At 47.5% G+C, this 70,709-nt stretch overlaps 3 protein-coding genes across 3 annotated transcripts in view; all 3 read left to right on the top strand.

Annotated features, from left to right (window-relative positions):
* Window positions 1-13,574: 13,574 nt before the first annotated feature.
* On the top strand, window positions 13,575-18,180 carry LOC116502569 (class I histocompatibility antigen, Gogo-A*0201 alpha chain-like). Its single transcript, XM_032208444.1, has 2 exons — window positions 13,575-13,982; window positions 17,810-18,180. Exons 1-2 carry the CDS (start codon window positions 13,910-13,912, stop codon window positions 18,178-18,180), a joined length of 444 nt encoding a protein of 147 aa, XP_032064335.1. The 5' UTR covers window positions 13,575-13,909.
* A 216-nt stretch (window positions 18,181-18,396) lies between these two features.
* LOC116502570 lies at window positions 18,397-25,312 on the top strand. Its single transcript, XM_032208445.1, has 6 exons — window positions 18,397-18,420; window positions 18,519-18,849; window positions 21,976-22,270; window positions 23,236-23,298; window positions 23,843-24,026; window positions 25,046-25,312. Exons 1-6 carry the CDS (start codon window positions 18,397-18,399, stop codon window positions 25,310-25,312), a joined length of 1,164 nt encoding a protein of 387 aa, XP_032064336.1.
* A 44,547-nt stretch (window positions 25,313-69,859) lies between these two features.
* Window positions 69,860-70,709, top strand: part of LOC116502571 (zinc-alpha-2-glycoprotein-like) — a 1,936-nt gene continuing 1,086 nt past the window's right edge. Inside the window, exon 1 of the mRNA XM_032208446.1 lies at window positions 69,860-70,242. Coding sequence (XP_032064337.1) covers window positions 70,170-70,242 — 73 coding nt within the window. The 5' untranslated portion in view covers window positions 69,860-70,169. The remainder of the gene's footprint in view (window positions 70,243-70,709) is intronic.

A 70,709-nucleotide genomic window follows, 5' to 3' on the forward strand; every position in this document is an offset into this window, starting at 1 on the left:
CGGGCCAAGCGAGTGGTGACTGGGGAACCGGTTCAGGGGTGTGACCAGGTTGCCATTACTACCAGTTGGGAAAGGTATGCCAGATTTTTACTACCTATTCAGCAGAACCGGACTGAACCGGTAGGAACCCACCTCTACTTAGGGGCCCCAAGAGCTGCCTGTGTTCTGTACCAGCTGAAGCTTATGGACAGTCTTCAAATGTAGAGTGCATTGCAGTGGCCCAAGTGTGAGAGGACCAGGGCTTGTATGACTGAATGCAGAGTTGTCTTTTTTGCAGATCACCCAGTGGCTCTAGTAACTCCCAAGATCCAGTGCGACCACAAGGCCTGCCAAGGCCATGGCTACTGTTTAGAAGATTGGAAAGTCTTGGTGAAAGAACTCGGAACTCGCTCTGAGCTTATGATGCGTGGCTGCAGAGAAGGAGGTTTGTCCATATTCGTGTAGCTATGGATTTATTCATGAGAATTTCTAAGCTGCCCAATAGCCAAACCTCTCTGGGTGCTTCACAATAAAACACAGTAAAAAAAAATAAGGTGAAAGATATGCAGATGGTGGCAAAAGTTGGTCCCCATTGATCAACAGTTTCATTCATTGATTTTTTCCCAGCCCGGATCAAGAGGAAAAGCTCTTGACAGAGATAGAAAAGCTGCAATAAATGAAACTAAGTGCCAGCTGTGCTTAACAATCAACCTTCTCTAAGGCAGTGTTTTTCAACCACTGTGCCGCGGCACACTAGTGTGCCGTGACATAGTGTAAGGTGTGCCGTGGGAGAATTACTTTATATATAGTCAATATAGGCACAGAGTTAATTTTTTTTAACATTTTCTAATGGTGGTGTGCCTCGTGATTTTTTTCATGAAAAAAGTGTGCCTTTGCACAAAAAAGGTTGAAAAACACTGCTCTAAGGCCTTGTTTTGGGAAGCAGGAAGGAAGGAGTGCCGGGGCAGAATGACTGTACAGAAGATGGGACCAAAGTGAACAAAACAGCATTTTGTAAAAAAAAGTTATATCCGTTCAGTTCTTGAGGAACATATTTTGAAAAACTTTTTTTTAGATGATGGTTGTTATGAGGTGGCAAAAGGAAACTCTTTGATGTTTTTCTAAAAGGGGGAATACATGTGGGAGATGCCTAGAACTTTGCATTTCTTCTGTGGTGAAATTCATTTTTTTCACCCTACCGGTTCTGTAGACATGGCTTGTTGGGCGTGGCATAGCTTTTGGCCGTGGTGTGGCTTGGTGGGCATGGCAAGGGAAGGATACTGCAAAATCCCCATTCCCTCCCCACTCTGGGGCCAGTCAGAGGTGACATTTGCTGATTCTCTGAACTACTCAAAATTTCCACTACCGGTTCTCCAGAACCTGTCAGAACCTGCTAGATGTCACCCCTGGTGTGATCCCTTAGATCACTAGTGTCACACTCAAGGCCTGTGGGCCGAATCCGGCCCTTAGGGTGCTTAGATCTCACCGGCTGACAAACAGCCAAGGAACAGCCTGCGGTGCCTCTGCCAGGAAACATGGAGCCCAGGAGGACTGTGAGCTCCGTTTTTGTTGGCAGAGGGCTGCAGGACGATACCCCCAGCTGGCCCACCCACCCTGGCCACGTCCTCTCTCCCTCCCCAAGGTCCCCTGATGCAGCCCTCAATGAAATCCAGTTTGACAGCCCTGCCTTATATTGTTTGGCAAAAGAGGACACTCCACATCATCCTGAATCTTGCTTCTTCTCACCTCTCTATTACAGCCAGCAACCAGGATTCTGAAATGCCTCCAGTGGTAAGTAGGCCATGCAGGACTATGAGTTGACATATCATTCATGAAAAGGGAGAAAAGTAAAATCCTCAGTGCTGCAACAAAATGTCCTAGTATTCCCCCCACCCCCATCCGTGAGCTCACCTGACAGATAGCCTGATTCTGAATACATAGTCTTGTATTGCTCTTCAGGACTTGCACTGGGGAAAACAAGGCATGGTTTCTCTTCAGTACTGATGATGTTACCCAGTTTGGTAATGAAAGGTCTGCAAGAAAACCACCAAGCTCAGAGAACAGCCCCCACGTGGGTTCCGTGGCTGAAGCAAGATTAGAATCCGGGTTTTCTCTCTCCTCATCAAGCACCACTAGCACTACCTGTAACAGCATGTGAGGAATGGGCACCCCTTGAAAGAAGGGGTGAAGAGATGGGAACGAGGAGTAAAGAGAGGGCATAGCCTCAGCTGTGTGAGTTTTTTTATGGTCTGCCAGGAAAATGCTCAGAGTGAAGATGTTTCCACACCCTGTGCCCTGATTTGGTTTCTCTTCTGTGGGGGTGTTTTGATGGGAATGAAGACTACAGGGCTGACAGAACCTCTTTCTACATTCCATGCATTTATAGGATCCCTCTGCTGAATGAATCCATTGATGGGAAGAAAGCTGAGTCCATCACCTGAAGTTCCTTCCACATTTCATGCGTGGATATTGCTTCATGCCAGTATGGAGTAGTTGACTACGTATTTTTGGGGAAAGCTCTTTCCATACACTGCATTGATGGGGTTTATATTTGTATGTCTATGGAGATTCTCAGTCATCCAGGTCCTGGTTGACTCAAAAATGGTTTTTCTTGAGGCAACTGGACTTTCTTGTTTGTTTGTTTTTTGAAGACATTTCAATTCTCTTCCAAGAAGCTTCTTCAGCTCTGACTGGAGGGTGGGGAATGGAAGCATTGGTAGGACCCCGTGTGTGGATCCATTAAGGTCAGCCTTCTGATTAAAGTGCTTTCCAGATTCCATGCATACACGGCTTCCCCCATGATGGAATAGTTGAATGTTTAAAATGTTAAAAAATGCAAAAAAAAAATTCTAAAAAGAAAAAAACACTTTTATTTTAAAAGTGCATTTTAAATAATTTAAACTTTTTTTATAATAAACTTTTCAAAAATTGCAAACATTTCAAATCCTTTTTTTTGGAGCACCCGAGTGAGTCATTAGCTGGGAGGTGGGGCTAGCAGGCTGTTTCATAGTAGAAAAAGAGCTCTTTTGGGAAATCTTTCTCTTCAAAGGGCAATAAGTCATGCCTTCTATTTCTTAATCATTTTATTTTGTTCACTTACCTTTATTGATGTGAGAGTTGAATGAAATTAAAGTAAGACATCTCTCAAAACACTGGGGATGTTTTACAAGCCAATGACAAAGTTGAAAGTAAAGGTAAAGATTCCTCTCGCACATATGTGCCAGTCGTTCCTGACTCTAGGGGGCGGTGCTCATCTCTGTTTCAAAGCCGAAAAGCCAGCACTGTCTGAAGACGTCTCTGTGGTCATGTGGCCGGCATGAATAAATGCTGAAGGTGCATGGAACGCTGTTACCTTCCCACCAAAGGTAGTCCTGATTTTTCTACTTCCATTTTTATGTGCTTTGGAAATGCTAGGTTGGCAGAAGCTGGGACAAGTAACCGGAGTTCATTCCTTAACACATTGCTGGAGATTCGAACTGCCAAACTGTTACCTTTCTGATCGAAAAGCTTAGCATCTTAGCCACTGAGCCACTGCGTCCCTCTAAGTTGACAGTAAGAGCATTCATATTATGATGGCAATTTAACAAAAGAGCCTTGACGGTATTAAAAGAATAACTACACTTATAAGTTGCAAGAGAACAAAACTTGGATTTCCACTATAAAACTTAAATTTGATTTAAAGTTTGTCATATGGGGAACTTTTAACATCCAGCATCAGAGTCTACATCCGGGCAATCAGGACGTCAAAAAGAACATACATTGCCTCTCTGATTGCTTCTGCTGAGTCGCGCCCAGCCGCCTTGTTCAGGATAACCCATTCCCTCCTAAATAGGAAGGATACGAGCGATCCTTTGCAGGGCAGAGCTGAGGACTACGTCCAATTCCTCGCGGATAAAGTTGCTCGGTTTCGGGCGGACCTGGACTCCAATCCCGCAGAACCAGCAGAGGCACCAAGGGATAATCTGGTAGGACATCACTGGATTGATTTTCAAGCTGTTACCCCTGAGGATGTGGACAAGGCCATGAAAGCTGTAAGCACCTCCACATGTGTACTGGACCCGTGCCCCTCCTGGCTGGTTGTTAACAGCAGGGAGGTGACACGGGGCTGGATCCAAGCGGTTGTTACCACCTCCCTTCGGGAGGGGGTCTTTCCCCCCGCATTAAAGGCGGTGGTGGTGAGACCCCTCCTGAAGAAACCATCTTTGGATCCAGCCATCCTAAACAACTATCGTCCAGTCTCCAACCTCCCCTTTGTGGGGAAGGTTGTTGAGAAGGTGGTGGCCTTTCAGCTCCAGCGGTCCTTGGAAGAAACCAGTATTCTAGATCCCTTCCAGTCGGGTTTCAGGCCTGGCTACATCACGGAAACCGCTTTGGTCGCATTGATCGATGATCTCTGGAGAGCCAGGGATGGAGGACATGCCTCCATCCTAGTACTCCTTGACCTCTCTGCGGCTTTCGATACCATCGACCATGGTATCCTTCTGTAACGACTGCGGGAGGTGGGGGTGGGAGGCACTGTCTTACGGTGGTTCTCCTCTTACCTCTCGGACAGGTCGCAGTCGGTGTTGGTCGGAGGGCAGAGATCGACCCCTAGGCCCCTAACGTATGGGGTGCCACAGGGTTCGGTCCTGTTCCCCCTCCTCTTTAATATCTACATGAAACCGCTGGGTGAGATCATTCAACGGCACGGGATAAAATACCCCCAATATGCGGACGATACGCAGCTGTATCTGTCCGCCCCGTGCCAACTCAATGAAGCGATGGACGTGATGTGCCAGGGCCTCGAGGCTGTTAGGGACTGGATGGGGGTTAACAAGCTTGTACCATAAAGCCCTCCATGGTAGTGGATCTGGGTACTTGAGAGACCGCCTACTGCCGATTACCTCCACACGACCTATTAGATCTCATCGATTAGGCCTCCTCCGAGTTCCATCCGCTGGCCAATGCCGACTGGCAACCACGCGGAGGAGAGTCTTCTCGGTGGTAGCTCCAACTCAATGGAACGATCTCCCCGTGGAGATTCGTACCCTCACCACCCTCCAGACCTTCCGCACAGCCCTTAGAATCTGGCTATCCCGTTAGGCCTGGGGCTAAAGATTGTAACCCGCCCGAATGGTATGAGTGTTGTGTTTTAATTATGTATGTCTTATATGTAAAAGTCTGTTTTTCCCCCCTTCCTTTGGATTGTGAGCCGCCCTGAGTCCCCCCAGGGAAAAGGGTGGCATATAAATAAACCTTCAATTCAATTCAATTCAATACTCAATCCAGATAAGACCGAGTGGATGCTGTGCTTCCCTCCTACTAATTGGCCAAGTGTTCCACCTCTCAGGCTGGGGGGTCAAACAGTACGCCCCTCAGATAGGGTCCGCAACTTGGGAGTCCTCCTGGACCCACAGCTGACTTTTGAACACCATTTGTCAGCTGTGACCAGGGGGGCATTTGCCCAGGTTCGCCTGGTGCACCAGTTGCGTCCCTACCTGAACTGGGAGGCTCTCACAACAGTCACTCGTGCCCTTGTGACCTCTAGACTGGAATACTGCAACGTGCTCTACATGCGGCTGCCCTTGAAGAGTATTCGGCGACTTCAGCTTGTCCAGAATGCAGCCGCGCGAGCGATCGTGGGTGCGCCTCGGTTCACCCACGTAACACCTATCCTCCGCCAGCTGCACTGGCTGCCTGTTGATCTCCGGGTACGCTTCAAGGTGCTAGTTGTCACCTACAAAGCCCTTCATGGTATTGGATCTGGGTACTTGAGAGACCGCCTACTGCCAATTACCTCCACTAGACCAATTAGATCCCACAGACTAGGCCTCCTCTGAATTCCATCAGCCGGCCAGTGTCGACTGGCGACTACCCGGAGGAAGGCCTTCTCTGTGGCTGCTCCGACCCTCTGGAACAAACTCCCCGTGGAGATTCGAACCCTCACCAGCCTCCAGGCCTTCTGCACAGCCCTTAAAACTTGGCTGTTCCGACAGGCCTGGGGCTAAAGACTCGCTGCCCCACTTCAAATGGTATGATTGTTGTGCTTTTTTAACTATGTATGGTTTTATGTGTTTGTTTTTTGTAACTTTGTTTGTTTTTCCCTCCCTTTGAGTTGTGAGCCGCCCTGAGTCCCTTTAGGGAAAAGGGCAGCATACAAATAAATGAAAATGAAAATGAAATGAAATCTGCACAATCTCCAACCTGGATGCTCAGATCCAGCAGAAAAGGGAAGTTAGCAACAGCCTGTGGCTTATCTCTCCAAGCTGGATGGTCGGATCCAGCAGAAAAGGGAAGAGCAGCTGACAGAGAAGCAAAGCTGTCAGCAACCTGAGATGATCAGAGCCACCCTGACATGGCAGCTTATGCAGCATTGGAAATGCGAAGGGGACTGAGCCGCAGATATTCTAAAGCAGAGAAACTCCAGGCAACTGTAGATTTAAAGTGACTAGAATCTTACTCAAGGACAAAGTGTGTCTTGAAACTCACATTGAATGGGGGAATGCATTGCCGCTGGCACTTTGGTCTGTGCATGCACTCCGTGAAAGGGAATTAGGTTATCTCTTTTTGAAATGATGTTTGGGAGACCCCCCCCCAGTTATAAGTGCTAACTTGAAAAATCACATAAGGGACTTAGGTCAAATAAGGACCTCATGGCAGCAAAGGAAAACAATAAGCTGGTTCTCAGGGAAAGGCAGACATAGATGTTAGCCAGCCCCTCCCTGGCTGGGAAATAAATAGTGGGAGTTTCAGAATGGCCAGTTGTCACAGCCAACCCTTTGTTTCTAATATATAGCAAACAATTTGGATTCCTTTGCCAGACCCAGATTTGTTGGGACTAATTACATTTGATTTTTTTTTATCCATGTGCATAAAAGATTGTTACTGCCCTGTTATAAAAAGGGGGGTTATTTTACTTGTGAGTAAATGGCTTATCATTACATGCAAAGGCAGCCTCCACTACAATGGTCTTGCTTCTGGGGCATATTTATTTTTTGTCATATTTAAGAAAGGAAATATTGATCATATTTAAGAACTTATTTAATTTGACGACAGAGAGACTGCCATGTTTGTTAACATTTTGTGTCCCTCCACACATGGCAGCCTTTTACAGACTTGATGGAGCTTGGGAGCTGAGCAGGATCAGGATGGGTATGAGCCTCGATAGTGCTCCTACGGGCAATTCTACGGTCAATAAGGCTTTCCATCAAAACTAATTCCTTTTCAACCTGTATTTCCTTCACTGACCTCATGACTAGTTGTCTGAGTAGGGGTATTACGCAAGGGATAAAGGCCAGGCCGGCCACACCACATAATAGCAGAAATAACATCTGTTTTGGCTATTTCCCTGACCACACCTGACTTGTTCATGTAGGAACAGCAGTCTTCTCACAGGAAATGACACAAACCACCTTTCTCAGCTGTCAGGAGGTTTATGGCATGCCAGTTTTGCAAAACCACTGATGCCAAGGAATCTATTCAGTCCTGGACCCCAACCAAGGTTCCAGCAATATGATTCAGGCTTTGTTGAAATTCCTCAGATAATTGCTTAAACTGTATAGGGTTTCCTGCCTAGGCAGGGGGTTGGACTAGAAGATCCCCATGCCCAGCAGTCCCTGTGCTTGGAGGTTGAAACATCCCCAAAGACTAGAAAGATCCTACTGTACTATCAGGAACAATCTATTTGTTCAACTTTGGTTGAATTACTTTCCCAAAAATGGGGAGGGATGAGGGCGGCATCTTCATGTCCTTTGCTTCATGCACTTTCTGGGATGTTGTCCTCCTTTTCCCCTGACTTACATACCTGCACAATTTCACATCTGTTGGTGCTGCACCAACCTCAGAGCCTGTAACCACCAAGAGAGGCTTCTAAAAAGGGATGAAAGGGCAACGGATGGAGAGACAGTGCAGATGTTGATCAAAAGAGATTCTGATAAGAGTTTCTGAGTTTCTGATCAGTGGGGAGGGGTACCAAATGGGGCACTTCTCTCAGGGGTTGGGAAAGTCCTCCTCTTCCTTCCCTGTAGCCTCCTTACACACGCAGGACATCCAGAGTCCATTGAGGGTTCCTGTGGACCTTGTTGAGCCAGGATGTCTATGGAGATTCTCAACCATCCAGGTCTGGGTGGTCTCAAAGGTTTTTGTTTCCGAAGGAGCGAGTGTGACTTTAGGGCAAGAAAAGAAAGGATAAACTGAACTGAAAAGTGAAGCAGTAAAGTAAAGGGGAGGGGAGAAGAGGGAAGAACAGAAGCAACTGGGAAGGGGAGGGAAAGGAAGGGAGGGCGAAGGATAGGGGAGGGGAATGGGAGCTGGAAAGGGATAGGGAAAGGGGAAAGGGAGGGGAAGGGGAAGGAAGAGAGGGACCTTTGGAAGAGCAGAAGTCAAATAAGGCAGGAGAGAGAGAGAGAGAAACATCTCAGTTTCAAGGACACATGAGGGAAGTGAGCAAAGACCCGAAAGAGAGTTCTTCAGTTCAGTCTTTGTCAAAAGCAAGAGCTCATGCCCCACTTTTCCTAGTCGTACCACAACCAACTGCCACAATCTGCTCCATATTGATTGTTAGAGAAGATGATGTTGAAAAGGCTCTATGCAACCTAAAGCCATCTCTATCGATTGAAGGATTATGTGCCTACTTCTTGAAAAAGCTTTCCATTGCCTTATCAGGACTCCTAAGCACAAGCTATGAGGTGTCTTTCAGAGCCAACTCCTTGCCAAACCTACGATCATTAACCACGATCATACCTATCTCTAAAAAGGGAGACACCAGCCTGGTAAAAAATTACAGCCCAATCTCACGGTGTTCGGTCACCTGCAAAGTCATGGAATCAATTATAAACCAATCCATTACCTTCCACTTTGAGACAAACAACCTAATCTCTAATAAGCAGTTTGGTTTCAGAAAAAAATTGTCCTATAATCTGCAACTCCTACACTGCAAATACATTTGGACTACTCAACTCAACCAAGGTAAAGCAATAGATGCAATTTACATAGACTTCTGCAAACGCTTTGATTCAGTGGTACACGATAAACTATTTGTCATCCTCTGTTTTGCTTGCTATGTTTGCTTGCTATCGGCTGCCATAGGAATGGGTGTGTGTGTGCATAGTATTGGGGAAGGGAATTATATTGTACTGGAGGAGTCTTGTTCTCACCATCTTCTGCACATGCTGGTGGCTGATGTTTAGACTTGGTCAAGGCCAACCGTTTCGCATACCAACTTGATGAGGCTGTTTGAAGATGCACTCCACATGACACCTTAGGGAGTTGCAGATTGGACAATGGGTTGAGGAATTGGGGGGAGGGTACTGGGTAAACATTTGATGTGTATATGTTCCCGCTTTTCTGGCTCAGATCTTGCTTTCCTTTGTCTGTTTTCACTTCATGTCTAGTAAAAGTACTTTATCTCTATTAAAATGGAGTTGATGTTTTCCTTTCTTGGATATTGAAGGAGGCATGCCTGACACTACTGTCTTATGGCATTTCCAAATCCCTGCATAAGGGTATAGCTGTGTTCCTGTCCAACTGGTAACAAGTTGTCAGCATTCCAAATACCATGAAGAATTAAATCAGAGTCGAAGGCAAAACTATGCTTAAAGTTCCAATTTAATAAGACAGGCATGTTGGCATCATGCTGTGGGATTCCAACTCTGGCAGTTACATCAGAATCCCACCCAGTTAAAAGTTCATGATCTTGTCCCCACACCCAGAGTCCATCACATGGTCCAATCTTCTTCTTCCATGCTGGCGTCTCCACCCAGCTGCTTCCAGTCAGGTGTGAAAGTGCGGAGACAAAGGATGACCTTGGCTTCTAGTAAAGAATGAAAACAATACATTCTACAATCCTACTCCTTCTATTCCCCCCTCCCATCGACTATACTAAAGAAACAGCATAATAAAATAAGAGAAAGTGTGGCAGGCCAAAATTCTAAAAGAAATATAAATGCAGGCCTGACACAAGTAGTCAAAAGAGGGCGTGCCCTATCAAATCCTGTAGCAGTTAACAGCGATGTCCCCCAAGGCAGTGTTTTAGGACCCACACTCTTGCTGATCTACATAAATGACCTTTGCGATCATATTTCGTCTTTGCTGATGATGTAAAACTATTTAACACTACCGTCAATTCTGCTGCCCTATAAAGCGACCTCAACTATGTGTCAGAAAGGTCAAACAAATGGCAAATCCAAATCTCAACCAACAAATGCTCCGTCTTACACATTGGCAATAAAAGTAAGAACATCAAATGCAAGCTGGGCTGACACAATCTTGTAGACGACCCTCACTCTGTCAAAGACCTAGGAGTATTCATCTCAAAAGATCTAAGCCCCAGAGCTCACTGTAACAGCATTACCAAAATAAGTTAGCAACCCGGTTGTTAACTGAATCGAGCTTCTCCCTGGACTTTGCTGGTCAGGAGGTTTCAAAAAGGGATCACTTCATCCTGGGATGATGCACCGGTCATAAGTATGAACCAGTGGCCAAGCATGTGAATTTTGGTCACACGACCATGGGGATGCTACAGAGGTAGGTTGTAACTGTGAAAAACAGTCATTAGTCACTTTTGCTGTTGTAAACTTTGAACTCCCTTGTTTGCACCTTTTATTACGTGCAAAACAAACTTTTATTCCGGTGCAGCGCAATTTCTTCCTCAATCCCAAAGTCCTTTCCCAGAATAATAAATCTTCCCTCTCTCACACTTCATGCCAGCTGGGTCTTAAAACTTTGGTATCTAATTTGTAATCAGCTCCCATTTTCATTTCTTCAAGAACAGGAGTAAAAGTGAAAGACAAATTTCAGACTTTAGCCCAGCTTCCTTCTCCTGCCTGGACAATGGGCCAGCCAGGTCCTTCCATCCAGCTCTACACTGATCAGCAAACTTTGCCCTTGTTTGAAAAAGTTGCATTCTCCAGGCAGGTTTTCAACTCCTTTGTTAACAGCCATGCAGATAGCGCCTACCTGAGTCTTCCCTTGTCTTCCCAGACTTCCGCCCTGGAGGTCAGGCCCACAAACAGCAATCTGGGAACCCCAAGGACCCAGAGGAGCAGCAGGAGGAGGATCTTACCCAGATATGACTACCCTCTTGTTGGGGGCCTGCAGTGTGACAATGAGATGTTGAAGGGGCTGCAGGGCTCACCTCCCAATTCTGCTCTTCTTCCTCCTTCCTCTACAGGCCCACCCTCACACTCCCTGAGTTACTTCTACCTGTATCTGCCCATCCAGGGGTTGCCTAAGTTCATCATTAGGAGCTATTTGGATGACCAGCCCATTGCTCACTTTCACAGCCTCACCTGAAAGATGGAGCCTCTGGTGCCCTGGATGGAGGAGAAGGTGGCCTTTCTGGCCCCTGAATGGGTGTTCAGGACTGATCTGGAGAAATTATCAAACTGGGACCAGCAGACTGAAGGTGAGCAGAGGCAGTGACAACTTGCTCAACAGTAGTAACTGTGAGAGGGATCTTGGACTCCCAGTGGACAACCATTTAACTATGAGCCAGCCGTATGCAGCAGTTGCCAAAGAAGCCAACACATTTCTAGGCTGCATAAACAGAGGGATAGAATCAAGATCACATGAAGTGTTAATACCACTTTATAATGCCTTGGTAAGGCCACACTTGGGATACTAGTATCCAGTTTTGGTCTCCACAATGTAGAAAAGATGTGGAGACTCTAGAAAGAGTGCAGGGAAGAGCAACCAAGATGAATTGGGGACTGGAGGCTAAGGCATATGAAGAACAGCTGCAGGAACTGGGTATGTCTAGTTTAATGAAAAGAAGGACTAGGGGAAACATGATAATAGTGTTCCAATATCTCAGGGGCTGCCAGAAAGAAGAGGGAGTCAAACTATTCTCCAAAGCACCTGAGGGTTGAACAAGAAGCAATGTGTGGAAACTAATCAAGAAGAGAAGCAACTTAGAATTGAGGAGAAATTTCCTGACAGAACAACTAATCAGTGGAACAACTTGCCTCCAGAAGTTGTGAATGCTCCAACCCTGGAAGTTTTTAAGAAGATGTTGGATATCCATTTGTCGGAAGTGGTGCAGGGTTTCCTGCCTAGCCAGGGGGCTGGACTAGAAGACCTCCAAGGCCTCTTTCAACTCTGCTATTCTGTTCATTCTGTGGCCTCTGAGATTTTCTTACCTAAAAAGGAAACACATCTCCCCCCTCCTCCAATACACACCCTCACCTAGAAATTCTACAGGGCCTGAAAACAGCCAAACAGGGTTAATTGAAGTAAAAGATGTTTTTCCTTCTGGGATAAATTGAGAAAGGAGAAATTGGGTTTCTCTTCTCAGGTGGGAAGTAGGTTAGACTTTGATGCTGTCTAGGGAGGGGAATCCTGGACCTTTTTCATTCACACCAACCCCCTATTGGTCTCTTTCAGGGCTTCACACCTGGCAGGTAGTTTTGGGCTGTGAGCTCAGAGAAGATGGGAGTAAAGGATGGTTTTTCTTCTATGGTTATGATGGGATGGATTTACTATATGCATGATATTGCTCTTCATGATCGGTGTTTCATGAGGTGTGTGTTTCATGGCAATGTGTACTTTTCAAAATGGTATAAAAGGAGGTCCACTATGGAGCAGAGGTCTCCCATTTGGGAACCTGTTTCTTTTTAAATAAAAGTCTTGCTCTTTTTCACCCATTCGGTGTGGTTATTGGGCTTGCAAGAGATGTGTGGAATTGACTCAATTGATTGACCCATAGAGTGATAACTTTGTTCTATTAGAGCAATCCCGTAGATGAACAATGGAAACTGTTTTTCTTTCTTGACATTCCTTAATTGTTCCCCTCTGTTGATTTATGAGAGATGTTTTCCTGCCTGTTTCATTGCTTTACTTCTTCCTTTTGGTTTCTATGGAAACAGATACAGGACCTCCAAGAAGGATGTTCTCCATGGTGCTGCCCCATGCAAGGAGCCTTCAGAGAAATTCTACAATGGAGACCCCCCCCCCCTTGAACTTTCCCTTTTATTTTTCACTCTTTGTTCAAAAGTGCAAAAGTGCAGTTCCTGCTGGGAAAAGAAAGAGAGAGACTGGGGGTGAATGTGTGTGTTGGGGTGGGGTGGGGGGAGATCCAGGCAGGCCGTGCTTTCAGCTGTCTCCATTTAACCCACAACTGAATGGATATCATCATCATACAGAGGTAGGTTGTAACTGTAACTGTGAAAAACAGTCGTTAGTCACTTTTGCTGTTGGTAACTTTGAACTCCCTTGATTGCACCTTTTATTACGTGCAAAACAAACTTGTACTCCTTTGCTGCGCAGTTTCTTCCCCTGCAGAGTTTAGATGCGGAGAACTTCAAAGGAGCTCGGAGGGGGCGAGATGGAGAGCGGCCGCGGCGCTGTCATTGGCGGAGCGAGTCCGCAGTTACAGGTGCAAATACCCACCCTCCCTCCAGGATCCCTGGAGGATTGCAATGGAGCAGCCTTTTTTTCTCTCTTCTTCGCGGACCCGGACGGAGCGGAGAATTTTGGCAGAGTTGGACTTTCTTGCGGATCCGGACGGGACCCGAAAGGGGGCAGCGCCTAAGCGACTTAACAACTGATTCAGCATCAGAAAATTTGTGCTCAAATTTGATTGTAAACTGAGGCTTTCGGGTTCTTCGTGCTGCGGGGTGAGAAGCACGAAAGGAAGAGCGCGGCTCCTTGGCCAGTCTCCCGGGGCCATGGGCGGAAGGGAGCGGGGTCCGAGCTGATCCGCAGCGATCCCCTTCAGATCATCGACAGCCAACTTCTACCAAAAGGTCCCCCAAAGCCCTTTGGAGCGAAATCGATCGGAGAGCCTCCCAAGAAGAAAGAGCGAGGAAGATATCGCGGTGGCTACGTTCAGATAACCGGGATAACCAGGATGATCGGACGGGATCCGATCGAGGGCAGCGCCTAAGTTTCCTCAGAGGACGGCAAGGGTCTTCGGTTGGACTGGAGCTGCACGGGGGCGCCTGGTTGAAGGGCGATGTTGTTGCACCGGGTTCCCCTCTTGCTCTGGGGAGCTGTGCTGGGGTCCTTCGTGCTTGGGACTTTTTGCGGTGAGTTTGCGACGGGTGGGGGGGATTGGGGGGATGGGAGGAAACATGGGGTATCTCATGTTCTGGGGTGGATCTTTCTCTCCCCCATCCTCTCCCCTCAGTCCCAACTTCCTTTCCCAGAAGGCAAAATCTTCCTTCTATCGCGATTCAAAGACCCTGGTTTTAAAAAAAATACACTTTAGTAACTGATTTGTAATCAGCTCCCATCCTTTACATTTCAATTGCATTTTAATTCAACTCCTCACCTTAAACAGTTACAAAGTCTCTGAGGCTGTAATTGTATGGGGTAGGTGTGCACGCCTATGTTTTCCATGGCGTGGAGCCACACTGAGGCTCTGGGCGGCCGGTGATGACTCCGGAGCCCATCTGCGGGGGGCGGGGTCCCCTCGCATTCTTCATCTTAATATATTAAGATGAATATTATTAATATTAATATTAAATATTAAGATTTATTAACCAAATTTTGCAAAGCTTCTTCTCAGGTAACATTCTACTGCTAACTAGGGCATACAAAACCTTTGCCAGACCAATTCTTGAATACAGCTCATCTGCCTGGATTCTACACTGTGTATCGGACATTAATACGATTGAGCAAATCCAGAGGTATTTCACAAGAAGAATCTTCCACTCCTCTGCTCACAACAGAATCACTTATGCCACCAGGCTCGAAATTTTGGGACAATCTAGAACTACGCCAACTACGATTGTACACAAAATAGTCTGCTACAATGTCCTAACTGTCAATGACTACTTCAGCTTCAACTGCAATAATACAAACACAAACAATAGATACAAACTCAAGGGAAACCGCTCCAAACTCGATTGCAGAAAATAGGACTTCAGCAACAGAGTGGTCAATGCCTGGAATGCTCTACCTGACTCCGTTGTTACATCCTCAAACCTCCTGCTTATAAATCCCATAGGGAGGTTTGGGGATGAGGGATCCCTGCCAATTGTGCATGAAATCACCAGAAGCTTCTCACCAGGCAAAGAACCAGCTTCATAACCGGGGCATTCGAGCTTAAGGGTGTCATGTGAATAGAGCCCAACAGATGCCAAATTTGGGTCATTCTGGCATCTTAGCTGAAAGATAAACGGGCTCTAGGGTGATGATGGGGTTATTCAGCCATTGCCACGGCCCTTGGGAGCAAAGTTTCCATCTTTGGAGAAGGAAGGTCACAATCTTTTGGGGGACTGTGAAGACTATGGGAGGGGAGCCTCCTTTACATCTCCCAGAGAGAGGGTCCCTTCGAGGGGCTTTGGGGAGCTACAGGCCCAAAGAGTGAAGAGCTATTCTTTTAGTATCTATGAAATTCCTCCTCCAAGCCATCCCTGGAGCTAAGTCTGCAGTCCTCTCTCCAGTCTTCTTCTGGTATTTTGCGTCCAGGTGCTGGAGCCCCTCCTCAGGGAACTTCTCTTCCCCCCCTCCCCCAAAGATGCAGAAGCCTCCCCTGTATTTTTTAAATGAAAATTTTGAAAAAAGAAACTTTTACAAATATTTACTTCCCTCCCCCCCCCCAGCCACCCCCAACCTTCTCCTCCTCCTGATTTCCCAGAACCAATACAGGGTATAGATCTTTAACAAAAACATTCTAAGATAAACTTTAAAAAAAAGTTAATATAATCTTTCATTTGGGCTTTAACTCCTTGCTAAGCTAGCTCTAAACAAATTATATCTTTCCTTGTTTCTTTAGTCATAAGCTATCTGAAATGTCTTAGCCCCATATTTATTTTGAGTATAGTCAATCCATCTTCTCCACTCCAGTTTATATCTCTCGTTTGAATGGTCCTTGAGATATGCAGATATTTTAGCCATCTCAGCTAGATTTGTTACTTTCAATGTCCATTCTTGAATAGTAGGCAAGTCTTCCTTTTTCCAGTATTGTGCCACCAACAATCTAGCTGCGGTTATTAAATGCAAAATCAGGTTAATCTCTACAACTGTACAGTCAGTAATTATATCTAACAAAAATAACTGAGGGGTAAACTTTATCCTTTTTAAAGAACATTTTGCATAATCCACCATATTTTTATCCAAAATGCTTTAACCTTTTTACAAGTCCACCATATATGAAAGTAAGTAGCATCAGCACAGTCACATCTCCTCCTCTGTTTTTTTTTTAAAAAATTCTAGAGGGCACACACGACCTGCCTGTTCCCCCAAGCACTGGGTAGGTCAGAGTGGAAGGATGTGTGATCTCATTTTTATTCCATTTTATTCTTTTTTTGGTTTTATTAGGTTTCCCTGAAGCTTATATGTTGCTGTTTGTTCTGTGTAAACTGCCCACAATTTCGTTTCAAGAGTGGGATAACTTTCCAAAGGTTTTCAACAAAAGATAAAAATAAGGTAAGACTAAAATTTCCAGGGAGACTGTTTAATTGAGGGAGGGGCTTAGACTCTTCTCTCCATTGAAACCTGCCCCTTCCCACTGGAGGACTGGGTGAAATCCTGGCTAGGAATCATTTTGCCCAGATTTGGCTGCAACACCAGCTGACCCTCCGTCGTTGAGTGAGAGTCCCAGCTCCAGTCTCATGATCCTCCAGGTTAGATTCCTGCAGCAGACATGCCCCGCACCCCCAAAGATCTGGTTAGAACACGTAGCTAGTCTCAGAAGCACGGAAGATCAGCACCTGCCACTTGTCTCCATTTATTGCGCCTTTTATGCAAAACAAACTTTTATTACTGTGCTGCCACATCTATCCGTACACTTTGAACGAGCTCGGAGGGCTGTCGTTGGCGGAGCGGTGTCTTCGGTTGCAGGTACAAATAAAACAGGGATGTGGCGGAAGGGAGCGGAGTCCGAGACGGACGTTGCCCAAAGATGCAGCGATCCCCTTGATCATCGGCAGCCGCCTTCTGCCAAAAGGTCCCCCAAAGGCCTATGGGGGCGAAGGGGGATCGATCGGAGAGCTTCAGAATAAGCGAGGAGGGCATCGTTCACACAACTGGGGTGACCAGGAGGTTTGAGCTCTACCGTTGCCTGGTTCTGGACAACGTCTCCCTGCGACCCCTCCCTCCCTCCCTCCAGGATCCCCGGAAGACAATAAGGGAGCAGCGTTTTTTTCTCTCTTCTTCGCGGACCCGGACGGAGCGGAGAATTTTGGCAGAGTTGGAATTTTTTGCGGATCCGGACGGGACCCGAACGGGGGCAGCGCCTAAGCGACTTAACGGACGGCGTCTTCGGTTGGAGCTGGACGGGGACGCTTGGTTGGAGAGCGATGCTGCTGCACCGGGCGCCCCTCTTGCTCTTGGGAGTTGTGCTGGGGTCCTTTGTGCTTGGGACTTTTTGCGGTGAGTTTGCGATGGGGAGGAGGGAAGGAAACAGACCGGGAGGGGATCTCATGTCCTGAGCTGGGTCTTTCTCCCCCCCCCCCCCATCCTGCCCCCTCAGTCCCAACTTCCTTTCCCAGAAGGTAAAACCCTCCTTCTCTCGCGATTCAGCGATCCTGGTTTTAAAAAAACTTTAGTAACTGATTTGTAATCAGCCCCCATTTTTATTTCTGGGAGAACAGAGAGTAGAAGTGAAAAGAGAAGTTTTTAGACTTCAGCCCTGCCGTCTTTCTCCTGGTCCTTCCTTCTCCTGACTGGGCAAAGTCCTCACCATCCAGCTCCACCCTTATCATCAAGCTTTGCCCTCACTGGAAAGATCCTCAGCTCATTTGTTCCAGTTTAGAGAACCTGTTGGGGAGGGGCTGTTTCTGATAATAGCACTTTGATTTCTGTACAGCTTGATACTGCTTGACAGTCCCCTCTAATAAACCCTTAAAGGGGATGGTGTTGTAGTACAGACCCCACAATTCTGCTCTTCTCCCTCTTTCCTCTCCAGCCTCTCCTTCACACTCCCTGTCCTACTCCTACCTGCAACTTTCAGAGCCCACTCAGGGCCAGAACCAGTTCTTCATTAGGGGCTACTTGGATGACCAGCCCATCATCCGCTTTGACAGCCTCACCAGGAAGATGGAGCCTCTGGTGCCCTGGGTGGAGGAGGTGGAGAAGGAGAGGTTTCTGCCCCCTGAATGGGTCTTCAGGGATGACCTGGACAAGTTATCAAAACTGGACCACCATGCTGAAGGTGAGCAGAGCCAGGGACATCAATGCCTCCTGAAAAGGAAAGAAGATCCCAATCTCCACCCCCAATTATCTCTCACACTTAAAAAATCTTCATGGCCTGACCTCAATAGTAATAGCAGCACTTAAATGTATATACTGCTTCACAGTAATTTACAACCCTCTCTAAGCAGTTTACAGAGTCAGCATCTTGTCCCCAAATATCTGGGACGTCATTTTACGGACCTCAGAAGGACGGATGGCTGAATCAACCTTGAGCCTGTTGAGATTCAATCTGCCAAATCTCAGTCATCCGGCAGTCAGCAGAAGTAGCCTGCAGTACTGCACTCTAACCACTGCGCCACCATGGCTCAAGCAGGGTTAACTGAAGTAAAAGACATTTCTCCTTCTGGGATAAAGAGGGGAATGGGGGAAATCGGGTTTCTCTCCCTGGGAGGAATGGGAGGTAGAATAAAATTGGGTCTTAGGGGAGGAATCCTGGACCCTTTTCATTCACATCCAATCTTTCTGGATTTCTTTCAGGGTGTCACACCTGGCAGGTGAATTTGGGCTGTGAACTCAGGGAAGATGGGAGCAAAAGAGGATTTTTGCATTATGGCTACGATGGGAGGGACTTCATCAGCTTCGACAAGGAGACCCTTAGATGGGTGACAGCTCAGCCCCAGGCCAAGAAGGTGAAGGAGAAGTGGGAGGAGGACCCAAGGTGGTCCCATGGAAACAAAGTCTTCCTGGAGAAGACCTGCATTGAGTGGCTTCAGAGATACCTGTCCTACCAGAAGGAAGTTCTGCAGAGGATTGGTGAGTGGCAAAAGACGGTCTCCACTGAGCATGTTTCTGTAGGCTCCCCCTCCCCATATTATTTCTACCCTACATAGCCAAGACACACATTGCAGAGATTCAGGAGAAATCTCACATCATATTACAGAAGGAAAATAATCTTCAATGCCCCCCAAATAAGGACTTGAAAGACAAAGAAACTGAGTGGGAAAATAAGATCCAGAGCAACTGCAATGAGAAAATCTTAGAAAGCAAAAGAAACCAACTTTGGGTCAGAAGGAAAAGATCAGTTCCTGATTCCTACGTGGAACTTGATCAAATTCAATGGGGGGGGGCACTGTTCCCTCTAAGGTGCGCGCCTGCGTGGCCGCGCACCTTGCAAGAAAGCCCCGCGCAGAGTTTCTATCTGCCGCGCAGAGAAACTCTGTAAAGGAAACGTTTTGCAGGCGGCTACAACTGGATCCGGCAGTGCTGTTGCCTGTTGGAGGAGGAGGAGGCGAACCAGCCTGCCACCACTGGCCACAGCCAGCCCCGCCGCTCTTCCCGCCGCCTTCCCAGCCCCACAGTCCAGCGGACGCAGAAGAAGCAGCCCCGGGGCTCCGCTGCCATCCCAGGGGAGGAAAATCGTGTTGGACCAGCAATGGCTGCAACAGTGAGGAGTTAGGAAGTGGGGGATGCAAATGCCCAGCTGTCCGCAAGGCATAGAAATCCTCCCATTCCCCACAATCCTGTCAAAGCTGAAGAAGCTCTGTGCAACCTCCCCCCCCTTTGTTCCCATCTTGCCTGAGCTCAAAACCGCAGCCTTTAAACGAGGCTCAGCGTAACGCGGAGGAAGGAAGGCGTTTCCTTCTGGGGAAAGAGCTGGAGGCCGGGAGAAAGATCCAAACGCGGACCCTGGCTATCTCCCCCCACCACCTCCTCGCTTCCAGGAACTCCCCGCAACCCCCGCCCCACAAGAGAGACATCAGCGCCGCCGGTCCCGGGCGCAGCGGCATCGTCTCCCCCCCCCCCCGCCCGAATAGGGACTCCCAAGTTTTCTAACATTATCTGTTTCTTCTGTTTTTCAATGCAATCAGAGACAAAAATGTTATGTCTGAAATTAAAACACAAGAAGATTGGTATAACTTCAGAATATAGGAGAAATATAAGCTTATTTACTAGATATTCAGGAATAAAACCAACCTTATGAATAGCTTTCACACAGGAAGAAATATTTCAGAATGCAGAAATGAAGAAGGTGGAGACTTGCTTTGCAACATATTTTACGCACCAATTAGGAAATTTTAATTTTAAAAAACTTAAGAGAAAAAAATACCCCTCACAATAACCCATATTCTTAGAGACTTTCATTTTGGATCTACAATACATGAGGGTGCCTTAGCACCTTGGAGCTATACAGTGGTAGGAAGGGACTGTGATAATAGTTGAATTCTATTTTAATCCACTCACACTTTATAATTCTATGCCTAATGTTAATCTTTATTTATTCTCAATAACACATTAAAACCTTTAAAATGCTTTTGTATGAAATCATGCTAGAAAGAATCATGTGTCTCTAACAATTTTATTGAAATTATAAAACAGGCAGTGACATTTTAATAATTTGAGACACAGTTTACAGAAAGCAAAATTGATTGGGGTTATTATAATTCCCCATTTGTTACCAGAGTTTACTTCTGACAAAAAACAGGAGGAAGCCCTAGGAAGGGCTATTTTACACATTCCTTGAGGGGCTTAATAGTTAAGGCGCTGGACTAGGATTTAAGAGACCTGGTTCAAAACTACCCTCAAGACACAGCCACTTTTTTTCGCAGGAAGGGGGAGTTGAGCTGGTGCTCTGCAGATTTTGATTTTAGAAAAAGAAAATAAAGGCTTCTTGGTCCACCTGGACCAGAAAGTCAAAATCCAGAAAATTAACCTTGTTTAGGAAAGTTTTGCACTGATGGAAAAATAGTGTTTTCCAGTGAAAGTTTTTTCCCTACTTTTCCTTGTTTGCTTTTTTGGCCTCTATTCCTTCTCTTCTCTCCTCTCCTCTTTTCTTTCTTCCTTTTTTCTTTCCTTCCTTCCTTCTTTCTTCCTTTCCTCTTTCTCTCTCTTTCTTTTTTCTGCCTCTTTTTCTTATCCTCCCACCCTCCTCTCCCCTTTCTTTTTCTCTTTATCCTCTTTCCTTTTTTGTCTCTCCCTCTGTCTCTGTCTCTCTCTCCCTCTCCCTTCTTTCCTTCCTCCCTCCCTTCCTCTCCCCTCTTTGTTTGCTTCTTTAAGTGCTCCAATTGCTAATTTATATCAGTTGGTAATTTATTCATAACTTGCTAATATCACTGCAGACTATTGGATAGTAAGGGGGAAAGTATAGTCCTCAACTTACAACAGTTCACTTAATGACTAAAGCTACATCAGCACTGAAAAAAGTTAATTACAGCTGTTCTTCACACATGATCATTGCAGCATCCCCATGGTCATAGGATCAAAATTTGGATCTTTGGCAACTGCCTCATATTTATGATGGTTGCAGTGTCCTGGGCTCACCTTTTGCAACCATCTGCCAAGGAAAGTCAGTAGGAAAGTCAGACTGACTTAACAACCAGGTTACTGATTTAACCGCAGTGATTCACTTAACTGTAGCAAGAAAGGTTGTAAAATGGGGCAAAACTCACTTAACAAATGTCTCCCTTAGCAATAGAAACTTTGGGCTCAATGATGGTCATAGATTGAAGACTACCTGTATAGGGAGATTTCGTTACTTAATGGATATTTACATGGTAGAATTGAGTTTCAAATAACACTAAGTTCGTTGTCTTGGGTGACATCTATGGAAAAAATCCAGGTGCTCAGGTATGAAAATGTGCTGCTCAAACACTATACTTTTCCGCTCACACGGAAAAAAAATTAGAGGGAACATTGGGGGGGGGACTGAATCAATTCCCAAATTAGGGTTTATGTTGATCAATTTGACAACCTTAATCCGAATTCTTTGTATTTGTTTTTTTTTAAAAGGAAGAGCTTCAATGTTCCCATCTTTGTGGGTACCAGAGGTTCAGAGGAGGAGAGGGAGAAGAGGGAGAGGGGGACCAAAGGAGGACTTGATATTTAAATCAACTTGCCAGAAACTCTAGAAATCCCAGGAACTCAGGTGTTGCTGTTCTGCAGAGCCTCCGGTGGGGAAGGTGACTCACAAGGTGGTGGATGACAGCCTGGAGGTCCTCATCTGCCAGGCCTTTGGCTTCTACCCCAAGGAGATCCAGGCCACCTGGAGGAGGGATGGAGAGGTCTTCCAGAATGAGACCCTCCGAAGGAACGTGGCCCCCAACTCAGATGGGACCTATTATGTCCTGCTCAGCATTGAGATCGACCCCAAGGAGAGGGACCGTTTTCGGTGTTACCTGGAGCACGAGGGCTTGTGGGAGCCCCTGGTCTTGGCCTGGAAAGAAGAAACAGGTGAGAGGTTGGATGATGAAAACATGGATCAGTTTCATCTCTGCTGTTCAGATGGAGCTATGATATACAGTCCTGCATTTAGCAATGGGAGAGATGAGATGATCTGGAAATCTGGAAAGATATGAGGCTACGAAACTGAAAGAGTTTTCCTTTCTGATAGAATTATCTGGTCTTAAGAAGTTATCCCATGTTATTCAATGACTTTTTCCACTGATCTTTTGTCAATCCAACAAGATAGACTGGCAGAAGAAACCAATCTCGTGGTGCTTCTTTTGCAACTTACCATAGTTTGTGTAGTGACCGTTCCCAGTTACAATGGCACTTTAAAAAGTGGCTTGTGACCTGTTTCATAGTTACAACCCTTGCAGCATCCCCATGGTCACGTGATCAAAATCCAGACACTTGGCAACTGACTCATATTTATGACAGTTGCAGGGTCCCAGGATCACCTGATCCCCTTTTGTGACCTTCTGGTAACCAAAATCAACGGGGAAGTCAGATTCACTTAATAACCATGTCACTGCCTTAACAACTGCAGTGATTCATTTAACAACTGTGCCAAGATCATAAAATGGAGGAAAATTCACTTAACAACTGACTCAGCATCAGAAAAGTTGTGCTCAAATTTGATTGTAAACTGAGGACTATCTGTATTATAAAATGAAATTTACAGAATCTTGCAATCTGAGCATTTCTCTTCAGGGGAACTAAGAATGGTTTGTAATTTTTCCTTAATCTGATTTCTTGGCCCAGGCTGAAGCCACCCTCATCTAATCAGTCTTGGTGATGGCTCTTCCTTCTGCCCTTCAAGCCCATTCCCTCTGCCATCTAGAGCCTGGAGGGGAGGGGCTGTAGGTGGGGGCACTTCCTGAAGGCCAGTGCAGGTTGGGAAATGCTTCTGTTGCTCAGCATCTCCACTTCAGGGAAAACAGCATCTGTCTAATTGGAACCATGTTTCTTGTCCTTGTTTAGCTCAAATATGGTGGATTTCCTTGGGAATTGTGATTTCCATGATCTTGATTCTCTTCCTGATATGTAAGTTCCCAGTTTTTAACTTCCTGGGGGGCTGGTGGGAGGAGCTGCTGGTTGTGAGTGAGGGAGACTGAGAGGGAGTACAGAGGTCAAAGGTAGCAACCCGCATGCCTAATGGTCGCTCAAATCATATAACTGTAAAGCAACAAAAATAGGTTCAGGGTTAGTGTGCTTGATATTGTGATTTGATTTGATGTCAAAATGACTGGCCTTGTTTGTGCAATCCTTGTTTTGCAGCTGTCTTTCGCAGTACTCTTTTCAAATTTGGATACTGCCCCCTTTGTAAACAAATTACTAGTCTACATGGACAGATCACCTATCTAGAATCTCAAATCTGTGCTCTCCAAGGAGAAGTTAGGTGCCGAATTCAGCCATTCCACTCTATTGAGCTGCCACGCTATCAGCCCCCTCTATCACAAAGATCCTGTCAGAGAAGGGCAGTATGGATAACTGTGGGATCTGGCAGGGTGAGAGCTGTGGACCACAAGCACAAAGCTTTTGCTCTGTCCCAGCATAACAGATACAGTCCCTTTGCTGACCTTAATAGGGACACTAAAGTGACAGGTCAAGATAGGTGTGATGATAATGACTCAAATAAGCAGGGGATACTGGTCCAAGATGAAGAACTTATTTTTGATAGGGGAAAGTGTGAAACAGATATTACACATCAGTCACACAAGAAGAGCAAGGTATCCAAAAAGAGAAGTCACCTTCTGATTGGTGATTCAATGGTAAGGGATGTAAATTTAGGAAAGGATATGTAGGGTTTGAAAGAGGTCAGGTGTCTGCCAGGTGCTACTGCCAGCAGAGACAAGAAGAATATTCTTAAATAGTCAGGAATGCCAGTAAGGACTGTGATCTTGATGCTATTATATATCTTGGCACAAATGATATGTTCCACCTGTACTTTCTGTGCAGAATGATTTCCAGAGCTTGGAGTATGAACTTAGAACTGCTCAGAGATGGTTGTAGAACACTGTGAAGTGGTATATACATCCGAGTGCTCTTGCTATTTTCAAGATGCTGAGTTAAAATCCAGACAATTGTATCATCGGGGCCTTTCACACTCTTAAACATAAATCCTTCTCCAGGTGAGGCAAAAGCTCTTTATCTAAGCAATAAATGAGATGTCCTCCCTTTTTTGTCATCTCTCAGGCCAGTGGTGGCGATTTAGGAAAAATAAATCACAGCAAGTGAAATCTGATTATATTTTGCCTGAAATGGCTGCTCTCCCCCTTGTTGATGGTACAGAAAGTGAGATTCAATCACAGAAAATTCTCCAACCCCAGGTAACTGTAGAGGTGAGTCTGATTATTGCTGGAGTCTCAACACAAAACTCTGGAGTTGGAATACACCAGAAACTCAAGACCATGAAGGTTGCGGGGGGGGAGGGGGAGAAATTGATCCCCAAGACAATTATGGAGGAATTATGGGCCTCCGGAGTTTCTCTGGGGCTGAATCCCTTCTGCTGGGGACCCTCTGGTCAACTGCTCTGCAAGGAAGATCCAGCCCAGCTCAGTCCTGCTGGCCCACCAGCTCAGAGGGAGGAGTGGGAGACAGGGAAGGAACAGGAGTGGGGTGAGGAAAGGGAGAGCAGGGTTCTGTTCAGGAAGAATTGGAGGGGGGAGAAGGAAATGGGACTTGGAAGAGCATTGGGGGGACTGTTAAGATTGTGGTGATAAGAGGACGGAAAATACCCATCACTTATATGAGCTGGGGTGCTGACTTCCTTCATTTTCTCTCTTTACAGCATGAAGCATCCTGTGGGTCATCGGGGCCTCAGAATGCCCTCAAAGCCATTGTGTCAAAATTGTCCATGCAAAAACAGAAGCACCCGACGGTCACAAGGTGTCAATCGTCGGCTGGAGAGTTGGCGGTACCTTTACAGGCACCGGTTGAAGCAGGAGCAACAGAGTCTGGCGTGAGAATGATCAGCCAGCCCATGGTCAACCCAGGATCCCTATTCCAATGCCCGAAAGTCTCAGAAGGTGAAGTGTTTGTACTTTCAGTGTTTTAAAACCTTTTGCCCGTCAACGTTTACATGGCCAGGTGTCAGGACTACTAGTAATACAACCTGTTCAATAAGAACTCTGAGGCAGACCGGTTCCTCAAACAATATTTTTATTATGACATATCAAATTGGCATATTCCTGATGGAAAACCGGCTCTAACTTGACACCGGTTCCCCCCTTCCCAATTAAAAGTAAAATTTCATCACTTCCCCCCAGTCTCAGTGTTAGATCATGGGAACGGATGAGGCAGACTGAGGCTTCAGTAACAACACCTCTTTATTAGTGACTCAGATAACTAGCAAAGACCCTGCCTGGCTGCAGCCCTTTTAAAGGTCCCTTGGGCCACCCCTTCCACACCCAGTTCAAAACGTCCTTCAGTGTCCGGTCTTTAGCAGTGTGGTGGGCGACCTCGCTGGAGGAAACAGGGGCAGCTTATTGGCAGCCTATCAGTAGGTCTGGCATTTTGGGGTTGGGCCAACAAGCAGTTCCAGTAAGGGGCACCAGGTGAGGGCGTCAGCATGCCCCAGCGTGATGCCCGGTCTGTGGACGAGGTGGTAACTGTATGCAACTAAAAAGATAGTCCAGTGGGTCATCCGCGGTGACAGGGATGCAGGTACTGGTTGGTCCCCAGCCAAAAGTCCTAAGTGTGGCTTGTGGTCCGTGACAATTTCAAAGTCACGGCTGTATAAGTATTCATGAAAACGCTGGACTCCAGCGACAGCAGCCAGAGCCTCCCGGGCCAGTTGAGTGTAGTTCCTCTCGGCCAATGAAAGAGTCCTGGAATAATAGGCGATGGGTGCCTCGGTTCCGTTGGGCATGCAATGGCTGAGGACGGCTCCAACGCTGAAGGGTGAGGCATCACAAGTCAGTACAAGTGGCAAGGTCTGGTTGTACTGAACCAGGAACGTGTCCGCTGAGAGGAGTTTCTTGACCACAGCAAATGTGGCATCCTTGACTTTTCCCCATTTCCATGTAGCCTTCTTCCCCAGGAGCCAATGCAATGGTTCAGCAACCGTGGTTTTCTGCTTTAGGAAAACATTGTAGAAATTAAGCAGTCTGAGGAACGCTTGGAGCTCGGTCTGGTTTCGTGGAGTGGGAGCCTCCTGAATGGCTTTAAATTTTTTGTTTGTGCGGTGAATCCCTGAGCCGTCAATGAGGTACCCTAGGAACTCAACCAGGATACGTTAATTTGGCACTTTTCCTTTTTTTAAACGGAGGCCGTTTTCACTGATTCGGGTCAAAACAGTTCTAACTCTTTTAATTAGTTGTTCCTTATTTGTAGCAGATATCAATATGTCATCAAAATAGAGGACAACTCCTGGTATCTCCTGCAAAAGTCATTCCATGACACTTTGGAAGAGTCCAGGGGCAATACTAACGCTGAATTGTAGGCAGTTGCATTTAAAGCCACCCCTATGCATCACAATGGTTTGGGCCTCTGCTGTGGCGCCATCTACAGACAACTAGGTATGCCTTCACCATGTCTAGTTTTGCAAAAACTTTGCTGGGCCCCAATGATTGCAGTAAATGCTGTACAATGGGTACAGGGTAAGCGCTCTGTTGCAACACTTTGTTTATTGTACACATATAGACCGCACAGGTGCGGACTGACCATCCAGCTTGACCAGAATCACTATAGGGTCTCCCATCTGGCATGATCTACCAGCTCTAGGATCCCCTGGCCAATTAACTTGTCCAATTCTACGTCAATTTTGGGTTGGAGAGCGAAAGGCACTCTCCTGGGTTTCATTCTAATCAGAGCTACATTGGGATTCAGATTTTATGATATGGAGGTCCCCACATAATTACCAAGACCGGTGCTAAAGACGTTTGCGAACTAAAGAGTTCTTTGGTGCTGTTATCCCTGATAGCATTGATTCTGGTTACTTCAAGGCCCAGTGGTTTGAACCAATCCAGTCCTAGGAGGTTTGGCAACATGCTGCTCATTACCCTTATGGGAAGTTGTCCCCTGAACGCCTTGTATTGCACCCGGAAGGTGCCCTGACCAAGAACCCAGACTCGGTTCCCTTGATATTCGCTCACTATGTCTGGAACTCACAGCTTGTGCCTTCTCAGGTTGGGGATGATTTTCTTGAGAGTGGCCCAGGACATGATGATCAGCGATGATCCCGTGTCCATCTCCATAGATCTTCAGCTTTGCTGTCCGTGTGACACTGGTTTGGCCGATGGTCGTGTGGTGTGTCACTCCAGGGGTTCCCTCCTGCTGTTTGGGTCACAGCTGCCATGACCCCCATCTTTGCAGCTTTGAGTGCATTGGTGGATGTCGTGGATGTCGGTTGGCTGCTGGGAAATTTCTCCTGTAGACTCTGGCAATGTGTCCCTTCCATTCACACTGCTGGCAGACAGAGTCCCTGAAGCGGCAACCTGATCACTGGTGATTGCCTCCACAGGCGGCGCAGGGTGGAAACTGCCATTCGAATTTCTGCGCCGATTCCTTGCGATCATTGTGCATGTGATATACATTGTCATCGCTGTCTGACACCTCAGGCTCTCCAGTCTCGTGATGTACACCGGTAGTTTTGCGCGCGCTCTTTGGGCTGTTCTGTTTCTGTAGAGTTTCCGACAACTTGGTTGAGGATTTGGTAGCCCTGGCTTCATCGACGGTGACCTGGAGTGTGAGGTTAGTCTTCGCAAGCAGCCTTCTCTGAAAATGAGTGTCCTGAACTCCACAAATTATGCTGTCGAGGAGGAGCTCATCCAGATCCCTGAATTCACAATACGCTGCAGTTTTTCGGGGTGCAGCAACATATTGATTTATCGACTCACCTTCCATTTGGTTCCAGAGGTTGAATTCGTGCCTCCAGATGTATTTAGATGGTCTGGGAGCATAGTGCATCCTCAGCATCTGTTGGAGAACCGACCAAACGACCAAATGAAGTGGCGTTGGCTCGGAGAGATATTTCATTGTCTCGAACACCTTGGGTATGAAGGAGCTTAAGAACACGGTTTTCTTCCAGCTTTCAAAAAAGCCGAGGAGGTTGTTTGCTTCAAGGAAGCAGTCGAACCTCATCATGTAGGACTCCCAGTATTCAGTGGCTGCATCAAACGGAGTTGGTGGGGCATGCGTCATCATCGCATACATTGCTTGTAGCTGATTCAAATCTGCTGCTTTTAAGATGGTTGCTCACTGCCCTGCTTCGCTCCGGGCTGGATTGCTTGCTGGGTTGTTTCTGCTCTTGTGCCTAGTTGCCTTCCAATCCCACCTTCGTCGCCAGTGTTAGATCGTGGGAACGGATGAGGCAGACTCAGGCGTCAGTAACAACAGCTCTTTATTAGTGACTCAGATAACCAACAAAGACCCTGCGTGGCAGCAGCTCTGTTATAGGGCTCAGGCAGGGCCGTTGACCAATCAGGATTGAATGAGTTCCTGTAGGTAATAGAGGACCTGAGTGGAAACTACTTACAATGCTATTTACATAAGAATCACTCCAAGTACTTAACACCCAATCACATGGTCCAATCAACATACAGCCCAATGGCTAGATGTTGAAGAGTATTGGATCTAAGACGGAACCTTGTGGTACCCCACTGCTTACTTCCCTCCATGTAGATGCAGTTCCATTGAGGAATGGACGTTGAGTGCGGTTGGTCAGCCAGTTACAAATCCATCTGGTGGTGATGCTTTCTATCCCACATTTTTTTTGCTTTCTTAGAAGTAGCTTGTTATCTACCTTATCAAATGCCTTATTCAAGTCCAAGTAAATTTTTCCTTGAAAACATTTTGTAAGGACCTGCCTCAGCTATCTTCTCAGGAAAGCCTTGAAATGGTGATAGTTCATAAGGAAACTTTTACTGAGAGGCAGTGATTACAGAGAAGCCAAGTGGAATCTGAAAAGTCTGTGCAAAGTGTTAAGATCATTTTCACTCTTTAATCCCATTGGGGACCTGAAACACTGTGCTTCTCATCCAAGAAGCTTCTTTAGCTTTGACTGGATGGTGGAGAATGGAATTGCTTGTATTTATATTTCTTGCCGAGAGCTGGACATTTGCATTCTTTTAGAGAGTTCTTCTGAACTGAAGAAGCTTCTTGGATGAGAAGCAAATCATCCTTGAAGAAAAACCAGAAAGCCCTGTTGCCCCTTGAAAAAGCACCTTTGGGACATTTATCAAACTTGTATGCCACAAATCTCATGAAAGGCTACTCTACGGAGCTTACAGACATTAAATAAAATGCAGCAAAAAACCCAGTAAAATAATAAATAAAAGCCTTAAATTTAAAAATGCAGTTAAAATAAAACTGAGCCGGATGGAGAAGGAGGCAGAAAAATGTGACTTTAAAGGTGATAACCAGCACCTTGGATTGGACTCAGAAGCAAATTGAAAACCAGTGCAGTTCGTGAAACTGCAGTGTAACATGGACCATCTTAGGGGAGGGGTGGCACCTGCTTTGTTTTCTTTGAGAAAGGCACCAGGCAGATGTCCTGGGATGGATGCTCATGTCCACCCCCTGTCCTCCTGGAGTACTTTCTTCCTTGTCCTGCCGCTGAAAGAAAGAAAAGGTTGCCTTTCCCCAGGGCCCACATGCCTCTCGTACCGGCTCTGTGGGGCTCCAGGCTCCAAAACAACCACCTTCCTGCTCTCTTTGCAGATTGGCCCGTCCAATCATTGGCACTACTCTGGGAACTTTACCTTTGGAGTCCAGCACTCAGCGGGGAGGAGACTTGGCTGCGGCCCACTCCCGACATGAGCAGGTGCCCCCCCCCACCTCACAGTGGCTTCCACCTCTTGCTCTGCTTCTTCACTGGCAGTAACCAGCGGCATGGCCAAGGAGCAGGCAGGTGGTTGGGTGGGAAGCCAGTGTGCTGCTTTGGAGCCTTAAGCCCCACAGAGCCAGCACAAGAGGCAGGCAGCCCCGGTGGAAGGCAGCCTTTTCTGCAGCATCCCCTCCCCTCTTTGGATTGCCCTGCAGCAAGGGGGCTCTGTCTTTGAAGAAACAAAGCGGGTGCATGTGCAGCAGCCCCGGATGCCCTTCTGCAGCATCACTGCCACCACCCCTCTCAGCCCCAGTACGGCATCTGTGTTTCTACCAAGGGCTGCTTGCCAACCCACTGGCCAAGCCGGGCTGGACACCAACCTCAGAAGACAAGCGGGCATGGGGAACCGCCAGTGAGGCCACATGGAAGTCAGGGAAGCATGGCAAGGCCACGGGGAAGGGAGTAGGCTGCTTGCTCCCTTCCCAGCAGTCCTGCCATGCTTCCCTGCCTTCCACGCAACTTTCTACTTGCCTGCCATCGCAAGCTGGTCACGAAAATGCCCTGAAGGCCGCATGGAAGGCAGGGGAGCATGCTGCATGGCAGGGCTGCGGGGAAGGGGGCAGGGCCAGTTAGCTAAGCCACGACTCGCTGGCTTACCTGGCAGAGAGATCAGGGATGCAGTGCTTAACCAGGCAAGCTGCAGAGCAGAGACTGGGCGGGGCTGGGCAAGGGAGTGGTGACTGGGGAACCAATTCAGGGGTGTGAGCAGGCTGCCATTACTACCAGTTGGGAAAGGTATGCCAGATTTTTACTACCTATTCAGCAGAACCAGACTGGACCTCTACTTAGGAGCCTCAAGAGCTGCCCAAGAGCTGCCTGTGTTGTATACCAGCTGAAGCTTATGGACAGTCTTCAAATGTAGAGTGCATTGCAGTGGTCCAAGTGTGAGAGGACCAGGGCTTGTGGGACTGAATGCAGAGTTGTCTTTTTTGCAGATGGCCCAGGGGCTGAAGTAATTCCCAGGATCCAGAACAACCATACGGACTGCCAAGACCATGGCTACTGTTTAGAAGGTTGGAAACTCTTGATGAAAGAACTCAGAACTCGCACTGAGCTTAAGCTGCTTGGCTGCATAGAAGGAGGTTTGTACATATTTTTGTAGCTATGGATTTATTCATGAGAATTTCTAAGCTGCCCAATAGGCAAACCTCTCTGGGAGCTTCACAATAAAACACAGTAAAAAAAAAAATGAGCTGAAAGATATGCAGGTGGTGCCAAAACTTGGTCCCCATTGATCAACAGTTTCATTAATTGATTTTTTTCCAGCCCGGATCAAGAGGCAAAGCTCTTGACAGAGATAGAAAAGCTGCAATAAATGAAACTAAGTGCCAGCTGTGCTTAACAATCAGCCTTCTCTAAGGTCTTGTTTTGGGAAATGGGAAGGAAGGAGTGCCGGGGCAGAATGACTCTACAGAAGATGGAACCAAAGTGAACAAAACAGCATTTGAGTGCATTTTGTAAAAAAGTTATATCCATTCAGTTCTTGAGGAACATGTTTTGAAAAACTCTTTTTTTAGATGATGGCTGTTATGAGGTGGCAAAAGGAAACTCTTTTGATGTTTTTCTAAAAGGGGGAATACATGTGGGAGATGCCCAGAACTTTGCATTTCTTGTGTGGTGAAATTCATTTTTTCCCTACCGGTTCTGTGGACATGGCTTGTTGGGCGTGGCATAGCTTTTGGGCATGGTATGGCTTGGTGGGCATGGATTGGTGGGCATGGCATTCCCTATTCCACTGCCCGGAAGTCTCAGAAGGTGTTTCTACTTTTAGTGTTTGACAACTAGGTGTCAGGGCTGCCAGTAATAAAACCTGTTCAATTTGAACTCTGAGGCAGACAGGTTCCTCAAACAATATTTTTATTAGGACATATCAAATTGGCAGATTCCTGGTGGAAAACCAGCTCTAAGCTGATGCCGGTTCCCCCCTTCCCAATTACGAGTAAAATTTCATCACCTCCCCCCTGTCTCGGTGTTAGATCATAGGAACGGATGAGTCAGACTCAGGCTTCATTAACAACAGCACATTAATTTGGCACTTTTCCTTTTTTAAACGGAGGCCCTTTTCACTGATTCTGGTCAAAACAGTTCTAACTCTTTTAATTAGTTGTTCCTTATTTGCGGTGGATATCAATATGTCGTCAAAATAGGGGACAACTCTTGGTATTCCCTGCAAATGTCATTCCATGACACTTTGGAACAGTTGAGGGGCAATACTTACGCTGAATTGTAGGCGGTTGCATATAAAGTCATCCCTATGCATCACAATAGTTTGGGCCTCTACTGTGGCGCCATCTACAGGCAACTAGGTACGCCTGCCCCATGTCTAGTTTTGCAAAAACTTTGCGGGGCCCCAATGAATGCAGTAAATGCTGTACAATGGATACAGGGTAAGCGCTCTGTTGCAACACATTGTTTATTGTACACATATAGTCTGCGCAGATGCGAACTAACTGTCCTGCGTGACTGGAGTCACTATAGGGGTGTCCCATCCGGTATGATCTACTGGCTCTAGGATCCCCTGGCTAATTAATTTGTCCTCAGTCAATTTTGGTTTGGAGAGCGAAAGGAACTCTCCTGGGTTTCATTCCTGCCTCTTCTACCTTCTCAGGAAAGCATTGAAATGATGGTAGTTCATAAGGAAACTTTTCCTGAGAGACAGTGATTGCAGAGAAGCCAAGTGGAATCTGAAAAGTCTGTGCAAAATGTTAAGCTCATTTTCACTCTTTAATCCCATTGGGGACCTGACACTCTGTGCTTCTCATCCAAGAAGCTTCTTTAGTTTTGACTGGATGGTGGAGAATGGAATTACCTGTATTTATATTTCTTGCCGAGAGCTGGACATTTGCATTCTTTTAGAGAGTTCTTCTGAACTGAAGAAGCTTCTTGGAGAGAAGCAAATCATCTTTGAAGAAAAACCAGAAAGCCCTGTTGCCCCTTGAAAAAGCACCTTTGGGACATTTATCAAACTTGTATGCTGCATGTCTCATGAAAGGCTACTCTACGGAGCTTACAGATATTAAATAAAATGCAGCAAAAAACCCAGTAAAATAATAAATAAAAACCTTAAATTTAAAAATGCAGTTAAAATAAAACTGAGCCGGATGGAGAAGGAGGCAGAAAAGTGTGCCTTTAAAGGTGATAACCAGCACCTTGGATTGGACTCAGAAGCAAATTGAAACGAAGTGGGTGCATGTGCAGCAGCCCCGGATGCCCTCCCGCAGCATCACTGCCACCACCCCTCTCAGCCCCAGCACAGCATCTGTGTTTCCACCAAGGGCTGCTTGCCCACCCACTGGCTAAGGCGGGCTGGACACCAACCTTAGAAGACAAGCGGGCATGGGGGACCACCAGTGAGGCCACATGGAAGTCAGGGAAGAATGGCAGGGCTGCAGGGAAGTAGAAAGGGGAGCTAGCTAAGCCGCGACTTGCTGGCTTACCTGGCAGACAGATCAGGGGTGCAGCGCTTGCGCAGCCAAGCTGCAGAGGAGAGACTGGATGGGGCTGGGCAAGCGAGTGGTGACTGGGGAACCGGTTCAGGGGTGTGACCAGGCTGCCATTACTACCAGTTGGGAAAGGTATGCCAGATTTTTACTACCTATTCAGCAGAACCGGACTGAACCGGTAGGAACCCACCTCTGCTTAGGGGCCCCAATAGCAATAGCAGTAGACTTATATACCGCTTCATAGGCCTTTCAGGCCTCTCTAAGCGGTTTACAGAGAGTCAGCATATTGCCCCCAACAATCTGGGTCCTCATTTTACCCACCTCGGAAGGATGGTAGGCTGAGTCAACCCTGAGCCGGTGAGATTTGAACCGCTGACCTGCTGATCTAGCAGTAGCCTGCAGTGCTGCATTTAACCACTGCGCCACCTTGGCTCTATCAAGAGCTTCCCAAGAGCTGCCTGTGTTCTGTACCAGCTGAAGCTTATGGACAGTCTTCAAATGTAGAGTGCATTGCAGTGGTCCAAGTGTGAGAGGACCAGGGCTTGTGGGACTGAATGCAAAGTTGTCTTTTTTGCAGATCGCCCAGTGGCTGAAATAACTCCCAGGATCCAGTCGAACCACAAGGACTGCCAAGACTGTCGCTTCTGTTTAGAAGATTGGAATCTCTTGATGGAAGAACTCGGAACTTGCACTGACCTTATGATGCTTGACTTCAAAGAAGGAGGTTTGTACATATTCGTGTAGCTATGGATTTATTCATGAGATTTTCTAAGCTGCCCAATAGCCAAACCTCTCTGGGCGCTTCACAATAAAACACAGTAAAAAAAAATGAGCTGAAAGATATGCAGATGGTAGCAAAAGTTGGTCTCCATTGATCAACAGTTTCATTAATTGATTTTCTTTCCAGCCCAGATCAAGAGGCAAAGCTCTTGACAGAGATAGAAAAGCTGCAATAAATGAAACTAAGTGCCAGCTGTGCTTAACAATCAACCTTCTCTAAGGTCTTGTTTTGGGAAATGGGAAGGAAGGAGTGCCGGGGCAGAATGACTCTACAGAAGACGGGACCAAAGTAGACAAAACAGCATTTGAGTGCATTTTGTAAAAAAGTTATATCCATTCAGTTCTTGAGGAACATATTTTGAAAAACTCTTTTTTTAGATGATGGTTGTTATGAGGTGGCAAAAGGAAATTCTTTTGATGTTTTTCTAAAAGGAGGAATACATGCGAGAGATGTCTAGAACTTTGCATTTCTTGTATGGTGAAATTCATTTTTTCCCTACCGGTTCTGTGGACATGGCTTGTTGGGCATGGCATACATTTTGGGCATGGTATGGCTTGGTGGGCATGGATTGGTGGGCATGGCATTCCCTATTCCAATGACCAGAAGTCTTAGATGTTGAAGTGTTTGTACTTCCTTTGGCGCATGTGTGATTTGGGGAATGGCCGGCAGCTCCATGCTCCGGCGAGATAGGCGAAGAAACACCGGAAAAACACCCTGATCTCTGGCGTCGAGCCCCGCAAGAAAGGACCCGTACAGTACAACATGATCTGGTGGTCTCGGCCAGTTGATCAGCTGGGGGGCTGCTTCCTTTGGCTGGTCTCCAGCCTGCTCAGTTGCTGTAGCGTCTTCTCTCATTTTGACAGCGAAGACGGTGGCGCCACGTTGACGGCGCCGCTCCTGGCGGTTTGTAATAACGCCGGCGCGTTTCCATTTTATTTCTGGACTTGGGACTTTACTTTTAGATGTGGGAAACTCAGGAGAACCTCTGGGGCCGCGCTAACACTATCTACCAATGAGGGGGTGAACGGTCTAGATGGCGCCGAATGGGACCAGGCGGCTGGCTTGCTACCGCCGCCACGGCCTTCCCAGCTCCCCCCTCCCTTGTTCTTCATCGTATTTTGGCTTGTGCTGTCCTGGCAGCCTTTGTCCTTATGCTCTGCGATTGGGAGAGCTCTTGGAGTTTTCAGAGTTGCATCGGCCCGCCGTCTGTTTTCTCGGAGTGGAGTGGTTGCTTTATATGGCACTGGACGGAGGGGACAGTTGTTTTTTACATATCATCGTTACGATCCCTCCGGGCACCCCCCCCCTCTCCATTCGAATGGACTTTTTCCACGCTTTGGCCTCTCCTTCGCCCTTTTTGTGGCTGCAGAATTTTTCCATCTTATTATTTTTTACCATCTGGCTCTCCCTGCGTTTGCTTATGCTTATGGACTTTGAACCTTGGACTTTGGACTCCTGGATTCGATCCTGTCACCCTGTCCCGACTATTGCCGCCTAGTACTACTCTAGGGACACAATCTCAGCCGCCCAGACCTCTGCCTCCCTCTACCATACTGTCTGGGAGAGAAGACAAACTATTTCCTCTGCATCCCCCTGCCATTGACCTGACTGTGTGTCCTCGGCCTATGGACTAACGATCTACTCGCACAATTTCAACACTAATTTAATACCTGCGCAATCCCTCTTTCTTCTCTTCTTTGGTATGTGGAGTGTATGTATATGTCTGTGAGCGAATGATCCCACTTTCTTTTAAATTAGCGTAATTATTTTTATTGTATTATTGTATCTTTTTAAACTATTGTGGGGTATGTATGTGGAGAATGCTTGGTTGGCAAGTATGAGGGGATTGAGAGCACAGCCTGGAGCCCCCTCCACTGAGTGCGGAAGCAGAAGTGGATGGGGACCCAGATCCTCCTCTCATCCCAGAATGTCTGAGTTAAATGGCCTGCCGAGTAGAGCGGGGGCCTTGAGAGATAGAGGGGGTCCACGGGCATGGGGGTGGGCCGGAACATTACAGTCATGACTGGGAGAGGCAGCTACGACGGGTGTTTAAGGGCTAGCCACTACCGAGGAAGGAGGGTTCGCTATGTCACAGCGATCCCTTGTTCCGGCCCTGATAGCTCAACTTGGGAACCAGGTGACATGGGAAATCAGGGCTCTGATCTCAAGCTGCTGTTTCTAAATGCCAGGTCTGTGGTCCATAAAACTCCCCTCGTCCGGGACTTACTATTAGACGAGGGGGCAGACCTGGCATGTATTACTGAAACCTGGCTGGGCCATGAGGGAGGAGTCCAACTCTCAGAAATGTGCCCAGAAGGGTTTCAGGTGCTTCACCAGCCGCGACACCAGTGAAGGGGTGGAGGAGTTGCAGTTATAATCTGGGAATCATTAGTTCCTCGCAGGATCCCTGCTCCAGAGAATGTCGGGTGTGAGTCCCTCCTTGTGAGGTTGGACCTAGGGGGTTAAGTGGGCTTGTTGCTGATGTACCTACCTCCCAGCTGTGTCACAACAGCCCTGCCTGCGCTCCTAGAGTCAGTAGCCGGACTGATGGTTGAGTTCCCCAGACTTATAGTACTGGGGGATTTCAACCTGCCATCTCTTGTTGAACACTCCGATCGGGCCCAGGAGTTCATTGCTTCCATGGCAACCATGGACTTGACCCAAGTAATTCAAGGTCCGACTCATGTGGCGGGGCACACGCTCAACCTTGTGTTTCTCTCGTTGCAGTGGAGACGTGATCTGGAATTAAAGGGGATTGAGATCTCACCCTTGTCATGGACAGATCACTTCCTGCTGAGGTTTGATTTTCGGAAGTTACTCCCCCACTGCAGGGAGGTGGAGCCAATTAAATGATTCCACCCCAGGCACCTGATGGACCCATTGGGATTTCAGACAGAGCTTGGGGAGATACCTGACTTCCTTGCCCACAATTCGACTGAGACCTTGGTCGCTGCCTGGAATACCGCAGCAACTAGAGCATTAGATTGGATGGTGCCTTTGTGGCCTCTCCGCAGCAGTGGATCCAGGAGGGCACCTTGGTTTACTGAGGAACTCTGGGAGATGAAGCACCAAAAGAGACGCCTAGAGTGATGCTGGAGGGCTAGTAACTCCGAATCTGACCGAACAGTACTAAGAACCTTTATTAGGTCTTATCTAGTGGCAATACGGGTGGCAAAATGTGTGCATTTTTCTGCCCTTATTGCGTCTGCAGAATCTCGCCCACCCGCCCTGTTCAGGATAACCCGCTCCCTCCTGAAAGGGAGGCATGCGAGTGAACCCTTACAAGGAAGAGCTGAGGAATTTGTTCAGTTTCTGTCGGATAAAGTCGCTCAGATTCGAACGGACCTGGACTCCACTTGGACAGTGCCAGCAGAGATGCCGAGGGAGAGCCTTGAACAAGCTTTGTGGAGTGAGTTCCAGCTTGCCACTCCTGAGGAAGAGGACAAGGCCAATGGAGCGATGAGTACCGCCACCTGTCTACTGTACCCTTTGCCCTCCTGGTTGGTTTCGACCGGCAGAGAGGTGACACGAGGCTGGATCCAGAGGATCATTAACACCTCGCTTCGGGAGGGGTCTTTCCCACAACCTTTGAAGAAGCGGTGGTGAGACCCCTCCTCAAGAAGCCTGCTCTGGATCCAGCTGTTCTTAAAAACTACCGTCCAGTCTCCAACCTCCCATTTTTAGGGAAGGTTGTTGAGAAGGTGGTGGCCTCGCAACTCCAGCGGACCTTGGATGAAGCAGATTATCTAGATCCCTTTCAGTCTGGTTTCAGACCTTGTTACTGCACCAAAACCACTTTGGTCGCACTGAAAGATGAACTCTGGTGAGCCAGGGATAGAGGGCATTCCTCTATCCTGGTGCTTCTTGACCTCTCAGCGGCCTTCGATACCATCAACCATGGCATCCTTCTGCAGCGGCTAGAAGGGGTGGGAGACACCATTTAATGGTGATTCCCCTCTTACCTCTCTGGCAGGTCACAGTTGGTGTTGGTCGGAGGACAGAGGTCGACCCCTAGGCCCCTTGAATATGGGGTGCCGCAGGGCTCGGTCCTGTCCCCCCTCCTATTTAACATCTACATGAAGCCACTGGGTGAGATCATTCGTAGGTATGGGATTAAATACCACCAGTATGTGGACGATACCCAGCTGTATCTGTCTGCCCCGTGCCAACTCAGTGAAGCGGTGGAAGTAATGTGCCAGTGCCTGGAATCTGTAAGGGTCTGGATGGGAATGAACAAGCTTGAGCTCAACCCTGACAAGACTGAGTGGCTTTGGATGCTGCCCCCCCAAAATAGTCCAGATATTCCACCTTTAAACCTGAGGGGTGAAGTCTTACACCCCTCAGAGAGGGTTCGCAACTTGGGTGTTCTCCTGGACCCACAGCTAACATTAGAACATCATTTGTCAGCTGTGACCAGGGGAGCTTTTGCCCAGGTTCGCCTGGTGCACCAGTTGCGGCCCTACCTGGACCGGGAGGCACTCCAAGTGATCACTCATGCCCTCGTCACCTCAAGGCTTGACTACTGTAACGCGCTCTACATGGGGCTGCCCCTGAAGAGTGTTCAGAGACTACAATTGGTCCAGAATGCAGCTGCACGAGCGATACTGGATGTACCTAGGTACACCCATGTTACACCTATCCTCAGTGAGCTGCACTGGCTTCCTATCTGTCTCCGGACACGCTTCAAGGTGCTGGTTATTACCTTTAAAGCCCTACATGGCCTAGGACCTGGATATCTCCGTGACCGCTTCCTTCAATATACCTCCCAGCGCCCAATAAGATCGCACAGGGCGGGCCTTCTCCGGGTACCATTGGCTACGCAGTGCCGTCTGGCGGCTCCTCGGGGGAGAGCCTTCTCTGTTGCTGCCCCGGCCCTTTGGAACGATCTACCCCCTGAGATCCAGACCCTCCCCACTCTCTTGGCCTTCCGTAAGTCTGTTAAGACCTGGCTGTTCTGACAGGCCTGGGGCTGTTGATATTGATTGGACTTCAGCCCCATTAAAACTGACTGTGTGTTGTGTTTTGTTTTTAAGTTTCTGCTTGTATTTTTAAATCTTTTTAAATAATTTTAAACTGCTTTTATTCAGGATTGGGCTGCATACAAATCTATTAAAATTGACAAATTGACAAATTGACTTTTAGTGTTTGACAACTAGGTGTCAGGGCTGCAAGTAATAAAACCTGTTCAATTTGAACTCTGAGGCAGACAGGTTTCTCAAACAACATTTTTATTAGGACATATCAAATTGACATATTCCTGGTGGAAAACCAGCTCTAAGTTCACTTCACCTTGCACTTCAAGGTCCTACTTACCATTCACAAAGCGCTCCATGGTAGTGGATCTGGCTATTTGAGAGACCGCCTTCTGCCAATTACCTCCCTCCGTCCCATCAGATCGCATAGAGTAGGCCTCCTCCGAATTCCATCCGCCAGTCAGTGCCGACTGGCGACTACGTGGAGGAGAGCCTTCTCAGTTGCAGCTCCGACGCTATGGAACAATCTCCCCGTGGAGATCTGCACCCTCACCACCGTCCAGGCCTTCCGCACAGCCCTCAAAATCTGGCTATCCCGTCAGGCCTGGGGATAAGACTTCACTCTCGCCCCTCCCGAATGTTGAATGAATGTTGTGTTTTTACCGCTAATTATTTTTACTCACATTTTCTTTTTGTGTTTTGTCCTGCACTCCCCTCCCCTATTATTGTAAGCTGCCCTGAGTCCCCTCAGGGAAAAGGGTGGCCTATAAATGTTTAATTTTATAAAAAAAAGTTGATGCCGGTTCCCCCCTTCCCAATTAAAAGTAAAATTTCATCACCTCCCCCCTGTCTCAGTTTTAGATCATAGGAATGGATGAGTCAGACTCAGGCTTCATTAACAACAGCACTCTAATTTGGCACTTTTCCTTTTTTAAACGGAGGCCCTTTTCACTGATTCTGGTCAAAACAGTTCTAACTCTTTTAATTAGTTTTTTCTTATTTGCGGCGGATATCAATATGTCGTCAAAATAGGGGACAACTCTTGGTATCCCCTGCAAATGTCATTCCATGACACTTTGGAACAGTTGAGGGGCAATACTTACGCTGAATTGTGGGCGGTTGCATATAAAGTCATCCCTATGCATCACAATAGTTTGGGCCTCCGTTGTGGCGCCATCTACAGGCAACTATGTACGCCTGCCCCATGTCTAGTTTTGCAAAAACTTTGCGGGGCCCCAATGAATGCAGTAAATGCTGTACAATGGATACAGGGTAAGCGCTCTATTGCAACACATTGTTTATTGTACACATATAGTCTGCGCAGGTGCGAAGTGACCGTCCGGCTTGACTGGAGTCACTATAGGGGTGTCCCATCCAGTATGATCTACCGGCTCTAGGATCCCCTGGCTAATTAATTTGTCCAATTCTAAGTCAATTTTGGTTTGGAGAGCGAAAGGCACTCTCCTAGGTTTCATTCCTGCCTCATCTATCTTCTCAGGAAAGCATTGAAATGGTGGTAGTTCATAAGGAAACTTTTCCTGAGAGACAGTGATTGCAGAGAAGCCAAGTGGAATCTGAAAAGTCTCTGCAAAGTGTTAAGCTCATTTTCACTCTTTAATCCCATTGGGGACCTGACACACTGTGCTTCTCACCCAAGAAGCTTCTTTAGCTTTGACTGGATGGTGGAGAATGGAATTGCCTGTATTTATATTTCTTGCCGAGAGCTGGACATTTGCATTCTTTTAGAGAGTTCTTCTGAACTGGAGAAGCTTCTTGGATGAGAAGCAAATCATCCTTGAAGAAAAACCAGAAAGCCCTGTTGCCCCTTGAAAAAGCACCTTTGGGACATTTATCAAACTTGTATGCTGCATGTCTCATGAAAGGCTACTCTACGGAGCTTATAGATATTAAATAAAATGCAGCAAAAACCCCAGTAAAATAATAAATAAAAGCCTTAAATTTAAAAATGCAGTTAAAATAAAACTGAGCATGATGGAGAAGGAGGCAGAAAAGTGTGCCTTTAAACCAGCACCTTGGATTGGACTCAGAAGCAAATTGAAAACCAGTGCAATTCACGAAACTGCAGTGTAACATGGGCCACCTTAGGGGAGGGGTGGCACCTGCTTTGTTCTCTTTGAGAGAGGCGCCAGGCAGATGTCATGGGACGGCTGCACATGTGCACCACCTGCCCTCCTGGAGTACTTTCTTCCTTCTTCTGCCGCCGAAAGAAAGATGATCCCCCTGTCTGTTGGTGCTGAGGTGGTTGATTTGGCTAGATAAATGGGCCTCTGAAGGAGAACTCCCCATTGCAGTGCAATTCTGGGACAGCAATGGGAGGAGGAAGAAAGTGCTGTAAGGGGGCAGGCACCAGGCAAATGTCCCAGGCCTGCTGCACATGTCCACCCACTGACCTCCTGGAGTACTTTCTCCCTTGTCCTGCCGCTGAAAGAAAGAATATCCCACCATCCCAGAACTCTGCTCTGCAGGACCAGCCGGATGGCAGGATGTTCTTTCTTTTGGCAGAGGGAGAAGGAAGAAAGTCCTCTGGGAGGGCAAGCGGACATCCAGGAGCTGCTGCACATGTGCCAGTCCCATTTCTGCAAAGGCAGAGCCCCCCCACCCACTGCAGGTGATTCAAAGAGGGGATGGGGATGCTGCAGAAAAGGCTGCGTTCCCCCAGGGCCCACATGCCTCTCGTACCGGCTCTGCGGCGCTCTGGGCTCCAAAACAGCCAGCTTCCTGTTCTCTTTGCAGATTGGCCCGTCCAATCATTGGCACTACTCTGGGAACTTGGCCTGTGGAATCTGGCACTCAGGGGGGAGGAGATTTGGCTGCAGCCCACTCCTGGCATGAGCAGATGGCCAAGGAGCAGGCAGGTGGTTGGGTGGGAAGCCAGTGGGCTGCTTTGGAGCCTGAAGCCCCACAGAGCCAGCACGAGAGGCACGCAGCCCGGGTGGAAGGCAGCCTTTTCTGCAGCATCCCCTCCCCTCTTTGGATTGCCCTGCAGCAGGGGGGCTCTGTCTTTGAAGAAACGAAGCGGGTGCATGTGCAGCAGCCCCGGATGCCTTCCCACAGCATCACTGCCACCACCCCTCTCAGCCCCAGCATAGCCTCCGTGTTTCCACCAAGGGCCGCTTGCCCACCCACTGGCCAAGCTGGGCTGGACACCAACCTCAGAAGACAAGTGGGCATGGGGGACCGCCGGTGAGGCCACATGGAAGTCAGGGAAGCATGGCAAGGCCACGGGGAAGGGAGTAGGCTGCTTGCTCCCTTCCCAGCAGTCCCGCCATGCTTCCCTGCCTTCCATGCAACCTTCTGCTTGCTTGCCATTGCAAGCTGGTAACGGAAATGTCGGGAAGGCCGCATGGAAGGCAGGGGAACATGGCAGGGCTGCGGGGAAGGTGGCAGGGGCAGCTAGTTAAGCCACAACTCACTGGCTTACCTGGCAGACAGATCAGGGGTGCAGCGCTTAAGCAGCCAAGCTGCAGAGCAGTGACTGGATGGGGCTGGGCAAGCGAGTGGTGACTGGGGAATCGGTTCAGGGGTGTGACCAGGCTGCCATTACTACCAGTTGGGAAAGGTATGCCAGATTTTTACTACCTATTCAGCAGAACCGGACTGAACCGGTAGAAACCCACCTCTACTTAGGGGCCCCAAGAGCTGCCCAAGAGCTGCCTGAGTTCTGTACCAGCTGAAGCTTATGGACAGTCTTCAAATGTAGAGTGCATTGCAGGGGTCCAAGTGTGAGAGGACCAGGGCTTGTGTGACTGAAGGCAGAGTTGTCTTTTTTGCAGATCGCCCAGTGACTCTAGTAACTCCCAGGATCCATTGCAACCACAAGGACTGCCAAGACTGTGGCTTCTGTTTAGAAGATTATAAATTCTGGCCGAAAGAACTCTGAACTCGCACTGAGCTTATGCTGCGTGGCTGCATAGAAGGAGGTTTGTACATATTTGTGTAGCTATGGATTTATTCATGAGAATTTCTAAGCTGCCCAACAGCCAAACCTCTCTAGGCACTTCACAATAAATCACAGTAAAAAAAATTAAGCTGAGAAATATGCAGATGGTAGCAAAAGTTGGTCCCCATTGATCAACAGTTTCATTAATTGATTTTTCCCCCAGCCCGGATCAAGAGGCAAAGCTCTTGACAGAGATAGAAAAGCTGCAATAAATGAAACTAAGTGCCAGCTGTGCTTAACAATCAACCTTCTCTAAGGTCTTGTTTTGGGAATTGGGAAGGAAGGAGTGCCGGGGCAGAATGACTCTACAGAAGATGAATAGCATTTGAGGGCATTTTGTAAAAAAGTTATATCCATTCAGTTCTTGAGGAACATATTTTGAAAAACTCTTTTTTAAGATGATGGTTGAAATGAGGTGGCAAAAGGAAACTCTTTTGATGTTCTTCTAAAAGGGGGAATACATGTGAGAGATGCCTAGAACTTTGCATTTCTTGTGTGGTGAAATTCATTTTTTTCACCCTACCGGTTCTGTGGACATGGCTTGTTGGGCGTGGCATAGCTTTTGGCCATGGTGTGGCTTGGTGGGCATGGCAAGGGAAGGATACTGTAAAATCCCCATTCCCTCCCCACTCTGGGGCCAGTCAGAGGTGGCATTTGCTAATTCTCTGAACTACTCAAAATTTCCACTACCGGTTCTCCAGAACATGTCAGAACCTGCTGGATTTCACCCCTGGTGTGATCCCTTAGATCAGTGGTCCCCAACCTTTTTATCGCCGCGGACCAGTCAGCCTTTGATAATTTTACCGTGGCCCGCTGAGCGCGCGCAGGGGTGGGGGGCGTTGTTCGCGACGACACATTGATTGTTTATATATCAGATTGTTTTGATTAAACTTCCCTGGAGCCAATATGCTATATGTTATGTTACTTAAGAATATATATACCTCAGAATCAGATACAACATCCACATCATTTCCAACTGAGTCAGTAAAATCATATGCCATGCCAAAACTATTTTAAATAAAGATATGAAATTAATCAAGTATTGCATTTATTTTTCAAAATGAATGTACAATTTTTTTATTATTTAAGTTTTGTACCCTATCTTTTCTAACTAACGTTAACTTTAAAAAGATGTTACATCAGACTACAATACAAGTAATTAAATGAAGACTAAAATAAGTGTTTTGGCATATTGAGCTTTTTATATTTCTTTCTTATATTGCTTCCTTAGTTGAGAACTTGCTCCTCAGCTTACTTATGCATTAACTGTTTGTTGCTTTTATGGTTTATTCATTCACTGCTCCATCTTCAGTTTTTTTCACAGGGGGCAGGGCTTCCTTCCTCCCTCCCTCCCTTCCTTCCTTCCTTCCCTCCCTCCATTCCTTTGGCCACCGATTTTGATCCAATTCTCTCTCTCTCTCTCTCTCTCTCTCTCTCTCACACACACACACACACACACGTTCTTTGGGGGGGTTGAATTACTCCGCCTCACTGCGCAAAGTCGGCTCAGCATGCGTTCGGCCCCCACTTATGCCGAATCAAATCCGCGGCCGGCGGGACCAGGGGGTTGCATTTCAAAGCCGCCAGTCCTCTTGCTTCTTCTCCTTCACCGGCAAAGCTCCCGCTGGCGGCTCCGCCCATGGCAGCAGCGGTGGTGCCTCCCCCTCCGCTCGGAGCACCTCAGCTGGGCTCTGGGTTATCCCTGCCTCCACCTCCGCCGCTTTCCTACTAGCTCCCGCGGCCTCAAAAGCACGGCAGAGGAGGAAGGGGGAGGGATAACGCGGGAGCCAGCTCAGGTGCTCCGCTTGGAGGGAGAGGCACTGCCACTGCCATGGGCAGGGCGCCAGCGGGAGCTTTGCCGGTGAAGGAGAAGAAGCAAGAGGACTGGCGGCTCATCAAAACAAGTCTGGGGAGGTCCTTTGCAGGCGGCCAGTTCTAGCCACCTGCAAAGGACTTCCCCACGTTTGCTTTACAGAAAACTCTGCGCGGCAGATAGAATCTGCTGCGCGGGCTTTTTTTGCGATGTGCGCGGCCGCGCAGGCGCGCACCTTAGAGGGAACAGTGATCATGGCCCCCGGTCGCTGCGCGGCCCGGTGCCAGGTACTCCACGGCCCGGCACCGGTCCGCGGACCGGGGGTTGGGGACCACTGCCTTAGATCACTAGTGTCACACTCAAGGCCTGTTGACTCCGGCCCTTAGGGTGCTTAGATCTCGCCTGCTGAGAAACAGCCAAGAAACAGCCTGCGGTGCCTCTGCCAGGAAAAATGGAGCCCAGGAGGACTGTGAGCTCCGTTTTTGTTGGCAGAGGGCTACAGGACAATATACCCAGCTGGCCACACCCACCCTGGCCTCGTCCCCTCCCCTTCCCCGAGGTCCCCTGATGCAGCCCTCAATGAAATCCAGTTTGACATCCCTGCCTTACATTGTTTGGCAAAAGAGGACACTCCACATCATCCTGAATCTTGCTTTTTCTCACCTCTCTATTTCAGCCAGCAGCCAGGATTCTGAAATGCCTCCAGTGGTAAGTAGGCCATGCAGGACTGTGGGTCTACATATCATTCATGAAAAGGCGGGGAAAGTAAAATCCTCAGTGCAGCAACAAAATGTCCTAGCATTCCCCCCACCCCCATCCATGAACTCACCTCACAGATAGCCTGATTCTGAATACAGAGTTTTGTACTGCTCTTCAGGACTTGCACTGGGGAAAACAAGGCATGGTTTCTCTTCAGTACTGATGATGTTACCCAGTTTGGTAATGAAAGGTCTGCAAGAAAACCACCAAGCTCAGAGAACAGCCCCCACGTGGGTTCCGTGGCTGAAGCAAGATTAGAATCTGGGTTTTCTCTCTCCTCATCCAGCACCACTAGCACTACCTGTAACAGCATGTGAGGAATGGGCACCCCTTGAAAGAAGGGGTGAAGAGATGGGAACGAGGAGTAAAGAGAGGGCATAGCCTCAGCTGTGTGGGTTCTTTTATGGTCTGCCAGGAAAATGCTCAGAGTGAAGATGTTTCCAAACCCTGTGCCCTGATTTGGTTTCTCTTATGTGGGGGTGTTTTTTAATGGGAATGAAGACTACAGGGCTGACAGAACCTCTTTCTACATTCCATGCATTTATAGGGTCCCTCTGCTGAATGAATCCATCGATGGGAAGAAAGCGGAGTCCATCACCTGAGGTTCCTTCCACATTTCATGCGTGGATATTGCTTCATGCCAGTATGGAGTAGTTGACTACATATTTTTGGGGAATACGTATTTTTTGGGAAAGCTCTTTCCACACACCACATTGATGGGGCTTATATTTGTATATCTGTGGAGATTCTCAGTCATCCAGGTCCTGGTTGTCCCAAAGGTTCTTTTTGGTGAGGCAACTGGACTTTCTTGTTTGTTAGTTTTTTGAAGACATTTCACTTCTCATCCAAGAAGCGGGCGGGGAATGGAAGCATTGGTAGGAGTCCCTGGGTGGATCCATTAAGGTCAGCCTTCTGATTAAAGTGCTTTCCAGATTCCATGCACATACGGCTTCCTCCATGATGGAACCGTTGAATGTTAAAAATGTTAAAAAATGCAAAAAAAAAAAATCTAAAAAGAAAACAACACTTTTATTTTAAAAGTGCATTTGAAAGAATTTAAACATTTTTTTAATAAACTTTTCAAAAATTGCAAACATTTAAAAACCTTTTTTCCCTCAGTTATTCCTGTTAGGTATAACTACTGATTGTACTGTTATAGAAACTAACTTGATTTTGTACTTAATAACGGCAGCAAGACTGTTGGTGGCGCAATACTGGAAGAAGGAACATTTTCCTACTATTCAAGAATGGACATTAAAAGTAACAAACTTAAGAGATAGCTAAAATATCAGCATATCTTAAGGATCACTCAGATGAGAAATATAAACGAGACTGGAAAAAATGGATTGACTATATACAAAATAAATACGGGACTAAGAAATTCCAGATAGTTTATGACTGAAAAAGCGAGGAATGATATAATCTGTTTAGAATTAGCCTAACAAAAGAGAAGTTAAAGCTCAAATGAAAGATGATACTAACTTTCTTTAAGTTTATTTTAGAATATGCTTGTTAAAGATTTATACCCTGTATTTGTTCTGGGAAGTCGGGGGGGGGGGAGGTTTGGGGGGGTTGGGCTCGGGGGGGGGAGGGGGGGGAGGGGGGGAGGGGAGGTAAATATTTGTAAAAGCTTTTTTTAAAAAATTTCAATTTAAAAAAAATCTTTTTTCTGGAGTACCCTAGTGAGTCATTAGCTGGGAGGTGGGGCTAGCAGGCTGTTTCATAGTAGAAAAAGAGCTCTTTTGGGAAATCTTCCTCTTCAAAGGTCAATAAGTCATGCCTTCTATTTCTTAATCATTTTATTTTGTTCGCTTACCTTTATTGATGTGAGAGTTGAATGAAATGAAAGTAAGACACCTCTCAAAACACTGGGGATGTTTTACAAGCCAATGACAAAGTTGAAAGTAAAGGTAAAGATTCCTCTCGCACATATGTGCCAGTCGTTCCTGACTCTAGGGGGCGGTGCTCATCTCTGTTTCAAAGCCGAAGAGCCAGCGCTGTCCGAAGACGTCTCTGTGGTCATGTGGCTGGCGTGAATAAATGCTGAAGGTGCATGGAACACTGTTAACTTCCCACCAAAGGTAGTCCTTATTTTTCTACTTCCATTTTTTACGTGCTTTGGAAATGCTAGGTTGGCAGAAGCTGGGACAAGTAACCGGAGCTCACTTGGTTACATGTTGCTGGAGATTCGAACTGCCAAACTGCTGACCTTTCTGATCGACAAGCTTAGCATCTTAGCCACTGAGCCACAATGTCCCTTATGATAGCAATTTAATAAAAGAGCCTTCAAGGAATTAAAAGAATAATTGCGCCTATAAGTTACAAGAGAACAAAACTTGGATTTCCACTATAAAATTTGATTCAAAGATTGTCATTATGAAGACAATTGTCCTGAAAAAAATAACCATGGAAACCTTGAGATTAAAAAAAAGAAAGAAATTGCTGCAGATATTTTGAAGAAGATTTTATTTTGTTGGGGGAAGTTGGAAGGGATGACTTCCCTGAAAACAACCAAGCTCAGGGCTTCCTGTGACAGATAGTCCTTTTCTTCTGACCTACTAACAGAAGGAAGATGCTTTCATTTCCTTTATCTGACTCTCCTGGGTTGGCGAGGGTCCTAGAATCTTCCCTCAAGGCTCTCTGATACAGCAACCATGTGCAAGTAGTTTCAGGATCTTTGCTTCAAAGCAGCTGGCGAGCCAAAGCTGGCGGTTGGGGTGACATCACTTCCATTGTTGGACAGCCGTTTTGGAATGCATTTTTCAAACATACAATATGTTGTGCCTTTCATTTCTTAATCAATTTATGCGATGATTATCTTTATTAGCTAAAAGAGGCTCTCTTTAGTCACAGCCTGTTACACCTTTTTGGATCTGGGTGCCATTTTGGGGACTTCTTTATTGTTAAGTACAGGGGAAAGGGTTGCTGGATCCAAGTGTGGGAAGCCCCCCCCCCCCCGAAGAATGAAATATTTTGGGAAATATTGAAAAATATTATATTTCCCTAAAGGAGAAATGGAGACACAGGTTTTCGAGGCAGAAACAACCTCCAGTCTTTCTTAATAGCCCACAGCAGGTGCCAGCATTAAAGATGATAAAGCATTTATTGAAAGAAGAAGCCAACTATCTAGATGGCTCAATTCATAAGCAAAGCAAATACTGCAGGCAGAAATGTTTTATATCCTTTTTATGTGGGTCTTTTTGTAATTCTGTCTCTAATCTCTTGCATTCTTCTTCTAGTATCCTTTGATTTTTGTCTCTTTTTTTGTTCGGTTTCTCTCTATGTGTTATAGTTAATCCTGTAATATATGCTTTAACTGTATCCCATTTTATACATTGTATACATTTTATAATGATGTTTCTTCTTTTCTATTCTCTTTAAAAAAGAAGTCTAATTCTCTTTCATAAATTGAATAAATTTCTTTTCTTGGTTCAATGTCCATCTTAATTTTCTTTTTTGTCCCTTCCATGTGGCTTTTATCAGATTGTGATCCACCCAGTTTTGTATTTCTATACTTATGTCTTGTATATTAGCTTTTAGTTCTGCTGTCACCCATATCATATCTAATCTTGACCAAGATAAATGGTCAATAAAATGGTCAATAAAATGAGTATTGATTTTCCTTGGGATATAAACTCTTGCCATGCGTCATGAATAGCTAATTTATACATCTGGAGCAAAATGGTTTTTTTAACCTAAAAGACAAATTAAAGATAATATGAGAATAATTCTAAACACACTGAAATATTATGAAGCACATTCAGAGAAGCAGATGGTGTCTCCCTTCTCTCCCTCCCCCCTTCTCTTTAAATGAAGTCTGTGTACTTATCACCCCACCCCACCCCTCTTCCCTTCCTGTTGTTCGTTATCAGGGAGGCAAGATCAGGTACCAGGGAACTTCCACCCCCACCCCTTCCTTCTCTTAACACTTCCCCCTGGTTCCACCACAAAACCGCGGTAGACTAAAGCGTGTGTGACTAAAACGCGGTGACAAAACCGCACCGTCAAAACCGCGTGACAACAGCGCACCGACAACAGCGCGCCGACAGAAGCGCGCTGTAACATAACCCTAAACCTAACCCTAAACCTAACCCTAAACCTAATCCTAAACCTAACCCTAACCCTAACCCTAAACCTAACCCTAAACCTAACCCTAAACCTAACCCTAAACCTAACCCTAAACCTAACCCTAAACCTAATCCTAAACCTTACCTTAAGTTAAATCGCACTTCTGTCGGCGCGCTGTTGTCGGCGTGCTGTTGTCGGCGCGCTGTTGTCGGCGCGCATTTGATATCGCGGTTTTAGCGCCGCGGTGTTGTCGGCGTGCTTTTGACGTTCGCGGTTATGTCGTGCCACGCTTCCCCCCAGTGTCCCCATTCCACGATCGATCTCGCTGGCTCCTGACTGCCGGACGAACAGTGTGGCGTGGAATAGGGGCCAGGGTGAACATCTAGGGGCGTGTCAATTGAGAAAAGCTAGAGGAGAATGGCCGGAGGTGGAACCTTGGCAGAGAAGCAGGTATGGTCAAGAGTAGGAGCCGAAAAGTCCCATTGTCCATTCCTGGGCTCCACAAGAGAGCAAAGGAGTGGCACAGTTTCTTCTCTTCCTTCCCGGACCCCCTGGGAGGATGCGGTCGGGTGTCTTCAGTTCCGGGTGTAAAAGCCCAGGTGGTTGGAGAGTGATGACCCTGCGATGGACGCCCCTCTGGCTCCTGGCAGCAGTGCTAGGGGACTTCTTGCTGGGGAGCTGCTACGGTGAGTTCCTGGAGCGACTTGCGACCCAGAGGGGAGGAAGCAGAAGGGGAGGGGGGAACCATGTCCTTGGCTGGGGTCTCTCCCCCTCTTAAGTTCCTTTCCCCGAAGGAAAAATCTGCCTTTCCCTCCCGACGCTTCCCTAAGCCTCCTTTAGGAACTTTCGGCATTTCCTTTGTAATCAATTCCCATTTTTATTTATCAGAAAATAGCGAAAAAGGCTATTTCAGAAACGAAAATCCAGCCAACCTAGGGATGCATTATCCCGGGACTGGTCTAATTTATATAGAAGGGGGAGAGCTGAACCTGTTTTCCCTCTTTCCCTTCCTGGGCTGGGAAAACAGTCACCCTTGAAGGACTGGAGTTGGGGGGGGGGGGCAGAAGGTGTCTGTGTTTTGCCTGTCTGAAGAGCAACCAGGTCTGACTCTCCTATTGAGGCTCCAGACTAATCGTCCCAGGTGCCTGTGACCTTCCCCATGTGGTTGGCAAGGGAAATCCCGATCAGAGCAAAAAGCCCTCGGTATTTAACAGACAGCTACCCCCTCCCCCACTCCGAGAGAGCGATGCCCCTCTTGCTCCTCTGGGCTGTGCTCGTGGGGCAGGTGGGGGGGGGGGGCGATGCGGTGAGTTTCTGGAAGGATTTGGGACCTGGTGGGAGGCAGCTAAATGTGTGTGGCGGGGCGGGGGAAGGCATGTGTGAGCTAAACACAGCTGGGGATTCGCCTAAAGGGGATCGCTGTGTGTTGCGGGGAGTGTCTGACCAGGACCCCCCGAGAGGAAAGAAGCAGCGCACTTTCCCCTCTTCCTTTGCGGACCCCCCCAAAATAACGAGAGAACCTGCGGACGGCGTAGAGAACTTCAGTCCAGGACACTTGGCATCTGGAGTGCGAGGGACGGGGCCTTCTTTCCCTGGATTTTGCCGCTTCCTCGGAGGATGCGACCGGATGTCCTTGGTAATATAATACTACACATTGTAACAGCAGCAAGAATGGTATGCGCCCAACAATGGGAAAGTGCAAATATACAGTTAGAAAGAGAGATAATAAAGAAAGTATTTGATTGTGCAGAAGCAGTTAGATTGACGTTAGAATTGAAGAATAAAGGAGAGACAGAATATCCTGATATATGGAATAGATTTTACCAATGGTTGGAACTGAGAGGTGGGAGATGGAACAGGAAATAAACAGGATTTGTAGACCCAAAATGTGTTGTAAAAGGTGTAAATATAAATGAGTATATTGGGCAGAATTATTGTATATCATTTTATGATTAGCTGGGAATCCTGGGGGCCCAGAGGAGCTGTGGAGGTACCTTATCCAGAGGTGGATTTGCCCCATTGGTGGGATGCAAATAATTTAATAACTGGTTCTCTGCCCTAATGACCAGCTGGGTGGGCATGGCTAGGGGGCATGCAGCACTCTGCCAGCCAAAACGGGGCCCGGGGGTTAATTACAAAATGTGGACTTGGCTTTGTGACATGCAGACCCAGTGGGCAAGGGGTGTGAACTGCACAGAAAATACACTTTTGTTTGGTTAAGGAGAAATATCCCCAAAGTCAGATGTGCACTAAATGCAGACTGACTTTTAGCTACACGTCTTCCTAGCAAACAGCAAATTTTGAAGCTCCTGGTAAAGAGGATTCATTTCAGGATGAGTAACCACGGTTTGCATGTTGGAGGTTCCTAAAGGAATGCTGGGAAACTCTGTGTTTTAAAGAACATTTGAGGGAGGGGTGCAAAATAGCCCTTTTCTTCCTGAGGCTGTAGAGACCCGGCACCAATCAAAACACTGTTTGTGAAGCAACTGATCAACACTTCCAGGGTAATCCAATAGTATATGAAAATAAGAGCAAACTCCACTCCCTTCTAGTACTGATGATGTTACCTAGTTTGCTAATGAAACATCTGCAAGAAAACCATCACGCTCAGAGAGCACCAAGGACCCCACAGTTCAACCCAGAGCTACAAATATTCTCTTCTATCGACAAACACTTTTTGGTAAGAGGGTCTTGAAGCCTGCCTTGTATGAGATGGCTCCCAGTGGGTTTCATTCTAAATTGTGATATGATTTCTGTAAATAAGAAATGTAGAATTATAATGGCTGAGTATTGGATCCTTCATACATAAAAAAAAATTGTGAAGCTAAGGGATAAACAAATAAAAAGCAGATTTGAAAAAAGAAAAGGCCCAGGAAAGAAAAAGAGTGAAAGTGTAAGAAAGAAAGAGGAAAAGAAGGAAAACTGAAAAAGAATGACTTCCAACTTTCTTTGGTACAGATATAAGTTATATATATATAACAAGTTATATATATATATATATCAAACTCTTACTCTAAGATTAACATTTGTCTACATTATTTCCATAATTCCTTATTTAATCATCAAAGCCCAAATTCAACTTTTAATTTCAATCTCTCTCAAAAAGTCCAGTAATGGATCATATCACTTTAATCACTATTTGTTAACGAAACCACAACTGGAGCCAGAAGACTCCATACTCCGTGCTCTGCTGTGAAGCTCCATGCAGCTTCCATCCGGCTGGTCCTCCAGGCATTGGGCATAGAGGGTCCAATGGGGTCAGCTCCACAAGCAGCTGGGTCAACCCAGAGGGACTCCTCCCCAGATGTGCCCAGCTGTTTCCAAAGTCAGCCAAGTTGTCAGCTCTGGCGAGCCCACAGGCCCGGAGCTGCCATTCCAGCGGGGGAAGCTGTGGGAGGTGCCAGGAATTGTGCTTACCAGCTGGAGAACTTCCTCCTCCACCAGCAATCCAGCTGAGAACTCTCCATCACTGAGAACTGACTGAGAACAAGCCATGATGGATTGCCGGGTGGTTTTCACTCTGGGTCAGGAGGTGATGGGTGTGCACAGACCCTGTGTGGGTGGGCTTTAGCCTAAACATCAAATAAAGTATAAAAGGTGATGGGGAGCACCGGATGTCAGCTTTGACAATTTATTCATTGCCTTGGTGCTTTGTTGGTCAGTTCTTGCCGGAGGAGGTAAACTGCCTCTGTGTTTGGCTGTTTCGCTTAACCCTTTGGAACCTGACACAAGAGTTGCTTGAGAGCTTCTTTTGGGGTTAATCTAATGACTGCAATCCTCCAAAGTACAGCAGATGGTTGATCTTCTGCAGGCATGCAATCCTCTTACCTTCACTACTGGTTCGGAACCGGGAGCGTGGCGCTTCCGTGCATGCGCAGAGAGTCCGTGGTGACATCTGGGCAGGTGGGGGCAGCCTCCCACCACTACCACTACTGGATCGTCTGAACCGGAGCGAACCAGCAGAATAGCACTTCTGGTCTTCTGTTTGAGAGCTGCTTTTCATGATAACATCGAGGGAGGAGCTGGAGCTGAAGACGCTCCTAATCCTGTTGGTAACTGCTCTTCCTCTTCCAGGCTACTCCAGGCACCCCCTGTCCTATTCCTACCTGGAGGTGTCAGAGTCCAGCCAGAGGCTGCCCCAGTTCCTCTCCATGGCCCACCTGGATGACGAGCCCATTGCTCGATATGACATTCCCACCAGGAAGATGGTCCCTCTGGTGCCCTGGATGGAGGTGGAGGAGGCAGAGATCTTTGTGGAGGCCGAGAGGCAGTTCAGAGCTGACCTGCAGCAGTTATCAAAACTCAACCACCAATCTGGAGGTGAGCAGAGGGCAGATCTGCCTTCAGGAATTCCCCAATTCTCCCTTTGGACTGTTGTCTCTTTCATTACCCAAAGAAGAGGGACGCAGGCAAAGAACAGAAACGGGTGGCTGGAGGTTAGGTGGCTGAGATCAGGGCTGTTTTAACGCCTGGGCCTGATGGGCTCTTGCCTGTGGGGCCCATGAGCATAAGGGCCCCATACTAATCTGTGTATGTTAACCCTTCAATGCACCTTGTATCACATAAATGATGCAAGAGCATACGCACCAAAGACAGATTCCTTGAGTGTCCAATCACACACTCGGCCAGTAAAGAATTCTATAAATACAGCAATATCATTATTACATTTTACTGCATTTTTATTAGTACTAACATGCAAATAAATATATGTTTAATTTTATCAACCATTTACATTTTTATTCCTGTGAGTAGTTGTCGTAGGGGCTCGTACACTGCTTTGCCCGGGGTCCATAATGCTGTTAAGACAACCCTGGAGGAGATGAGCCCCATTCCAGGAAAAGAAAGTGTTGTGTGACTAACAAGGGCTGCAAGGGGCATAATGGTGAGAGATCCGTTCCTTTTAAAGGGAAGAAAGTGCCCTTTATCCCTCCAAGATCTCAGTCATGATCTTCATTATTTCCATTACCTTCTCCTATTGGTATCTTATGATTATTATATTTCGTGTTTGTATGTACGCTGAGAGCTTAAGCCCTGGAGAACAATTCCTTGAGTGTCCAATCCAGTGGTGGGTTTCAAAATGTTTTAGAACCTATGATGTGGGTGTGGCCTATTTTGTATTTGTATTGTATTTTGTATTGTATGTTATTATTTGTATGCCACCCTTCTCCGGGAGGACTCAGGGCAGCGAACAATTCAAGGGGGAAAAAAGGGGGAACATAAAAGACAAAATACAAATAATAAAAGTAGACAACAGTCGCACAACCATACATGTCGAGAAGGGAGGGAACTCATCACCCCCAGGCCTGCCGGCAAAGCCAGGTTTTGACGGCTTTTCGGAAGGCCTGGAGAGAGGTGAGGGTCCGAATCCCTGCAGGGAGTTCATTCCAGAGGGCCGGAGCTGCCACAGAGAAGGCCGTCCCCCGGGTAATAGCCAAGTGGCATTGGCTGGTAGATGGCACCCAGAGGAGGCCAACCCTGTGAGATCTAATGGGTCTGTGAGAGATAATTGGCAGCAGGCGGTCTCTCAAGTACCCAGATCCAATACCATGAAGGGCTTTATAAGTTACGACTAGCACCTTGAAGCATATCCGGAGACTAATCTGTAATCAGTGCAGCTCGCGGAGGATAGATGTAACGTGGGTGTACCGAGGTGCACCCACAATCGCTCGCGCGGCTGCATTCTGGACGAGTTGAAGTCTCCGAATACTCTTCAAAGGCTGCCCCATGTAGAGCGCATTGCAGTAGTCCAGTCTTGAGGTCACGAGGGCGTGAGTGACTGTTGCGAGTGCCTCCCGGTTCAGGTAGGGGCACAACTGGTGCACCAGGCGAACCTGGGCAAATGCCCCCCTGGTCACAGCCGACAGGTGATGTTCTAAAGTCAGCTGTGGATCCAGGAGGACTCCCAAGTTGCGCGCCCTGTCTGAGGGGCGTAAATTTTCACCCCCCAGCCTGAGTGATGGGATAATGGCCAAATTCTTGGGAGGAAAACACAACAGCCACTCGGTCTTGTCTGGATTGAGTACAAGCTTGTTAACCCCCATCCAGACCCTGACAGCCTCCAGGCACTGGCACATCATGTCAACCGCCTCACTGAGTTGGCACAGGGCGGACAGATACAGCTGAGTATCGTCCGCATATTGATGGTATTTGATCCCGTGCCATCAAATGATCTCACCCAGTGGCTTCATGTAGATATTAAACAGAAGGGGGGATAGGACCGAACCCTGAGGAACCCCGTATTTCAGGGGCCTAGGGGTCGACCTCTCCTCCCCAACTAACACCGACTACGACCTGTCCGAGAGGAACTCGGTAGCGTCTGAGGCTCTCCACCAAATTTTTCTTTGTCTCTCTTTCTCTCTCCTACTTTCCCACTCTTCTGTCACTTTCTCTGTCCTTCTCTGTCTGTTTCTGTTTCTCTTCCCTCTTTTTTTCTTCCTCTCTCCCACTCTTTTATTACTTTCTCTCTACCGCCCAACCTGTCCCCATACTTATCTTCGATTGATCATGTTTGCAATAATTTACCTTCTTTCCTAAATAGGCGCAGTTCCCTTACTGGATCCCTCGCTCACTCAAACACACACACACGCACACACACTCACGCACAAAACCATTTTTCTCCATTCCAATTCGGATCCTATAAATCAATTGCTCTGTGAAATATCTGTGAAAAAAATTCAGGTGCTCAGGCATGAAAATGTGCTGCTCAAATACTATACTTTCCCGCACACACTGAAAAAAAATTAGAGGGAACATTGATCCTGGACTTGGCTTTGAAGGAGGAAGCAGGTAAGAGCCTGAGTGGTTATAACATGTCACATCTCAGTAAGATGGGTGGCATATATATTTATTAAATAAATAAATAAATATTTGTAGATTGTTCACCAATGTTGGTTGGTTTTCTGATTTGTCATCTAAAATTTTCCGAACTAAAGGAGGAAATTTAGGACTGTCCAGCGATGGTAAAGAAGTGGTTATTGAGAGTGGAGTTGGAAGTGGAGACTTAAAAATAAAGAATATGATACGATATGGAGATAGAAGATATGAGAGATACGAAACACAGTTTTGTTTTCTGGCAGAATTATCTGATGGGACAAGTTGCACCAGGTCATTCAATGCCCCTTTCAGCAGGGAAGGCTGGATTTTTTTTTTATTAATAACATTTTTTTAATTTGTTATTTTTATACATCTTATTGCATTAATGGTTTGATTCCTGGGTGTCATACAGTTCAATACAAATAAACGTAACAGTATTATTCCTAATAATTACTTTCCATTTTTAGTTTTACTAATACATAACTTCTGCTGTCATCCTTCAATTCTAAACCTTCTCATAGTTCTACTATTACTACTTATTTCTACCTCTATTTTAGTGTCCCCTCTTCCCTTATCAATCTAATATTCAAAGATGTGGTATTTCATTTCTTCATTATTTAATATTTCAATATATACTAACATCAATCATGATCTTTCAAGCATTTGGTCTATATTCATTGTTAATCACATATTTAATAGTTTCCCAACCCTTCAATCCTTATGGTTCTGCTATTAATACTCTTATTTTCATTGAAATATGTTCTTTCTTTCTCCAATCTCGAATTACTTAATCCTAACTTTTCACTGTTAATCACATTTTTATACATATTTAATAATACCCTGTTTATCTAATTTACAAACTACTTTTCAACCTACATAATTATAATAATAATATACATTGCATTACTACCTTACTAATATATATTAAGAAATTATTTTTATCTCTTACACCACATACAAAGCAGTTCTTCAATTTATATAATTCTAATATTCATACACAATGTTGAAATACTTTCATAGCATATTTTGCTTTACATTCATTTTCTTTCCCTTTATCCCACATCTTTCACCCTCATCCAAATTTTTAATCTTCTTTTGGGGGAGGTTGTCTCCCATACATTTCTTTTAATTCTTTTATTTCACCTATTTTTGAATCTGTATTATGACTATGTCCTCTAGTTTTCTCTCCCTTCGTCCTTTCCCCCCACTGTGTAGTTCTATGGCTACCTGTTCTAACCCCCCTTTCCTCTCGCCAGCTATTTTCCTGTTTCTCCCATTTCCTTTTCAAATCTTTCAGAATATTTTCCTTCTGTTCTAATCCCTTATTCACCATCAATTGTACTAATATCTTCTTCTTGTTGTCTTCCCCTCCTCTGCTCATTCTAGTGATTCCATTCTTTCCTCCTTCACCTATTCTTTATTTGTTGTTCCTTGTATTATATTTTCCAATTTTTGATCTATATGGTCTATATAATCACTTTTTTTTTCATCTCCTTGTGTTGTTCTTTTATAAAATCCTTAATGTCTTGGTAGATCAGCTCCATTTCTTTGTTTCCACTTGCTTCCATTTTACAGTCAATCCAATTTTTTAAAAAAAGAAACCATGGGTTTAATTTGTTCCAATCACTTTAATTTGCTCAACAATATTCAGAATCACTTAGTTGAAAGTCTTGTTTATTGCATAAGTCTCCAGTAATTTTAAGGTAGATATTTATAATCCAGCAATTTAAACAGTCCCAAAGTTGCACAGCTCTCCTTTTAGCAGCAGATGGCGCTCCGACTTCCACTTGGTTCTGCCTTTCTGCATAATGCTAATATTCCAATTTTAATTGTTTTTATAAATACAGTAGTAAGGCAACATTTATAATTGTAAACAACAAGCTCCAAATCGAATTCCAGTATGTTTAAAAATATCTTTTTTTTTTTGCAATCTGTTTTTTTATTTTTTTTAAAAAAACAATATATATATATAAAATGATCTCATCCATTACATACAGTATGTCGTTTGGTTACAAGTGTTTTTGCATCCATATTCTCAATTACATATACAATCACAGATTTTTCATCTAATATAACTAAATACCTCACTTTCATTGTACGTATATTCAATTACAATTAATATTTTTTTCAATAAACCTAATTCCCTTACATTCTTGATTGTCTGTTTAATAATAATATACCTTTATATAATCACATTAATTGTTTTAAGTTATAAATACAGTAGTAGGGCAACATTTATAATTGTAAATAACAAGCTCCAGATCGAATTCCAGTATGTTTAAAAATATCTTTTCAATCCCATGTCTTCACTTTGAGAGTTCAATTTTCCTTTCCTTAATTTTCTTTAAAAAAATTCTCTTCTTAAATATTCTGATTTTTTAAAATGTGTTTGTTCCACCACTAGCCAATAGTTCCCATATGCTTCCCTCTTGAATTTCTTTTTTCAATAAAAAATACTCTCTTACCCAGTTTACAAGCCACTCACTTTCTCTCCTGCACAATCTTAGGTTTTCAGACTGTCTTCTGCTTCATGGCAGCCATGTTTGCTGCCCCTGCTCCCTGTCAGCTGAGAGGGCTTTCCTAATTAGGGAGGGGAGATGCAGCTCCCCTCTACCTGCTAGGTGGTCCCCCTTTGCTTCGCCACTCCTACAGAGTGGCTATGGTCCAGAGGTGGGTTCCTACCAGTTAGGTCTGGTTTGGCTGAATAGGTAGTAAAAATCTGGCATGCTTCTCTGAACCAGTAATAATGGCAGGCTGGCCATGCCCCCAAACTGTCCCTGCTCCCTCCCCCTGTGCGCCCAGTTGCTGCTCACTCGGTCTCTTGCCCCGCCCATTTGCACCATGTTGGCCTCGCCTACCTACCCACCCACAGCTCACTGACTTGCTGGCTCGCTGATCGCCCCACCTCTGAGTGCCCTATATATAGCAATAGCAATAGCAGGTAGACTTATATACCACTTCATAGGGCTTTCAGCCCTCTCTAAGCGGTTTACAGAGTCAGCCTCTTGCCCCCAACAATCCGGGTCCTCATTTTACCCACCTCGGAAGGATGGAAGGCTGAGTCAACCCTGAGACGGTGAGATTTGAACCGCCGAACTGCCGAACTAGCAGTCAGCTAAAGTAGCTTGCAGTACTGCACTCTAACCACTGCGCCACCTTGGCTCTCAATACACCATGGTCACCACATGGCCCACTACCGTTACTGGCCTCGCCCTCGCGTCGTCACTTGCTGATTTCCCTTAGTCAACTCTTGAGTCCTTGCTGACTTCCTGGCCTGCCTGTCCTGCTGTGTTACTGCTGCCTCCTCCTGTGGCTGTCTAAAGGTAAGTAAGCCTACAGCTGCGACTTCACAGGGCATGGACAGTAGGGGGGCAGCAAGAAGCTACCGAGAGTGCCGGCGGGTTTTGTGGTCTCCGTGAGCCTGGGGACTGGCTGAGGCCTTCCTTGCCACCACTCCCCATGCTCGCATAGACAGTGAAGCCTCGGTGCTCAGAGGGTGACTTCGCAGGGCACCCTGTGGGTGGCAAATACTACCGAGAGCGCCAGTAGATTTCATGATCTGCTATTGCCTCCAACCTGTGCTGGATGACTCCATAAAAGACATCAAGCAACTGAACCACTTCAAAATATTCCTTGACAAAATACACACCACTTTCCATAAATCCTGCAGGAGCCAGACAGAACTTTTCCAAATCTCTGAAGAATTGGACATTGAAATTGTGAAGATTGGCAGAGTTTTGGGGCAGTAGCTGTGTGGTGTGCTTATCCAGCACTACATCGGTTTTTTTCTGGGCAATGAAAAATACCCAGGCATGGCTGCCCGTCTTGAAAATTTAAATTTTTTGACTGATTTGGCCCTCATGATTGATATTTTAAATGAGATTTCTCTTCTGTCAAATACCCTGGAAGGGAGAAACACAGACATCATCAAGGCTGAAAAATTGGCATTGCCAGCAGTTAAAGCATTTGAAATGCTTAGATGGGGAAAGGGCCCATATGAAAAAAAGGTTAACAGAATGATAGCTACTGTTCTGACCTCCTCCTCCTTCCAGTAACGAAAGCCGAGACAAGCTTAACTAGAATGTAATTTAATAGCAAGAAACCAAAACCTCGGTGGCTGAAACCAAGCGTAACAAACAGATAAGGACCTTGGCAGCAATCCAGCCTGGCGTGTGCATAAGCAGTCTTTTTATAGTCTGGAGAGGAGCCTAATGACCACCAGTTGTGCGCAATTACCTCGTATACTCGCGTAACTGTTCCTGACCCCTATTAGCTCTTCGATTCCGGGCATCCAGAAACACCTCACTGCTGGCTTCTGGATCACTCTCCCTTGTCTCCTTCCCACTGGTGCAAGGCTCAGGCTCCACCTGGTGGCCAACCAGTCTCGGAGTCGGAACCCTGTCCAGGGTCCTCCACATCGTCCAGAGCCGACTCATAGGGCCCCTCGCTGTCGGAGTCTGGTGGCAGGCTCCAACGGCTCCTGCTGGGCCATAACAGCTTCAGAAACCCTTCAAAATATAAAATGTGTTCGAAGTCAATGATTTGTTGCACTTCCTCATGAAAATCTTTTGGAAAGCATCATCACCAATTTGAAGAAAAGGTTGATGGGTTGCGAACATCTAGAAACAGGCAGCCAGTTGCCAGATGCAAACAAATTACAATTTCTCACATATTTGAAGCCGGATTACTGGAAGATTGAAGATTAGTCATTCTATGGGCAGAAGCAGAGGAAGGATTGATTGAATTTGGTGAAATGTTTAATTATGAAATTGATTTGAATGACTACAGAGATTTTTTTGAAAACTTACTCAAAGATCCAAAGAACTACACAATTCCTGACAGTATCAAAAAAGCTAGAGTTATTGTCAGAACAATTGCTGTTAGTTTAGCAGAGGTGGAAAGGGGGGTTCTCAAAAATGAACCTCATATGTTCAGAACAAAGAACAAAGAACCCGCCTAACTATTCCAAACATTAGCAATTTGATGACAATAAGCATTATTGGCATGCCTGTTAAAAGATGGGACCCAATTCCTTCAGTCAAAAAGTTTCTCAGAGCACACCATCACATGGCCAATGATCCATGAGTGAAGAGCAAGAGGAGTGCAATTGAGGAGGCCAAAAACGAAAGAACAATGTGGAAACATCTTCAACTACAAAACCAATAACACAAGTAAGTACTTGAGTGTATCTCTTTCATGTAAGGTGTAAGTGCATGCAATTAAAGACTTCTTTCTGTGTGTCTTCTTTGTGCAGGCCATTCATTGAAGCAAGGCAGTCGGTCGGTGGTGTTGAAGACTGGCAGGACAATCTTCTTTCTTCTGTAAGTAGCTGTTTTATTGCTTTGTGTGCTTGTTTCATCCTTATGCAGTGCATGCAATTGAAGAGTTCATTTCTGTGTCTCTTCTTTGTGCAGGGCATTCATTGGAGCAAGGTGGTCAGTGATGTTGTAGACAGGCAAGAACAGTCATCTTCCTTCTCTAAGTAGCTCTTTTATTGTTTTGTGTACTTATTTAATAGTAAGTGCACAAAATAATTTTTTTTTAAACTCTTCTTTTTGTAAGTCATTCTTTGGGGCAAAAAATTCAGTGACATCGACTTGGCCACTCCCACACAGTCACATGACCGTCAATCCACTCCTACATGGTCACATGACCACCAAGCCACTCCCAGCCAGTCACATGACCACCAAGTCAAGATGCTGAGTTATAATCCAGGCAGTTTTACCACCTGGGCCCCTTGGGGTCTTCAGCTTATATCCATCCCAGGCAGGAGCTGCTGCCCAGAAATAAACTAGCTATTTTCTCTCTTTGCCATCTATTAGGCTACTGGCTGAAATATAGGGGAGAACTCCATCAGGCAATGAAACTTGCCTTAAGGAACATCTGGAAGATGCTGAGGCCACCAAGACAGGAATGGAGGGGCTGGAGGAAGAAGTGAGCCCAGGAACCTCAGTGGGGCTCTTAGAGGAACAAGCGGATGAGCACCTGGCTGGAGAGGAAAGGGGAGAAGTGCAGCTGCAGGTGGAGGGCTCACAGACCCAGCCAGAAGCCCAGGATTGAGAAGGATTGCAGCTGCAGCTGATCAGGAGGGATGAAGAGAAACTGACTCCTCCACCAGAGGACTGAATGGAGGGAGGCACAATAGAGGTTGGTGAGGCCTCTTGGCCTCTTTCCTCCTAAGGATTAATGCCAGCACATGCCTCCTTAGTCCAATATTTGGACAATGCAGCGTTAGAAACAACCACACATTTTTCCCTGCCATGCAGGTACTGTAACTTTGTGACTCTTGTTCACCTGACTTTAGATCAATGCTTCATGCTACCTGGATTTTGGTGTGTGTGTGTGTGTGTGTGTGTGTGTGTGTGTGTGTGTGTGTGTTTGGGGACATCCCTTTCCCTGGGGTCTTTGCAACTCTCTTCCTAGACTGAGCTACCTTGCATTCTGTGGAATTTTGCAGGAGATGTGAGTGGGACCTGGGGAACACTACAAGGGGCTTCACCCTCATTTTTTGGACATGATCAGCATCAAATTCAGACAATCTGTTGGCCAAATTCCATCAGGACCAAATGATCCCTTTGACAGTGGCCAGGGAGGGTGCAATTCCCTTTTGTTCCTTTTCTTTTCTCCATTAAAAGCAAACCCTCTTTTTGTGGGGGGAGGGGAAGGCAACCACTTTCAACCCCAATGTGGTTTCCTTAAGAGAAGGGCAGGTTCCTTGGGCCTCTGCTGAGGCTTCCTGTCCCATCACTGGCTGGCCCCGCCCCTCGCCCTCCCCTCCCAGTCACTCCTTGTCTGGCCTGAGAAGGTAAGGCTGATGGCAGGGGATGAAGAAGCAGTGGCACCTCACTCTTGCTGGGCCTTCTTCTGGCCCTTGTTGGTGCTGGGCATGCCTCGGTCGCTTGGCGAGATGCACAACCTGCTCTCTGCCCCGAGAGACTGGCCCCACCCAACCACGACCGACAACAGCCTCGCTAATTCGAGGGCTTGTGGGGTGGGAATGGGGTCTGGGAGGAAGGGATGATGGAAAGGGAGCTTTAAGAAGCTCAGGGCAGCTATATATATATAGTGTGTTTGTGTGTGTGTGTGTGTGTGTGTGTGTGTGTGTGTGTGTGTTTGTATCTCTCTCTCACTCCCTGTCTTATTGTTTAATACCATTTTTTTGCATTAAGTTGCGTGAATACTGTGATAGCTTCGTAGTATACATTTTGATACAAATAAACATATTATTATTCCTTCATTACGTTTTTCTCATTGTTTCATATTGTTTAAACATACCTAATGCTACCGCTCTTCAGTTTCTAAACTCCCCTCTTGTTATTAGATATACCTTAATGTATTAATATATATGTATATGTATGTGTGTGTGTGTGTGTGTATATATATATATATATAATTATTCCCCTCTTATTTCTCTCTATTTTAACTTTTTTCCCCATGTCACCGCAATATTCAAAGACATTTCTTTTCTTTTTTCCATCTTTCACCTGCTTTAATATTCATATTTCCCTTATTTCACCCTTCACATCTATTTATATTAAAATCCCATCCTTCATTCTTTCATTATTCAGTGTTTCAATGTACACTTCTAGTACCAATCACAATCATTTGAATCATTTAAATGCTCTCTCTCTGCTCTTCACAACTTCTGCCCTCCTCTCTGTATCAGGAGCCTGAGCCCACCCACCCCCTCCTACGCCCCAAACATGCTGGGGGGTTTGAGAGGCAGTTGTGGGAGCTCCTGCAAAATGCCTTCTCCCCAGAATTAGCTGCTACACCTGTTGAATACTAGCGCGGGAAATACAAGCGCGGGAATAAGGACTCCCTTCTGATTGGCTCCCGGGCGGAGCCGGTTCAATCCTCGCCCCGATTGGTCGAGCTACTCGACGCCCATTGGTTCCTCGTTCAAACCCGGAGGTATAAATGTTTGGCGCGAACCACGCCACGCTGAATCGTAGTCACTCTATTCTCAATAAAGGTTGCTGTTTGCATACCCGCTTTGTCGCGTCCCTTCCCTTCGCTCCAAGATGCAAAACTGGCGACGAGGGTGGGATTCTGATTCCCGCGACCATGGAGAAGAACGAGCCAGCTGCCACCGCTTTTGAACCAGCACGAACGCTATCCTCAGGCTGAGAACTCCGGCAGCGAACGCAAATTTTTCTCCGCCCTCTTCCTCCCCCTCTCTGGCTCCACACCACGATGGCAACAGCGCTTCCTCCTTTCGCGCCATTCGGATCCGCCGGAGAATCATGGGACGGCTTCATGGAGTGTTTCGAGTGCTACTTAATCGCATCGAAGAACCAGGCACAGACCGACGAGGAGAAATGCAGCTTCTTCTTGTCCTGCTGTGAGCCTTCCATGTTCGCCTCTGCGAGAGCCCTGGCCACCCCGAGGCCAGCCTACAAACTTGGGTGGGACGAGCTGATGTCCAGGCTGAGGAACCACTACGCTCCCTCACCCTCTCTGATCGCACGCCGTTTCACCTTCCGCCGCCGGGTGCAGAAGCCCAACGAATCCATCAGCCAGTTTCTAGAGGCTTTGCGCACAGTGGCCGCCCAGTGCGATTTTGCAGACCTGGAGGAGAACCTCGTGGAGCAGTTTGTATGCGGGGTCCGCGACGTGCATTTGCGCAGCCGCATGCTCCGGAACCACAAAATCACTCTGGTGCAAGCCGTGGAGACCGCGCGAGCAGCGGAGCTCTCCGAACAATCCACGGCCGACATCGAACGCCTCCAGCTGAAACCCCCCGCGCAACCCGCCGCGGGGCCTTCCACACAGACGAACCTCGTCGACGACCTGTCTCCTGCTGAAGACGAGGAGGAGGAAACCGTCGGACAAATGAGGACGCAGCCGAAGCGGAGGCCACACCAGCAACCACCGACGCCCGCTCAGCCAGTCTCAAACGCACCTTGCCGCGGATGCGGCGGCCGCCACAGCCGCGCATCCTGCCCGTTCCGTTCCGCCGTCTGCCGCCGCTGCCGAGGAGAAGGACACCTCGCCAGGGTCTGCCGGGCTCTCGTGCCAGCCCCATCGTTCTTGCAGCCCAGCGACCAGCGCCAGGCACCGCAACGCCGCCAACAGCCACGTCCCGCAAGGCGAGCTGAGGACTGCCACTCAACCTACCAGCCCTCCAGCGCCGACTGCGTGGTCTACCAGGCTTCCCACGTTCCCGCCGGCGATCACAAAATCAGCACCGCCGTCCGACTCGAAGGTCAGCTTTGCCGAATGGAGGTGGACTCCGGGTCTTCCCGTTCTCTCCTATCTTGGGCCCTGTTTTCCCGCCTTTGTCCCGGGGTTCCCCAGAGCCAATTGCGCCCCGTCGGGGTCTCCCTCCTAGACTACCAGGGAAATGGGATTCCCACGGCAGGAATATTCCACATCCAGGTGGAATACGGAGACTTTAAGGGGAAACTCCCAGTTCTAATCGTCAGGAACGATCTGCCCGCTCTCCTTGGGTTGGATTGGTTTCCCGCCTTGGGCCTCACCATAGAGGGGGTGCACAGGGTAGTCCCCCTCACCGTAGATAGCGTTCTAGATGAGTTCGCAGATGTGTTCGATGGGAAATTGGGCTGTTATAAGGGCATCCCCATTTCCCTCTGCCTCGATCCCCAGGTCGCTCCCATTAGGCTGAAGGCACGTAGGGTCCCCTTCGCATTGAGAGCAAAGGTAGACGCTGAACTTGATAAGCTTATAGAGCAAGGGGTGATCGAGCCCGTAGATCACGCCCGTTGGGAAACCCCCATAGTCCTCCCGGTCAAACCCGACGGATCGGTGAGAATATGTGCCGACTATAAGTCGACCATCAATTTGGCCCTGCAGGCAAATCCATATCCGGTTCCCGTAGTGCAACACCTACTCCACTCCTTAGGGCAAGGCCGCATTTTCGCCAAGCTAGATATGGCGCAGGCCTACCAGCAGCTCCCCGTAGACGACGATGCGGCTACAGCCCAGACCATCGTCACCCACCGCGGGGCCTTCCGTTGCCGCCGCCTCCAATTCGGCGTTTCGGTTGCCCCGGGGATTTTTCAGAGCCTCATGGAGCGGTTGCTCCACGGGCTCCCAGGCGTCGTTCCCTACTTCGACGACGTCCTGGTCGCAGCCCCCAGCCACTCGGAACTCCTGAAAATACTGCGGGAGGTTCTCACACGTTTTAGGGAGGCAGGACTGAAACTAAAGCGCAGCAAATGCGAAATTGCTGTTCCCAAAGTAGAATTCTTGGGGTTCCTCATTGATGCCCAAGGCATCCACCCCACTCCTTCCAAAGTTGCCGCCATCAAAAACGCACCTACACCCACCTCTAGGGCGGAATTGCAGGCGTTCCTGGGGCTTTTAAATTTCTACGCCCCTTTTATTCCCCATAAGGCGTCGCTGGCCGAGCCGCTACACCGACTGCTTGACCGGTCAGCGACCTGGCAATGGGGTAACCGTGAAGCGCACGCGTTCGCGGCTATAAAAGACATTTTGACCTCGTCGGCAGTCCTAATCCAATATAGCGATAGGATGCCCCTAGTTCTGACTTGCGACGCCTCTCCCTATGGCATAGGGGCGGTCCTGAGCCATGCCCTCCCGAACGGCTCAGAGGCCCCCATAGCTTTCTATTCCCGGACACTCTCCTCCACGGAGCGGAACTACAGCCAAATCGATAAAGAAGCCCTGGCTGCAGTGTCCGGCATTAAGCGGTTCCATGACTACCTCTATGGTAGGAATTTCACCCTTGTCACAGATCACAAGCCACTCCTGGGGCTACTGGCAGGCGACAAGCCAACCCCCCCCATTTTGTCTCCCCGCATGACACGCTGGACGGAGTTCCTAACGGCGTATTCGTATACGCTGTTATACCGTCCGGGTAAGCAGCTAGGGCACGCAGACGCCCTGAGCCGTTGCCCTTTGCCAGAGACGGACACAGCCCACGTGCCCGCTCTCTCTATTTTGTCCATCGCCGAATCCGACCTCCCCGTCTCTGCCGCAGACGTCGCAGCTTGCACAAAGGCTGACCCCGTCCTATCCCAAGTAGCTTCATGGGTTTTGAGGGGTTGGCCCACGGAAAAGGTAGCGGAAGGATTCCGACCATTTAAAGCACGACAAGCCGAACTCGCCCTTCACGGGGGTTGTCTTGTCTGGGGGGATAGGGTAGTGATCCCCACAGCCTTGCGGGCACGAATCCTGCCCGCACTCCACAAAAACCACCCCGGCATAGCGCGAATGAAAGCCTTAGCCCGTAGCTATGTGTGGTGGCCCTTGCTAGATTCGGAAATTGCAGACTACGTAGGCCGATGCAGGATCTGCCAAAACTCTAGGCCGAATCCCCCCACAGCCGCCCCTCGTGAATGGGAAATCCCTAGAGGCCCATGGTCCCGTTTACACATTGACTTTGCCGGCCCCTTCCACGGCCGAAACTTCATGATAGTAGTTGATGCTTACTCCAAGTGGGTGGAGCTGGTAATCATGACCTCCACCACAGCAGAGAGTACAGTGAGGGCCCTTCGTAAGATGTTCGCCACCCATGGGTTACCAGATGTGATAGTCTCAGATAATGGGCCCCAGTTTACCTCCACCACGTTCCAAGAATTCCTGGCCGAACAAGGAATCAGACACGCTGCCACAGCCCCGTATCACCCAGCTAGTAACGGCCGGGCGGAGCGCGCAGTTCGCTCAGCCAAAGAAGCTTTGGGCCGCATGGACCAGGGCGACTGGCAAGAAAGAGTGGCGGCTTACCTCTTGAGCCAGCACTCCATACCCTGCCCAACGACTAATAAAAGTCCCGCGGAGCTCTTAATGGGTAGGAGATTGCGAACCCCCCTAGACAGGCTCCATCCACTTTATGCAGGGGATCTGCCGAGCAACCTGGGGGCCCTCCCTTCACACGCGTTTAAGTTAGGGGATCCTGTATGGGCCCGCTCCTTTTCCGGGGACCCACGGTGGGTTCCCGCAACCATCACAGCTCTGACTGGCCCCTGTTCCTTCAGGGTCGGCCTGGCCGACGGAACACAATGGAGGCGCCACGTGGACCAGTTAAGGCGACGCCTCCCCGCGGAAACAGACGGTCCGAGCCTCTCAGACACCCGCTCTCAGCTGGAGCCACCCTCGATGACCTTTCCCCCATCGGACCGCCTCCACCCGGGGAACGGGGGACAAGCCGATACGAACCTTTCGGACAGACGCGCCTCACCCGGCTACTCCCTTCCCCTAAGTCCTTATCGAAACTCTGAACCTACACCCCAACCAGACTGCACGGGGCCACTGTCGGACACTCCTGTTGCCACGGAGACGCCACCCCGGACAAATGGACATCGGGCACGGGACCTGGGGCCAGCGCCATCTCGCGGGGCCGCGTCGCAGATTCACCGCCCTGCCACGGACACACCTCCGCCGGCGTTTCCCCCCCCGACGACAACCGCCGGGGAGCCACGAAGGTCGGGACGAGAACGTCACCGTCCCGCCTACTTACAAGACTATGTTTGCCCTTCCTAGGGAACTCTTTGACTAGGGGGGAGGGGTGTTGAATACTAGCGCGGGAAATACAAGCGCGGGAATAAGGACTCCCTTCTGATTGGCTCCCGGGCGGAGCCGGTTCAATCCTCGCCCCGATTGGTCGAGCTACTCGACGCCCATTGGTTCCTCGTTCAAACCCGGAGGTATAAATGTTTGGCGCGAACCACGCCACGCTGAATCGTAGTCACTCTATTCTCAATAAAGGTTGCTGTTTGCATACCCGCTTTGTCGCGTCCCTTCCCTTCGCTCCAAGATGCAAAAACACCCACTGCCCCTCTGTCGTGGAGCCTCAGCTCCAATCTCGTGATTTCTCAAGATAGATTACTGCAGGGAACGCTCCCTTGGGCTCCCTTGGAAGACTAGGCTGGCTTCTGGGAAGGGAAAGTGGAGGGATGGGGTAGAGGGCCAGAAGTGGGGCTTTCCGCAACCCTCTGGCATAGCGCGCGCGGGTGCGCGCGCGCGCACACACACACACACACACAAACATGCAAGATGTGGTTAGCAAATTGTTACTGTTCTCAGAAGTGCTGAGCTGCGGCTTTTATTCGCTGCTTTTATTACCGTGCGAAATAAACTTTTATTACAGTGCAGCTTCCTCCCCAAACCGCCCATGGACGGGACGGGGCGACGGGGGGGGGGGGGGCGTCGATCGGTAGCTTCGCAAGCAAAATTAGCGAGGAGGGCATCGCAGTGGCTGCGTTCACACAACCGGGGAAACCAGGACGTTTGAGCGCTACCGTTGTCCTTTTGTGGGCAACGTCTCCCTAGGATCCTTCCCTCCCTCCAGAAACCCTGGAAAACACCAAGGAAGCAGCTCCATTTTCTCTCTTCTTCACGGACCCGGACGGGGCGGAGAATTTTAGCAGAATTGGATTTCTTTGCGGATCTGGACGGGGCCCGAACTGGAGCAACGGCTGAGCGCCTTGTCCTTGGGGAACGGCAGGTGTCTTCGGTTGGTGGCGCACGGTAGCGCCTGGTTGGAGGGCAATGCAGCTCTACCGGGCGCCCCTCTTGCTCTGGGGAGCTGTGCTGGGGTCCTTCCTGCCGGGCGGCCTTTGCGGTGAGTTTCTGGAAGGATTTGCGAGGGGCGGGTGGGGAGGAAGAAATAGAAAGGGAGGGGCGCATGTCCTGGATTGGGTCTTTCTCTCCCCCATCCTCCCTTCTCAGTCCCAAAGTCCTTTCCCAGGTGGAAAAATCTTCCTTCTCTCGCGCTTCAAGCAAGCCTGGTCTTAAATCTTTGGTGCCTGAGTTGCAATTAGCTCCCATTCGCATTTCTTGGAGAACAGGAGTAAAAGTGAAAAGAGAAGTTTTTAGACTTCAGCATAAGGTCTTACTTCCTGACTTCCTTCTCCTTCCTGGCAATGGGCCAGCCAGCTCCATCGTGATCAGCAGACTTTGCCCTTGTTTGAAAAGGTTGCATGATCTCCTGGCAGGTTTTCAGGCCTTCAACTCACTTGTTAACTTCTATGCAGATAGCACCTACCTGAGTCTTCCCTTGTTGGGAAAGGGTCTGTGGGGAGGGTCACC

This window comes from Thamnophis elegans, chromosome 2, assembly GCF_009769535.1.
Source record: "Thamnophis elegans isolate rThaEle1 chromosome 2, rThaEle1.pri, whole genome shotgun sequence".
Classification (NCBI taxonomy): domain Eukaryota; kingdom Metazoa; phylum Chordata; class Lepidosauria; order Squamata; family Colubridae; genus Thamnophis; species Thamnophis elegans.

Excerpts from the sequence above, each read along its gene's own strand:
- LOC116502569 (XM_032208444.1), top strand. The coding sequence starts at position 13,910 with ATGTTGTTGCACCGGGTTCCCCTCTTGCTCTGGGGAGCTGTGCTGGGG. Across the intron at positions 13,983-17,809 it reads CGTGCTTGGGACTTTTTGCG|CCTCTCCTTCACACTCCCTG; the intron begins GTGAGTTTGCGA and ends TTTCCTCTCCAG.
- LOC116502570 (XM_032208445.1), top strand. The coding sequence starts at position 18,397 with ATGGCTCAAGCAGGGTTAACTGAA. Across the intron at positions 18,850-21,975 it reads GGAAGTTCTGCAGAGGATTG|AGCCTCCGGTGGGGAAGGTG; the intron begins GTGAGTGGCAAA and ends GCTGTTCTGCAG. Across the intron at positions 23,299-23,842 it reads CTTGATTCTCTTCCTGATAT|GGACACTAAAGTGACAGGTC; the intron begins GTAAGTTCCCAG and ends TGACCTTAATAG.